The sequence below is a fragment of the Hylobates moloch genome, unplaced genomic scaffold (assembly GCF_009828535.3).
Source record: "Hylobates moloch isolate HMO894 unplaced genomic scaffold, HMol_V3 SCAFFOLD_5, whole genome shotgun sequence".
Classification (NCBI taxonomy): domain Eukaryota; kingdom Metazoa; phylum Chordata; class Mammalia; order Primates; family Hylobatidae; genus Hylobates; species Hylobates moloch.
This window is the reverse complement of record NW_026652280.1, coordinates 77,275,497-77,336,444: the sequence shown is the minus strand read 5'-3', so window position 1 is coordinate 77,336,444 and position 60,948 is coordinate 77,275,497. Positions and strand designations below refer to the sequence as shown.

The 60,948-nt window shown below is 38.9% G+C and overlaps 1 protein-coding gene across 1 annotated transcript; it reads left to right on the top strand.

Annotated features, from left to right (window-relative positions):
• The first annotated feature begins 16,801 nt into the window (after positions 1-16,801).
• Positions 16,802-18,103, top strand: LOC116468205 (olfactory receptor 5B21). The gene has a single exon (XM_032151804.2). The coding sequence runs from the start codon at positions 16,802-16,804 to the stop codon at positions 17,732-17,734; it is 933 nt and encodes a 310-aa protein (XP_032007695.1). The 3' UTR covers positions 17,735-18,103.
• Positions 18,104-60,948: the final 42,845 nt, after the last annotated feature.

Sequence of the window (60,948 nt, the reverse complement as noted above, 5' to 3'; positions counted from 1 at the left end):
CACTAAGATGCAATTAAGAAGTGAAAACACTTTCTTCCCACATTGAACGGAAGTGGTTTTATTTGCTCGAAAAGAGATACTGACTTCAGGACCACTGTTTTAGCAATAAGGAAACTACTCACAAGTAAAAAGTTCTGCTTTTTAAAAACCCTGGAAATGCCATTACTAAAATTGATCACGTACCTATTTACTTTTGGTTTTTAGTAACTTCTAGGGTGTTTAAAAAATAAAACCCACCCTCACAGGACAGGGGTTTTCCACCAGTGAATATAAACGTATAGAAAGGAATATGCTCTAGAGTTGGCACTGTATTCTCAAAGGGGAGTCCCTCAATTAGTTTGGTCAGTTTTTCTTTGAAGTAAATTTAGTCTCTTCCAAGGTAATACTTTGATAAAGACAACAATTATTTTTCCATCCAAGTTCTATCACACACTCTTCTTGGAGCTGTAAGGATGGCTGCCAGCGCATGCTTCTTTTTTCATAACCACTAGGGGGAGAAAGAGTGCTTTTATCGAGCATTTGCAAGCAAAAGTTCTGGGATTCATCCTCACTGGTCTAGCCTAGGTCACATCCCAGTAATTTTTGCTGGGGGAATGGATTCTGCAGCTTGGCTTAAACCAAACTGAATTATTTCCAAAGTTACAAGCAGGACTAAGTTTCCCGAAAGCGCAAGGGCTTTGTGGAGGAGATGTGAATACTTTAAAAGCTGGATATTGGTAAGAAGCGGGAAGGGGACAATGAATCTTGAATTCGTATGTGCAAAAGTGAAAATATTGGAGTTTCCGAGTTTCAAGGTAATGTAGAAGGTAAGCAAGCAGGCATTGTCAGTATCCTGAGGGACCATGTCCAAGAACTTTACAGAACCCAAAGGCAGAGGAGAGAGCCAGGAACGCTGGTGTCCTGAGGAACATGCGGCAGAGGCACTGCTCTTCCTGAGCCCCTAGGGGCGCACCACTGAGAAGCATCAAAAGCAGCTTCAGTTTGGCAGTCTGGAAAAGGAGATCTTCCAGCTGAAATCAAGGTGAGAAAGAGTAGCAGCTTCCTTTAGAGGCGAGTGTCTTAGGCATAAGCAGGTCCTCAATAAGGCAGTGGTGGCAGCCACTGAAATATGACACTGAAAAAGAGACTGCCTGTCCCCAAAATATTGTGGAGGTTGTATTACTAGGTACAATCAGTGCAGCACGTTAAGTGCTGGGAACACAGAGCTCAGTGGGGAAATGGAAATCTCCTGGGATCCACAGGATAAAAAAGAAAGAAATCTCAGGTAAAAGCTGGTGCTTGGGTTGTACTTGTTGCAAATTTATAACTTTGCCAGAAGGCAGTGGTGTCTCAAATTTATAAGAAAGGAGACAGTTTATGTAGGACATTCCCCTACCCTAGATATAGTCAGCGTATACTGCCTAAATTGATTTTCCGTGGGGAGAAGTCTCCTAACTGTGTTTAGGTTCATAGACCATGGATTCTGGACAATTGCATAGACTTCCCGGCATCCTGTTGAGAGCCATCCATCTTCCCTTCCTGTTTTGGATACCATTAAATCACAACAAATACTGTATTATGGGAATAACATTTTTCCTGGGATAAGTACCTCACTTCTAGTGAGAGATATCTCAGATCACAGGTGTTACTGGAAAAACTCCTAAAGCTGAAAATGGACAGACCAAGAAATCAAAGAAGGCTTTACTTTCTCTAAACTTTAACTTAAAGAATTTGATTTTGGATTTTAATGTTTTTGGACTTTGATATGCTATGTTGAATAATATTATTGGATATAATTGAGGATGGGACGTGAAATGAAAGGGGAGTGAATTTCTGAGCTGTTTTTCCCCACAGTCTAGTTTCTCCACAAAGAACTGCATCTGCCATTCTTGGTCCACGTGTTTAGGCAAGGCTGACTTTAACCTCAGCCTCAGAAATAGGTACAGTCCCAGGTCTGACCAATAAAAGTACTTTGTTCTTCTGAAGGAAGGTGATTGGATCAGGGATAGGCATGTGACCCCAGCAAAGACAATGACCTTTACTAGATTTATTCAGAAAGAACATTCCCATTCGTTGGAATTCTAGTTGTGCAGATAATAAAAACCCATTGCTGCTGATAAATATTTTTATCATCATTTAGGGGGAGGCTGTCTGAGAAAGAGGCTAGCACAGTGGAACATAGAACCGAATAATGGAAAGGCTGTGTTTTCTTTTTTTGAGCCACTCAGTTCTACCATAGCAGCATCTTAACCATAGACTAGGAAATTATGTGAGCAAATAAATTCTCTTTTTTGTTTACACTGAACAAATAAACTCAGTGTTGGTACAGAACATATATTGTATATCCTCGTGAAAAGCTAATACACAAAAATAGTGTTTGATCACTTCTTGATGCTTTTTACACCAGAGCACAGTGAAACTCTGTAGTTTAAGGTTAAGTCATCCTGTGGATAGCTCTCATATTTAGAGTACAAGCTTCTTACTCCTGTCCAATTTTGCAGTATCTGTCACTATTACAAAGGGGAAGAAAAAGGTTGGGAGGGTGTTGTCATCCTCTAAGATTTAAAATTGTTTTGGAAATCATGGTATTCATGCTACTTTGTTTAATTATCATCCAGAGAGAACTATTACGTATTTGATATTACTGCAATATTCTTTATAGTGAAAACTAGTTTTAAAACATCCTGATACCCCACTAGCAAACAAAAAAGAAAGAAAAATTAGACGATTATAAGAGAAATAAATTTACATTTATCCTGTGTCTTAGTCTGCGCAGTTGCCATAACAAAATACCATAAATAAGGTGTCTTAAGCCACAGAAATTTATTTTCTCATAGGTCTGGAGATGAGAAGTCTCAGATTAAGGTCTGCAGGTTTGGATTCTGTTGAGGGCTCTTTTCTTGGCTTGCATATAGCTGCCTTCTTGCTTTGTCCTCACAGGGTGAAAAGAGGGAGAGAGAGAGAGACCACAAGAGATCTGGTGTCTCTTCTTGTAAGGAAACCGATCTTATCGGATCAGAGCCCAACCCTTATGATTTCATTTAATCTTAATTACTTCCTTACTTAAAATACAGCCACATTGGGGGTTAGGCCTTCAACATATTTTGGAATGACACATTCAGTCCATTACATCCTGAAAGGTGCTACTTAAAGAAAATTGGGTTTATATGAAGTTAAGGAGGAAAAAGAAGACATTTATAGTGATTCTGAGAGGGGACCTTAGGAACACTTTTCAGTGCTTTGGAGGTTGGAAGTGGTTATTTTCATTATGTTCAATAACACTTAGAAAATATGACTTTCTGTCTCTAGGTGCTCTTGCATTTTCAGACATGAGTTAGAAAATATTGGAGGCTCAAAAATAAAATGAAGAACTTGGAGATTTTCCTAAGATAATCTGAAAATTTTGAAAGGGAGGAAAAGTAGGACGGAAGAAAGTTACAGGATATATAAGAGAATTTGTGAGTTGGGCAAGGTGAAATATTCAGAGCTTTCAGTAAAGGAGGCAAGATGGGCCATATAACACACTCTCTGAGGAAAAGAAAGACAGATTGGGGGGAATTGTCACTCAGTTCCCTTACACAAACTACCTGGTGAAGTTACTACTTACCCTAGGTTGTCTCACAGTTTGGGGTTTTTCTAGAAGTGGACGCTGAGACTAGGACTTGTGTACAGTAGTCTATTTAGGAGGCAATCTCTAGATGTACAGGTAGGAGAGCCAAAAGTGAGACAGAAAAAGCAAGGAGGGGGTGGGTGCGGTGGCTCACGCCTGTAATCCCAGCACTTAGGGAGGCCGAGGCAGGCAGATCACGAGGTCAGGAGATCGAGACCATCTTGACCAACACGGTGAAACTCCATCTCTACTAAAATACAAAAAATTAGCCAGGTGTGGTGGTGCGCGGCCTGTAGTCCCAGATACTCAGGAGGCTGAGGCAGAGGAATTGCTTGAACCCGGGAGGAGGAGGTTGCAGTGAGCCAAGAGGGCGCCACTGCACTCCAGCCTGGGCATCAGACTGAGACTCCATCTTTTAAAAAACCCCAAAAAACAAACAAACAAAAAAGAAAAGGCAAGGAGGCCAAATCAGTGTGCATTAATGAGCAGGTTACTGTCTTGGGAAGTTGGAACTCAATACTCAGAGAACCTCTGGGATTCATTGTAGAGTACAAGGGGTGGTCCACCAACCCTTACACCCCACTCTGTCTTCCTTGTACTCAAGCTGCATGTACTCTGAGGCCAAAGAAAGCTCTTTTTCTAAATCACAGGCACTTTGAGTAGGAAGCTGCAGTGTGTACCTAGCAGTAAGTGCCAACAGATAGGGGTGGGGAACTGATGCCATTTGTTGGGTGAAGTTATCGAGGGGTGAGGTTAAAAGGAAGAAAATCATCGCAAAGGTCTTCACATTACCGGTAATCACAAGACTGAATTTGTGGTAAGCCATGCATTTGCAAAGTTTTATAATATTCCCAGCTCTATGAAGCTTAATGTATTTCATCTAACGTAGTATTAGTAGAGGGGATAATAGAAGGGAGAAAGTGGGCAAGGATTATTATTTCCATTTACCTGTGGAAGAAGCAGTTGATTACATGAATAGGTCAAGGTGACTTGATTTAGAAACAGAACTAAAGTTTGTTAATTCCTTGTCTGGGATGCTTTCTTTTAGGCTGTATGTCAACAATGTAAAGTGCCCATGAGGTGAATTTTCAAGGGACAAGCAAGGGCACTAGGGCATCAAAGTGATCTGCTCTAGGCTACACTGTTTTGGTTATAGTGGCAAGAATAGCAGCCATGGCTTCAGGCAAACCAAAATTTAAAAGTTGAATTTACCACTTGCAAACTGTAAGTGAATTTACCACTTGTAAACCTTCGTTAAACCACTTATCTTCTCCAAATTTAGGTTTCATGGTATGTTAAACATGGGTAATAATACTTCCCACGTGGGTTTGTTTTGGGGATTAACTGAGATAATACGTGAGAAAGGGCTTTGTAAACTGCCAAGTACCATACATAAAAGGCATTAACAAAATAGTCCAAGAGATATGTGAGGAAGTCAACACAGCATCCATTCCTAGCATTTCCATGGAGACCATGAAACCATAGCAGGCTTTTAGTTGTTTTTGTATGATTTTAGAAATCTTTTTTAAGGCTCAGGATGAAAGCTGATGGAATTGAAAATGCTGGGAGATTAGGAGAAGAGCTTGAGTTTGAGCTCATAATCTTCCTTTGCCGCAACATATTGACAAAGTAATACTCAGGAGTGAACGATTTCCATGGCACAGAAATCTATCCAGTTAGCTACTTCCCATAGGCAGAAAACAGCTCATCCAGGTCAAGGAAGCATAGCCATGAGAAAAGAGCTTAGGAGCCTTCCAGGGCCAAGATTTTCCACTGCCTGCCATAGATCTAACTATAATCCAAGGGAAATTTCTAGGAAAATCTTTTTTAACACTATTACTTAAAATAATTCAGCTTGGCAAAGATACAATTCCATATGCCTTCTGATCAACAGCTAGGTAATGGATGGTATTCTGTTAGCCAATACCAGACTCACTGACAGGAATATTGTGGTCTCTGATGAGAGTTATGCTTAGGAACAAGAGTGTTCCATCTTCTATGTGTTTACATATGCAAGTGTTTTGTAACATAGCAGACAGATGCGGTTTCCTTTTCAAAAGTGGGAGCAAGATATATTTCAAGACACCAGTTTAAACTGTTTTCATTAGCAAATAGCCCCAGGGCTTATCAATTTACAAATTTTCCATGTTTGTTCATAATGACAAGCATACAGTGCTACTTTAAACTATCACATCTAGTGATCTGGAAGCTAGTTTGTTGAGTTAAGGACAAATACATTTCCCTGAAGTGGGCTCCTAAATTGATATACCTGTGCCTTCTCCAATTTATTAAATAGAGAATCAGATGGGGTTTGCATAATTCAGTAGGTACTTACTGTCAAAAGGCACTGTTCTAGGTTCCAGAAGAAACCTAAGATGAGTAAGGCATAGTTTGCCTTCAGAAAGTTTACAGCCCAGGAAGGACCCCCACATTCAGTCTCTAATACGAGTTTGTCCATACAGGATGGTTTCTGGACAGGTTTGTGTAATAGGCAGGAATATAGGAGTGAGAGAAGCTAAAGTATTGTGTTCTAGGAAAAGAAACAAAAGGAGACATAATATATAGGAGAAAATAACACAAGGCAATTTGAAAAAAAAATGTTACAAATAGGACACACGTAATTGTTTAAAACCTCAGAGAAAAACTTCACTTTGGAGATAGCATTAATTTGAACCTACAAGTAAAAGTGATTAAAAAAAATAAAACTAGGGCATTCCAAACTGAGGGAACAGCATGAAATATGTCAAAGGGGGACAATGTACATGGTGTGGTGAGTGAAGGAAGGACCCAGTTCATTGAGCGTCCACAGTGTGCCAAACACTGCAGCACGGGCCTGTGGGGTCTAGGTGGAAAGAAAGTAGGATGCCTGGTGGCTATCAAGAGAAATAAAAATTGGAAAAACTATTCAGGGTTAGAGTGCTTTGAATGTCAGGCTTGGGAAGCGGGACATCATCTTGTAGGCAACAGTCATCAACACTGTTGAATGCAGTGGATTGTGGAGAGAATGGGAGGTAGCAGAAGGTGTGACCAGGCACAAGCTGGGGTTCCAAGTTTTCTGTGTTTGCTCCATTGTCCCATTGGACTTTACCTACAAAATGCAAATTCAAAGATAACATTTTAAATAATTTGAAGATGACAATCACAAGATGTTAGTCTCCAAGGGTGGGACTTTTCTGAGCACAAGATCTGTTTTGCACATCTGTGAAGCTGGTCTTGGAGCAACCTTTAAGAATATTGTTTCAGCTAGACAAGAGAAATAAGTGTTGAGATTTATGGCACTTCAGGGTGACTATAGTCAATAATAATATGTCAAAATAACTTACAGAGTAAATTTCAAATGTATCACCACAAAATAATGTCAAGCCTGGGTGCAGTGGCTCATGCCTGTAATCCCAGCACTTTGGGAGGCCGAGGTGGGTAGATCACGAGTCAGGAGATTGAAACCATCCTGGCTAACGTGGTGAAACCCCGTCTCTACTAAAAATACAAAAAATTAGCTGGGCGTGGTGGCGGGCGCCGGTAGTCCTAGCTACTCAGGAGGCTAAGGCAGGAGAATGTCGTGAACCCGGGAGGTGGAGCTTGCAGTGAGCCAAGATCACGCCACTGCACTCCAGTCTGGGCGACAGAGTGAGACTCCGTCTCAAAAAAAAAGAAAAAAGGTCAAGAGGTAATGTCTATATTAGCTTGATTTAATTGCTCCACATTGTATGTCCATATCAAAGCATCACATCATACTCCGTAAATGTCATACAACGGTGATTTGTCAATTAAAAATAATATAAATAAACAAAAGAAAAAAGAATATTACTTCAACCTAGTGGAGTAGAAACAGTTGAAGCTACAATGCAGTGGATTAGGAAAGAATGGAAGATGCTGTGGACCACTTTTGATCATTTTGATGGTAGAAGGAAGGATGCTGGTATAGCACAAGAGTATATTAGGATGGGAGAAAGATTCTTGAGCATTTTTGGGGAAGAGATGGTAACTTTAGAATGTCTGTGGACAAATGGGGAAGGAATGAGTAAGGGAGGGTGGAGGGGCAGGAGTAATTGCCATAGTACGGTCTCACCAAAGTAAGTAGAGATGGATCAATGGCATAGATGAAGGGGCCGGCCTGCTACAGAAGAGGGGGATATTCTGAGGTTGGAAGGAAGAGGAGGATAGGATGGATTTAGATGGAGAGATTGTAGTAAAGTTAATATTAGATGGCCTTGATTTGGTAAAGAAGATGAAGGAAAACACATCCACAGAGAATGCATTTACCTGAGTGGGGCTGCGGAGTCTGCAGACACTCAGAAAATTCTGAGAAATTGATGGATAAAAATAAGTCTGCAAGTCATGAAGCATTGAAATTAGGCCAATTAATAACCCTACCATGAAGTCTAAATGTTCAATAGAAAGGAAGAGTTGCATATCTCTCACTTTAAATCAAAAGCTAGAAATGATTAAACTTAGTGAGGAAGGCATGTCAAAAGCTGAGACAGGGCAAAAGCTAGGCTTCTTGTGTCAAACAGTTGTCTCAGTTGAGAAAGCAAAGAAAAAGTTGTTGAAGGAAATTAAAAGTGCTACTCCAGTGAAGACCTGAATGATAATAAAGTGAATTATCCTTATTGCTGATTCAGAGAAAATATTAGTGGTCTGGATAGAAGATCAAACCAGCCACAACATTTCCTTAAGCCAAAGCCTAATAGAGCAAGGCCCTAACTCTTTTCAATTATGTGAAGGCTGAGAAAGTTGAGGAAGCTGCAGAAGAAAAATTGGAAGCTAGCAGAGGTTGGTTCATGAAGTTTAAGTAAAGAAGCCGTCTTTAGAACATAAAAGTGCAAAGTGAAGCAGCAAGTGCTGATGTAGAAGCTACACCAAGTTATCCAGAAGATTTAGCTAAGATAACTGATGGAAGTCGCTACACTAAACTATATATATATATATATATATATATATATATATATTTTTTTTTTTTTTTTTTTGAGACAGGGTCTCCCTTTGCCACCCAGGCTGGAGTGCCATAGTGAGATCTCGGCTCACTGAAGCCTTCGCCTCCTGGATTCAAGTGATTCTCATGCCTCAGCCTCCTGAGTAGCCGGGATTACCACACCCTGCTAATTTTTCTTTTCCATTTTTTTTTTTTTTTTTTGAAAGGGATGGGGTTTCACCATGTTGCCCAGGCTGGTCTCAAACTCCTAACCTCAGGTGACCCGCCCACCTCAGCATCCCAAAACGCTGGAATTACAGGCATAAGCACCATGCCCAGCCTAACAATAAATTGTTAATGCAAACAAAACACCATTATATTGAAAGAAATGCCATTTAGGACTTTCATAGCTAGAAAGAAGAAATTGATGCCTGGCTTCAAAGCTTCCACAAACAGGCTGACTCTATTGTTAGGGGCGATGAAGCTGGAGAGTTTAAATTGAAGCCAATGTTCATTTATCATTTTGCAAATTCTAAGACCCTTAAGAATTATGCTAAATCTACTCTGCGTGTGCTCTATAAACGGAAAAGACTAGATTATAGCATGGTTTATTGAATATTTTAAGCACACTATTGAGACCCACTACTTAGAAAAAATATTTTTTTCAAAATATTACTGCTCATTGACAATGTACCTGGTCACTCAAAGCTTTTATGGAGGTGGACAAAGAGATTAATGTGGTTTTCATGCCTGGTAATACAACATCCATTCTGCAGTGCATGGTTCAAGGAGTAATTTTGACTTTCAAGTCTTATTGTTTAGAAAATACATTTTGTAAGGCTATAACTGCAATAGATTGTGATTCTTCTGATGGATCTGGGTGAAGTAAATTGAAAACCTCTGGAAGGATTCACCATTCTAGATACCACTAAAAACATTTGTGACTCATGAATTCATGTTATTAACATTAACAAGAGTTTGGAAGAAATTGATTTCAACTCTCATGGATGACTTTGAAGGATTCAAGACCTCAGTGGAGGGAGTAACTGCAGATGGGTGGAAATAGCAAGAGAACTAGAATTAGAAGTAAAGCCTAAAGATGTGACTGAATTGCTGCAATCTCATTACAAAACTTGAACAGATGAGGAATTGCTTCTTATGAATGCAGAAATAACGTGGTTTCTTGAGATAGAATCTACTCTGGGGGAAGAGGCTGTGAACATTGTTGAAATGACAACAAAGGATTTCAAATATTCCATAAAGTTAGTTAATAAAGCACTGGCAAGGTTTGAGAGGACTTAATACAATTCTGAAAGAAGTTCTACTGTAGGTCAAATGCTATCAATAACAGTTCATGCTACAGAGGAATTTTTCATGAAAGAAAGTCAATCAGCCAGGCACGATGGCTCATGCTTGTAATCCCAGCACTTTGGGAGGCCAAGGTGGGTGGATCACTTGAGGTCAGGAGTTCCAGATCAGCCTGGCAAACATGGTGAAACCCCATCTCTACTAAAAATACAAAAGCTAGCCAGGCCTGGTGACGTGTGCCAGTAATCCCAGCTAGTTCAGGGGGCTGAAGTATGAGAATGACTTGAACCTGGGAGGTGGAGGTTGCAGTGAGTCAAGATCGCGCCACTGCACTCCAGCCTGGGCGACAGAGAGAGACTCCATCTCAAAAAAAAAAAAAAAAAAAAAAAAAGAGGGAAAAGAAAGTCAGTCAATCGATGCAGCAACCTTCACTGTTGGTTTATTTTAGGAGATTGCCACAGCCACCTCAACCTTCAGCAAGCATCATCCTGATCAGTCAGCAGCCATCAAGGCCCCTCACCAGCAAAAGAAAAAATTACAACTCACTGAAGGCTCAGGTGATCATCATCACTTTTTAGCAATAAAGTTTTTTAAATTATGTACATTTTTTGGACATAATGCTAGTAGACCCAGTATAGTGTAAACATAACTTTTATATGCACTAGGAAGCAAAAAAAAATTGTGTGACTTGCTCTATTGTGATATTCATTTTATTGGAGTAGTCTGAAACCAAACCCCCATTATCTCCGAAGTTTATTTGTACTTTATGTTGATTAACTTTAATTCTCAACAGTCCCATAATGAGAAAGAGAGGAAAGGAGAGACTAAGTGACTTTCAAGAGCCCCTCCAGGAACTAGAAGGGAGAGCTGGGATTTGAACCCATGCATTTGGCTCTAGGACTCTAATTGTCACCTGTGGGCTGTGGTGCGTGGTGCGTTAGGTACCATAACACCTAGGTGATCTCCAAGGTCCTAAGAGGTGCTAACATTCTATGTGGCCATGAAATTAACCTTTTAGGCAGATGGGTAGTTTCTTGATTCTTCCTGTAATTCCAAAGCATTTTTTCTGTATGAACTTACTGGTCATTGCGGCAAGAAAGACAAGTCTTCATTTTCCCAGCCCCACCTCTGGGAACGGCTCCTCAGGTGAAAAGCTTGGGATGGCCTCAAGGTGGCAGCATTAACTCAAGTATGGATGGATAGAGCTTGGTATCTGGCCTTGAAGTAATCCAAAAGTCAGACTTGGCCCTTTTCTGCCTTTTAGTTTTTCTAAAACCCCAAGCTGTAACTGTTTGGAGGTGAAGAGTCAACCTGATCTTGTGAGGAAACCAAACAGTGAAGACACTGGAGGAATCAAAGTGGAAAAGCAGAAGTATTTCCCAGGAATTAAGAGTCTTTGGAGGGAAAAGAAAGAGGATATATTGGGTGCCATGAAGAAATGATGAGGTTCAAAAAGATTAATGATTCATCTGTTATCCATTCATAAGTGGCTAATTCTAGGCCTCTTACTTGCCAAAACCAAAAACCACCACACTTCACCATGTTAATAGTCTTCATTTTTATCTGTTTAATTTTTTAGAATATTAAACACTGATAAAGGGGAGTACTAAATTATTTCATAAAGCCAGATATATAGGCTAGATTGTCTCAGTGGTTAGAGTCTTGATCCTACAGGTGAAGTTTTCTCTTCTTTCCTCATCCTATTCCTCTCCCTTTCTTCCTCTTCTCTCCCCTTCCCTCCCCTCCTTCTTTTCTTTGCTTTCTCTCTTTATCTGTCTTATCCTGTTTTTCCCTCTTTCTTTCTCTAGTTTTTTCCTTGGTTGTTTTATTGGTCAAATAAATAACAAGGAAGAAACCTAAGTCTTCAGAGTTGGACATGTGGGTCAGGTGATTAGATGCTACAAAATTCCAAGAGTACGCAAAAATATCCCTGGACTCCTATCACCTAGCTTGCCCCTTGCTTGGCCACTTTATATGTCTTCTTTTGTTAAAAATAATTATTCTAACAGGGGGCTTTTTCTTGGATATGTTTTCATGAGAGCAAAGAAAAAGTGAGTAAATAAGCTGTACTTTTGTAACTGACTGTAGTGGAATATGCATTTGTGAGAATCTGAGAGAAATATTGTTTTCTAGATTCTGAGAGCATCTCTGCTTTTCCATATTTATTTCCAAGAGAAGCAGTAGAGCACAGTGTAAAAATATATAGAATTTGGGTCAGACAGACTTGAGCATTTCCTCACTTTCTGGAATTACAAGATGCTCCAGACTTCTCTGGTATATTCCCTGCTCCAGTGCTAGAACCAGCCATTTCTCGAAGGAGCCCTGGTTTCTTTTATTAGAGAATAATATTAGAAAAAGATCTAAGTGCTAGGTATGTACAGACGTTTTCACATCTGTAAAATTGAAAAAATAATATATTTCTCATAGAGTTATATGAACATTAAGTGAAATAACACACACAAATATGTACTGAACCAAGGGCTTGAAACATAGGAAGCTATATTATATATTATATAAGTATATATTATATACATATAAATATATCAGAAGCTGAAATAAAAAAATCCTTTGCTTCTTGTAGGCTCCATGTTAAAATTCATTTTAAACCAAGTTGATTGAGAAAAAAGTTCCTGGAAGTATTTTGATTCACAGAGCTCTTTGAAACTCTGAGTTCTGTAGACAGAGCTGGGTTTGGGAAAATGGAGATTCTGATGCAATTTATCATTTATAATCTGACATTTTGAAAATTTCTCCCCATTTAGTCTTAGATAAAGGGCCAACTCCCAATACTCACAGGAAATCAGTGGGCTGATTACACAGTGGCTGGATCCTCAAGCTCCTTTGAAAGCATTTTTTGACAGAATTTGCTCATCAATAACCTTAGCCTGTGACTAGGAGAACCAGGACTCCCCTGTGGCTCCTAAGGGATCTTTGAGGCGCCTCCATATCATAATAATGTTTCAGTTCCCTCAGGAAAGTGTTGTTTTGATTGCTTGTTTGTATGTTGCTGAGCCCTGGATTGGAATTGAGGCCTTAGGGAACCCCGCTTCAGAGGCTCCCAAATCTACATAGGCACTAGCTTCTAGCTGATCTCAGACTTTTCACACAGTTTGGTATGGCTCACTTACAGTCTCAAGCAAACTGCAGCGGCAGCTGAACTGTCTTTACACTTTTATCACATAGCCTCAGGAAATCTTTTACTATTTGAAATCCAAGGTCCTCAGAGACCAACAGCTCTTCTTTTCTTTTCTTTTTCAGACTTCAAAAAGTCCAGTGTTGAAGCAGTTCTGAATTGAGATCTCATATTTCCCAAGGACATAGGTATGTTTTCCCTGATCTTTTTAAAAAGCAGTATTCTTCACACTGTAGGTAGAAATAATGGGTTCGTTTAAAAGAAAGAGGCTCAGAAGTAGGTATATAAAAAGACTCTTAATTCAATTTCCCCCAACCTCCTCTGCTACATTTCACAAGAATAGAGACAGAAGTTTCCCATAAGTAAATCGGAGTCACCTTTACTTAGACAGCCATTGCCATAGTCATTGCTAGATGGGGTGTTGCTACCAACTGGTGTTAATAAAACCTGGGAAATAACTTCATACAATTGGCCTACAGTTTAATAAAGAGATTGATTAATTAGCTTCTATGGAGCACCTGCTAGAGGCCACACACTGGCTGAATTTTCTTGTATTTTATCTCACTGTATCCTCTCTCTATAAAGGAAAATTGACTTGCCTACAGTCCCAAAGCAAGTAAGCATTAAAGCTCTTATTCTAACTCAACTGCTGAGATTCGAATTCACTCATCCACTTAACAAATAGTTGAGTCTGCCATGTGGCTGCTCGAGTCTAAGTAGTGGATAATAAAGCACAAAACAGTGACAAACAATACAGGTCTTGTCTCTTCCCTTATGGAATTTATTCCATTGAGAATCTTCTTTAGAACTCCCCAAATGGGGCTGTGATGATTGGGGGTGATGCTTCAAACCCCTTTAGAAGCAATTTTGATGGAACTTTTTATTTCCAAACTATCTTAATGGCTTAGACTTCTCCTTCTCTCTTTACAACAATAATAATTCCTTAAATTTTAATGCTTTTTCAGCTTTTGACTTAATATTTTAACCTTAGATATTTCAGTATTCAACCTTAGATATTTTAAAAATATTTTTTCTCTTTCAAGACTCCTTCCGATATTTATTTTAGGTCCATGCAGAAAAGCCTGGGTTTTACAAGACTTGAGTGGGAGTTGATACAGCAGCAGCGGCAGGATTTGGATTCAGGCCTTGCGGCCTCCCAAGGTTGGTGCTGGGTAAATGAGGCCTTTTCTCTCTGCACTGACTCCAGATTTCTCCTTGCTGCTCTGGATCTCAACACATTTATTAACAGAGACTGCAATGCATAAAGGGAAGGGTTGCCTATCAACAAAACACAGAAAGTACCTTGAATATTAATTGCTGATAGATGAATACGGCAGTCAGGGGCAGTTCAATATGCGGGGGTGGTGTAATGGCTTTTAAAAACTGAACCTACAGCTTAAGTGAATAGACTCCTGTGGTCAATATTAACCAAGGAAATTGATCTAATAAGCATTTCAGAAGGTATTTTGGAAAATAATTCAGAATCCACCCTAAGTCAGCTGCATTTTATACTTGGAGTTTTTCCAGGTTTTCATCCTACCTTGTGTCTAGGAAAAGGTTGGTTTACGATATGGGAGGGCTAATATCTCTTTGGTCAAAGGACCACAGTACTTAGTAAGCAGTTATCCCTTCCTGGGATCCCTCTACCAATAAGCAGCAATATTTGGCCAGAGTTCTAGACTTTAAACCAGTCACTTCACCTCACTGAGCTTCAGTTTCTTCATGTCTGTATCTGCTATCTCTCTCTCTCTCTCTCTATCTAGTCATGCAATAATTAAATTAAGAAGTGAATGCAAAAAGAGTTTTATAAACTTTAGAACCACTGTTTTTAATAAACTCTAGAGCAGTGGTTGTCAATCAGGGGAATGTTACCCTTCAGTGGACATTTGGCCACGTCTGGAGACATTTTTGACTGTTACAAATGGGAGGTGGTGGTGTTACTGGAATCTAGTGAGTAGAGAGAGGCCAGGGAAATTGCTGAATATCTTACAACGCACAAGACAGCACTCCCTCTCCCCCACCACACCCTGCACCAAAGAACTGTCCAGCTCATAATGTCAGTAGTGCTGAGGCTGAAAAATCAGGCTCTGGAATTGTACAGATTTTACAGTTAAGCAGCTATGTGACCTTGAGGGGCACCACATCCTTCTGTTTCCAAATATGTAAGATCAGAACACTGCCTGTCATAGATTACAGGATATTGTGTTTGCTAAATTTGAGAATATACACACATGTCAAAAGTCAAAAGAAAAACAAGTTAAAAAGGCTGGATAAATATAATGGAAAGTGCTACTGGTCATAAAGTCAATTGGTACATTACTATCCAGTAATGACTGAGCCAGTTCTTATGAAACTAGCCACATCGTGTGTGTGTAATGGTCATCCAAAAAGGACAAGCTACACTATCCCCTTCTTTTTGTGTCACCAATCAAATTGCTGCTGTTACTCTTCAAGGTAAGCTAAAGTCCAGCAGAGCTGAAGCATTTTTCTCCTTTAATTCCTGTTTTCTCCCTTTTCCTCCTCTCTTCTCACATTTTCTCCCTCACTTCTTCTGAGTCTGCTCCCACTCACTCTGCTACTAGGAGTGGGGAAAGCCTGTGAACACCTCAGGTTGAGGAACAAAAATAGGAGAGAAAGAGTGCTCTAAAATGAGGACAGAAACCTGTCTCCAGGCCTGACCATCTGCAAACTCACTGTTACTCCTGAATATTTTTCATACGACAAGTCTAAGCTAATATTTTGGCCCAAAGCACAAACCTGGTGGACAAGAGGACAATAGGATGTTTGTTGTGGAATTAAAGAGCATGAAAAATATTTCCATACTTTCCTATTGATGTTCTGTTTGATTCACCAAATATTTATATGTGTGTGTGAGGGGCCATGGTAAGGAGGGTAGACCAGAGGGGATGAAGATAGTTACTGTCCCAAGGGGCTTAGAGCTAGGTGAAGAGTGAGTGGTTGCCCAACTAATTGTGCAATAATCAGCCAAGACTCAAGTGCTTTGAGGAGGCAGAGAAAGGAGGACTTAACTGTAATTAGGGTCTACAACAAAGACTTCTGATAAGGGGTGAAAAAAGACATATGCATATACACAGATACACAAAGGTGTTCGTATATATCAAATTTATAGTTTTATATTAAATATATAAAAATACATACTCATATTTACATATACCATACTCCCTTTCAGTTGAACTACTGTTGAGGGATTAATTTATAAAGGCTTCAAAAGTTGTGGTTAAGATCTTTGGATTTAGTATCAAACAGCCATTGAGGGCACCACCTTGTCCTGCCAACACCTTGATTTTGGCCCAGTGAAACTGATTTGAGACTTCTTGCCTCCAGAATTTTGAGAGAATAAACTTGTGTTGTTTTAAGGAAAAATAAATTTAGAAAATCTTTAGTGAGGCTATATTATTGGAAGTAGAATGTGGAAGACAATAAGTGATGGATGTTTTTATTTTTAATAATTAAATACGTACAATCTTATATCCACATCATAATTTGTATTTATATGATGTAAATATGTTAAAGAATTCAAGATGAATGTATGAACTTTAGATTCAGAAATATAAATGGGTGAACTTTGATTCTGACCCCTAGATAGGCTATCCTGCTCAATATTCAGCTCCCTGAGCCTTAACTTCCTTATCTGTAAGATGGGCATAATAGCACCTATCTCATATGAATTAAAAGCTATAATATAACAGAGGGTTCTAGCATGAGTCTTACACACAGTACATTCTCTCTATACATTAGTTTTCTCCTTTTTTATCATTCCATCTTCTCTTCTCATACTTTCATTGGAATTTTTTTGACGCCTCTTCTTTAATCACCAGGCTAATTCAAGCTGGCCACAATGGAGAATAGCACAGAAGTGAAAGAGTTTATCCTCTTGGGATTAACAGATAACCCCAATCTTCAGATACTCCTCCTCCTGGCATTTTTATTAATCTACCTCATCACCCTGCTTGGGAATGGGGGAATGATGGTGATCATCCACTCAGACTCCCATCTCCACACTCCAATGTACTTTTTCCTCAGTAACCTCTCCTTTGTAGACTTGGGTTACTCACCAGCTGTAGTCCCCAAAACGGTGGCTGCATTGCAGTCAGGGGACAAGGCCATCTCCTACAATGGATGTGCAGCTCAGTTCTTCTTCTTTGTGGGGTTTGCCACTGTTGAGTGCTACCTCCTGGCCTCCATGGCCTATGACCGCCATGCAGCGGTATGTAGGCCTCTTCATTACACCACCACCATGACAGCAAGTGTATGTGCCCTCCTTGCTACTGGTTCCTATGTCTCTGGCTTCCTCAATGCCTCTATCCACGCAGCAGGCACCTTCAGACTCTCCTTCTGTGGTTCTAATGAGATTAATCATTTCTTCTGTAACATTCCCCCACTCCTGGCTCTCTCATGCTCTGACACACGCATCAGCAAGTTGGTGGTCTTCTTTGTGGTGGGCTTCAACGTCTTTTTCACTCTCCTGGTCATCCTTATTTCTTACTTCTTCATATGCATCACCATTCAAAGGATGTGTTCTGCTGAAGGGCGGAAGAAAGTCTTCTCCACCTGTGCTTCCCATCTCACTGCTGTGTCCATCTTCTATGGCACAATCATCTTCATGTACTTACAGCCCAACTCCAGCCAGTCCGTGGACACAGACAAAATAGCCTCTGTGTTTTACACAGTGGTGATTCCCATGCTGAATCCCTTGATCTACAGCCTTAGGAACAAAGAAGTGAAAAGTGCTCTCTGGAAAATACTCAACAAACTTTACCCCCAATATTAAGTGTGAATGGGAAGTAGGCAAGCAATTAAGGGATAAACTTTCTCTCACACCTAAATGCCATCATGACTTTTAATCTTTGGCTGGTTTCAGTTCTTTCTTCCCCAAGAACAGTGGTTACTTCTGCTATTAGAAGATGTAAAAAGCAGCACATTTAAAAGTCTTACTTAGAAAGATAATCTTATATTTAGTGAACAACAACATGGGACAGTTAAGCTTTTCTTGCTTTAGTTTCTTGATGTTGTTTAAAGCAGAAGATTGAAGCATACAACTGAATGTACCAAATTTTCCTCATCCTATTTTTAATTGTAAGAATTTTTCATTCACTATTAAACTTGGTGTGAAATTTCACCTTCATTTTTATCAACTGAACACGCAGTATTTTTTTTATTCCTTTGTTCTGTGAGTTTGAAAGTTGGACTTTCTGAGGTAGACAAAGGATGTTTCAATATCTTAAATGATATTTCAGAGAAAGTTGTAATTTAAAGGACAGGGCACTAGATCGAGTCAGGTAGCTGAAGATTAAATCTTTCCAACCCCCTACTCTTCCTTCTCTACCCGCATTCTTATCCCACTCACTAGCCATGTGCCTTTGTAATTTCCATTCCCTTTTGCTAAAGCATTGGGGAAACATTACACCTTGTTATATATAGAAGTATGGAAATGCTTTAATAGATGAATTACTTAAACTTTAACCTGACTAAATACAACTTCCTTCAGAGAGCCTACACTATCTTCTACGTTTCTTGTCTCTGTCTAACATAATTACCAAAACTTACAGAAGGTTTAGAGAAAAAAAGCAGTTTTCCCTAGAGCTATGAAAAAATATATTTGTTTTCTGAATTAAATGCTTGCATTTCTTAGCACCCTTAAGTTTGGTGAATCTATTATAAAGATGTGTAATAGCTTTCTGGACTGTCTTTGCTTTTATTTTTTCAATAATTCAGCTCACCTCTGGGTCTCCATTGCATTCTGGTGTTCTGTAATTAGATGCTACAAGAATAAAAAAGCCTGCCTGGAAATTTACTTCTTAGGAACAGCACGATGACGCACAGTGCTAGTCCACCTTCAGGTCTTGTTTCATGTGCTAGATGGTGTGAGCAAATGTGTGTGCGTGGGAAGGGAGTGGTGATTAATTTCACTTCTCACATATCAACTGCTTGATGGTGTTTATAACTACAGTTAATCTAAGTCACCACAATAGATCATGATATCAAAATCTCCCCAAAAACCCAACAAATTAATTTTGACTTTATAGATGAAAACCAGAAATCTTGGTTGGCTAACTCAATTGGCTTAAAATGTCAATTTAGTTTTCAGATTATTGAGCTCCATTATGTACAGGGCAGCCTCTGTCTGAGGAGGATAAATCATAAGTCTTCTGGGAAAAATTGCAAAGAAGGAGTTATGGAACATGAGAAACATGAGAATAGCTTTCTCTGGCACATGGTTGCCATCACCTCAAAAGATCAGGAGCTTCTGAGCCCAAGGCCTAGACAACCTATACCTCCCCCATTCGGTCCCCTCCCTCCCCTCTTCTTTAGCAATGAGGCCCATTCAGCAACACATAAGGAAGAACAGCCTTTACAGGTCAGGATCCACTGCATATAGGAATCTTTCTCATTGAAATCTACAGAGCTCAAGAGTATCTGCATTTGGAGAAGAGCCTGGGAAGCAGCTATCCAAGCACTGGGTGCATTCCAATCTCAGCTACACATTTTCCCTACTTGATATAATTGACTTTTTTCCCTCCTCATCCTGCTCCTCCTTCTTTACTTCATTTTATCCTTCTTCTCTTTTTCCTTCCCAACTTCTTTCTATGCCCAGCCCAAGCAGGAACTTTCCTCACCATTAGGCAACTTAGATTTCTATAAAAAAATTAAAGTCTAGAGTCTGTATATCATAACCATTACAGTATATATTAAGATGTGTATCTGGGTATGTTTCTTTCTTTTGTGATTTTAATTTTTATTTCATTAGTTTGGGGGGGTACAGGTTGTTTTTGGTTACATGGATAAGTCCTTTAGTGGTGATTTCTGAGATTTTAGTGTGCCCATCACCCGAGCAGTGTGCCCAATATATAGTCTTTTATTTCTCACCTCCCTCCCAACCTTCCCCCATCGAGACTCCAAAGTCCATTTTATCATTCTTATGGACACATTTCTTTATGCATGTATACCTCAGTTTAGGCAGGAAAATGTGGGCCTCCTAAGATTTAAGGGCCCAATGTCTACATATTTATATTTTATGTTGAAATCACCTCAAACAAGTGTTCCATCTGACTGTAAATAGGTATAAAAGAGTACTATCAAAAGCTGGATGAAAATTCTAACTGTTCTTATCAGTTGTGTGACCTCAAGAAAGTCATTTAGTCTTACTGAACCCAATATACAGGATAAAGTGTGAGGGTAATATGAAATTAAGTATGTGAATGTGCCCATCATAATGAATGTTTATTTCATACCATTGAGATTTCTATACTAGCTCTTTCTTCACTTAGCTGTCCCTGGACTTCTCATTTTGGCTCTTGAGCTGCCTGAGCAAAAATAGGAAGTCCAAGGACAGCTAGGTGAAGCTCATCCCATCCAAGTCCTAGCTTTTATTTTCATTCCTTGTTTAACTTCCTGCCCTCCAAGTTCCCAGCTCTACAGCAGACACATTTCAAGCTGACATTACACGGGTACTCATTTATAGAAGCTACTCAGAAGGAGATGTCCTGTCACCAGCAAGACATCAATTCACAGAGTATACGTTACTGCGAGGAGCTCTTCCCTTCCACATAGGAAATCTGTCAGATGGAGACTAAATGCCCATTTGGTTAATAACAACACCCACTTTCTCCCTGCAGGAATTGTCTGATGAATGAGAGATCTTGTGTGCAGGGCCTGCAGCTCAATGCAGTGCAATAAAGGCACAGGGACTTCCTACCTGAAATGTTCAAAAGAGAATGTGAAAATTCATAAATCAGGGCAGTTATTTATATCAGGATAGATTATTCTTTTAAAAATGGATTATGATTGAATTAGTCAAATAGGATGTTCCCTTTGTGCATTAGAGCATTTGTTGAGGTTTATGTATTGGGAATGGAAAATTAAAATATTAAATTCCTTGGCAATAGAAGCTGGAATTGCAGAGTCATAGACTCTTTAGCCAAAAGCTGAAAGAATTTAAAAATAATCTAAACCAATCCTCTCATTTCACAATTAAAAACCCCGATTTTTACAGTTTAACTTGCTTAAACTCACAAAGAACCAAATCTTGTTTGACCCTTTTTCATATTTTATAAAGTACTTGTGGTATAAAAAGACATTTTATACTTTTACCTTGATTTATTCACCATGATATAGTTATCTGTGCTTCAGTTTTGCAGTGGAGGAAACCAAAGCCTTGAGAAGTTAACTTACCTGTCTACTGTTAAAAAGAGGAACTGAGCTATGAAACTGAGTTTTTGCCTTCCCTGACCAAGACTCTGAAAAAATAAGTCACCACGTATGTTAGTAAATTTCAATGGAGGTCTTACTTAATGTATAACTCACTTACACTCTTCCATGATGAGTCCTTGCCATGTGGAAGGTGCTCTGAAGAATATAAATAAGTAAGACTGTAAGATGTAATTCCTACTTCCACAAAGTAAAGCCCCCTGCATATATGTTTACTGATGTAATGCACCTTAAGGTTAATGACTCAATGTTCAATAACTTTACCAGCAGGAATTTTCCCAGTATTCCACAGAGCATGAATGGATCAGGGCATACTTGTTTTCAGTCTTGATAGAGTTGGCTCTTTGAGTGCTGCAGCCGACAGTGATAGCCAAGCCTCAGCCAATGTTAACTAGACACAAGCTGCAGAAAAGGCATGGTGTGAAGTTGATGAAGAAACCAGTTGATAGTCAATATTGTTCCTGCTTCAGGAGCAACTTACAAATAACGTGGTGGAACAGAGGACATACCTCTAGGTAGATGATAGTTCAAAGGCATTTGTGGCCATTATCAAATGAGTAGTCTAGAAAATAATAATTAGAACTCATCAGGGACAAGAAAGAATCCTATGGGCAGGGGAAGATCCTCAGAGGATGTGCGATGTGAGCCAAGCTCTGAAGGAATAATGTAGATGGAACCCAGAATTCCAAGACTCCAACCTTACTTTCTAGTCAAAACTCTACCAATTGCCAGTGGTGAAGCTGGTATAAGCCACGTATCTCTGAGCCAATTTTCTTATCATCAAAGTGAAGACAATAGCACCAGCCATACCTTCCTTAGGGTGTTTTGCAGGCTAAATGAGATAATGGGTGAGAAAGCATGTTCAGAATTGCTACCCTCTTTTGAACTATAGTGTTGCTGTTGGTAATAATATTATAAGCAGAGCTGAATGGGGAGTTCCTAAGCAACCATCTGAACTCAGGTATGGAGGTGGGATTGCACATGGCATGTTGGCATGAGCTTGTAGGAAAGTTGGCCATTCAGATTAGAAGAGGGTGAACCACTAATGCCTCAGTCCGTTACTTCTACAGGCAATTGAAACTTGTTGTCATCAAACAAGGTGAAGAGACTGGGCCTTTGAGAATAATTGCATCTCTATAGAGAAATCATGCTTTTACAGAAAAATTTCTGTAGGATCTCACCAATTAGGTATCTAGATCCAAGCCCGAGAATTCTCCCTTCTGTTCATAACATGAAATTTCTCAGTTGTTAGCCTGTGATTATTTCACAAAACGTGTGGGGGGAGGGATAAGATATTTGTAGCATATTTAATTAGGAAAAAAAGTTATTGTATATACATATGCATATTTATGTGTCTATATATATACACATATGTGTGTGTGTGTATTTTAAACTTTCTAGAAAATAGTAAGAAAAAGACAGATAACCCAATAGAAAATACAAAGCTTAATTGTACAGTCTCCTTTTTCACGTCCATTTATGTGGCCTATCTACAGTTTGGGGTAGTGATGAATTATGCTGATGTGAACATTTTGGTCATGTATCTTGGTGCACAAATGCGTTGATTTTTCTAGGCTAAATATACCTGGAAGTAGAATTGCTGAATTGTAGGGTTTATTATTTTCAACTTTTGTAAATAATGTGACGCTATTTTCCAAAGTAGTTATACCAATTTTTACTTCTATGAACAGTGTGTGAGAGTTCTTACTGCCAGTACTTAGTATTACTGGAGTTATAAATTTTGCCAGTTTGGTTAGAGAATAGTGTCTTTTATTGTTGTCTTAATCTGTACTATCTTGATTACTGCTGAAGTTCAGCACAATTTTGTTTTTTTTTCCCAAATTTTTCACCTGTTTTTATTTGTGTAAAAATGAACCACAAATAAATACAAACAAAATAAACAGAAATGAATATATGGGGAGTTAATTTGTTCTATTCCTGAGTGGTAGAAATTGATATTTGCTTGGTAATTGTTGTTAAACTGAATCTAGAATTTTTTTGATATTTGAAAGAGCTTTTATTTTTAAAATATACTCATAATAATAAGAATTTAGTGATAATTTTACAGTGGGCAAGCTATGAGGTCTAGTAAAAGAACACTGTGGTCTTTGAAATTGAAAAAAACCTAAGTTTATGTGCTGCTATCATCTACTCTCTGGACCCTCTACAAGCTTCACTTTCCTAATCCATAAAAGGCAACAATAAATTCCCAGAAAGCTACTGGGAGTAATAAATTAGTTAAGGTATATAAAGCATCTAGCAAATCACATTGACGAAATAAATATCAGTTCCCTTCCCTCTTCTTCCAAGCCTCACTTATTTAAACAATATTCACTGAGTGCCCACAGTGGACCATTTCTTTAACATAGGTCACCTATGAATCAAGCGAATATAATAAACACATCCTTCAGATCCTAGGTCAAAAATATGTGTGGGCTTTGGAGTGGGGGTATACAGTGGAGTGAAATAAAGAGCTCAGAAGCAACTCTCTCTCTCTCTATATATATATATATGCTGAGGCTGGGCGCGGCTGCTCATGCCTGTAATCCCAGCACTTTGGGAGGCGAGGCCAGCAGATCACCTGAGGTCAGGAATTTGAGACCAGCCTGGCAACATGGTGAGACCCCATCTCTACTAAAAATACAAAAATTAGTGGGGCATGGTGGCAGGTGCCTGTAATCCCAGCTACTCGGGAGGCTGATATAGGAGAATTGCTTGAACCCGGGAGGTGGAGGCTGCAGTAGCTGAGATCGCACCACTGCACTCTAGCCTGGGCGATAGAGCTAGACTCCATCTCAAAAAAATGTGTATATATATATATGTATGTATATATATATAGTATGTATATATATAGAGAGAGTATGTATATATATGCTGCATCCTTGGGCCAACATTAGTGAAGTCCATATCAGTTAAAGGAATTTGTTGGATTTTGCCTGATTGGTTAAAAACAATTGTGATGACATGGTCAGAAATATCAAAGAAGTGCTAGTTTGGTGAAAAAGGTGAGAGGTTTGCCCCATAATATGTTGTATTTTAGATGCTAACATGTCTCCTCTCTGGGGATGTGCCTCAATACTTAGAAACCTGAACTGGGAGCTCAGAAGAAAGGTGAAAGTTGAGACTGGGTAAATAAGGAAAGCCAAATGAACCTATGTATTTTATGCACCTTTTCTGGAATACCAAATTTTATATATATATACACACACACATATATATGTATATATAAAATTTGTATTATATATACACATACACACATATATACATGCATGTATATATAAAAAATAAATATATTTATATATGTACACACACACACCAAAATATATATCACAGTAAAAATGTTAAAAAAGGTAAATCAAACAAAGCTCTTATATTTTAGAAAGTGATATAACTAAATTTCTGTTATACATTTTCCTGTATATGTTACATTTCACACTTCAAATGTTTAGAAACAGACCCAACAGAGCTCCTATATTCAATAAGTTTATTTAAAAAAAGCTAAAGGGGAGATAAGACCTATACATGAGTAACTTTAATTCTATGTAGAAAATAATAAAAACCAACAAGAGATACATATACAATGCTATAGTAATAGTTGAAGGGTAGATTCTAGGATGGGGAATTGAGGAAGATAACGTTGCTCTGGACAAGAAAGAGAGAGACAGTAAAATAGAAGAGAAATTATTCAGATATATTTCACAAATAGTGTCTGTTTGGCTGAAGTGTAATATCTGTGGAGAGAAGTAATGGAAAATAAGTTTAGAATGATACATTGGTGCCCAACAGTAGGGATATCATCTTTCAAATTGAGATTTTCAAATTTAAACTATAGATTCAAACTTCACTAAAGAAATTCTGGATATCATGCGGATAGATGTCGGAGATAAGGCAGAATCTCAACTACTGTAGAAGAATATTTAAAACAGCTTTCCTTATGCACCTATGTTAAAGTAACGCACTTGTTTGCTTCAGAGGAAATTTTCAGCATTTTATGTATGAGCACATATCCACCTAAAACATTATTTGAGCACCTGCTCTAGCAAATATTGGTATTCTGTGTATCTAGAATCCATTTTCCTGCGTAAAATATTGTGACTTTCTTGGAGAATGATCTCTTTCTTGGAGAATAGATTGGTGGGAGAAGAGTGTCTAGTTCCTGAACCTTCTCCACCCACAAGTCTATGGAAGCTGAGGCAAGGATAACCTTTCCTTTCCTGCCCCCTAAGGAAGAGAAATCTGTACAGAGAGTTTCATGGAGGTACATAGAGAGGCAGATATGAGTCCTAATCTCAGCCAACAAAAAGTTCTCACTCCCCCAAATTTGAATCTGCAAGGGATGGAAAGAAGCATCAAGGCTTGGAGCTCATTTGCTATAGCAGGGAAATGCTGGTAGGGCCATTCCAGACATGACATGGTTCTTTGCTTCTGACTTCTGTTCCTTAGCCCTCTGAAATGCTCCTGCTTCCTGCATTTTGCCCAGTTTCCTTTTGATTCTGCAAATCTCTTGATATCCTTTCAATTACCTCCTTTGTTTCCCTTTAAGTTAGCCTGAACTGATGTCTATAATGAAACATAACTGATACCTCTAGCTTGTGAGAGATACTCTTCCATGGATGGTAGAGTGAACAAGAGAGAAGTCACTGACCTCACAAAATTATAAATGTTAAAGAGCATGGGGAATAAAGCACCCTCAGTAATAAAAGAGAGGTCCACAACATTTCAGTAAAAAACAAAAAGTGTTATAAAAAATTATCAGGAAGTGAATAATGCAGAGGAAACACTGCCACAAAATTTAACTTAGCAGAAAATGAAGCAATTACCAAGGCATCCATTTTGTAATTATTTTTGTTCTTGCTAACAATAGTAATAAAGATCTGGAATTATTGGTACATAGGATGAAAGAGATCTTAGGGCTGTTTTTGTTCCCCTGTTGCATGTTACCGACTAGGAAGTTGAGGCCTGGGGAGGAGAAGTGGTCTCTGAATTCTCACATCCAGGAAGTGACAGAGTGAGACTTTGTGCAGTATTCTAACTCTGCATACCACCTCACACACCACAGCTGCTCTGGCTGGCGGCCACAACCCCTTTTGTGTGTATGAGCACACATTTAGTTTGCTTAATGTTTTTGATAGTCAGAAACATTTTTCTTACAAACATGTTTGTCCTTATAAACACATTACTGATTTTCTGTTCAGATAATGGTCACTTTTTATCTGAGTAATGTATGAGCCTGGCTAAAGCTGGACAATGTTGTGTCCAGGAGCCAGTATCCTGACTTTCAAGTTAATTGCAACAACCACTTCTTTTTAGGTCCCTCATTGGCTGCTCTTCAGATTTCTCTCTTCAATTCCAAGCACATCTTATGTAAACAATAGTGTCTGTGATAGTGGATGTGATTGTGTGCTACCTGGATCTCCTAGCTGAAATCCTTCCAAGAATTTCCTTCAGTCAATGGGAGCCACCTTCCCTCAGGTTATGGCTCCAGGTAAAGATTAAACAGCTGTAGAAGTGTCATCCAAGATTGGCCAGTGAGTAGTATGAAGGCCTGCCCCCGCTTGTCCTGTTTCCTTGACACAGCTCCCAAGAGCCATCTCAGCTCCCAAACACCCTGAAGGATTGGCTGAGGCCTTTGTTGAGACTGCATTGCAGCCCAATTTCTCCTTCTCTCTGATTCTGCTGCCATCTCTCCCTTACAGATGCTGTTCCTGAGAGTCCGTCCTGGAGAGCCATCTGCACACAGATCTCAGTCTCAGAGTCTATTTCCCAATAAATCTAATCTGAGAGATCTCCTCACTTGTTGTTTTTTCCCCATATGAAATAGTTACTTTGTTTTACTTAATTTTATTAAGTTCAGTGGTACATGTGCAGATGTGTTATATAGGTAAATTGTGTGTCATTGGGGTTTGGTGTACAAATTATTTCATCACCCAGGTAATAAGCATAGTACTTGATAAGTAGTTTTTCAGCCCTCTTCCTCCTTCTCACTCTTCACCCTCAAGTAGGCCCTGGTGTCTTTTGTTCCATTCTCTGTGTTCAAATGTTTAGCTCTCACAAGTGAGAACATGTAATATTTGGTTTTCTGTCCCTGCGTTTGTTCACTCAGGATAATGGCCACCAGCTCCATCCATGTTGCTGCAAAGAACATGATCTTGTTTCTTTTTATGATTGCATAGTATCCCATGGTGTATATGTATCACATTTTCTTTATCCAGTCTACTGTTGATAGGCATTTAGGTTGATTCCATGTCTTTGCTCTTGTGAACAGTGCAGCAATGAACATGCGTATATGTGTCTTTATGACATAACTATTTATATTCCTCTTGGCATATCCCCAGTAATAGGATTGCTGGATCAAATAAGAATTCTGTTTTAAGTTATTTGAGAAATTGCCACACTGTTTTCCACAATTGCTGAACTAATTTACATTCCCCCCAACAGTGTATAAGCATTCTCTTTTCTCTGCAACCTCACAAGCATCTGTTATTTTTTGACTTTTCAGTAATAGCCATTCTGAGTGGTGTGAGATGGTATCTCATTGTGGTTTTGATTTTCATTTCTCTAATGATCAGTGATTTTGAGCATCTTTCATGTGCTTGTTCACTGTATGTTTTCTTTTGAAAACTGTTCGTGTCTTTTGCCCACTTTTTAATGGGGGCTGTTTGTTTTTTTCTTGTTAATTTAAGTCCCTTATAGATTCTGGATATTAGACCTTTGTTGGATACATAGTTTGCAAATATTTTCTCCCATTATGTAAGTTGCCCCTTTTACTCTGTTTCTTTTGCTGTCCTCATCCACTTTTAATTCTGTGATAATTTCTGATGGCCAAATAATGTTTTACCTTCTTTAAGATTGCAATTTGTGTTGCTAAGAACATCAGAGATAAGATCCTAAATCTTTAGACTTGTTTCTTGAAGTAAGCCGAAAACAGTGGCTAGTGTGCACAAAATTCACATTTCCAGAGCCTTAGAAGCTGTCCCCTCCTCAAATACTTCCTGATGGTTTTGTGTGTGCTGTGAGCTCTGGTGGGCATTTTCACCTTTGTTGTTTCTCATAATTACCCTGTTAACGTTTAGGTTATTATCCTAGTTTTATAGTTGATAAAACCAAGGCCCAAAAATGTGAAGCAACTTATCAAGGATTAAACAGATGAAGAAGTGTCATCATTTTCTTTTCTTTTTTTTTTTTCGAGACGGAGTCTCGCTCTGTGACCCAGGCTGGAGTGCAGTGGCACGATCTCAGCTCACTGCAAGCTCCACCTCCCGGGTTCACGCCATTCTCCTGCCTCAGCCTCTCCGAGTAGCTGGGACTACAGGCGGCCGCCACCACGCCCGGCTAATTTTTTGTATTTTTTTTTTTAGTAGAGACGGGGTTTCACCGTCGTCTCGATATCCTGACCTCGTGATCCTCCTGCCTCGGCCTCCCAAAGTGCTGGGATTACAAGCGTGAGCCACCACGCCCGGCCTAGTGTCATCATTTTCTACTAAATGATAACCTGTGATTTATGAATCAGATTTCCCATTTTACAGATGGTAAAACTGAGGCTCAGACATAGATATTAAGTGATAGAACCAGGATACCAATTCACTCTTTTGCTGGCCTACAAACCCTTTATACTCTATTCTTACCTCCCCATCATGTTCTACTTTTTTTCAGATGAGAAAACTAAGGCAAAAAAAAAAAAGAAATCTCAAATGGTTTTTCCCATGTCATATAGCTAGACTGGTGGTGTTGAGTCTAGGCTCCAGATTTTCTATCTCCCACTCCACACCACCAGCTAGCTGTCCTGCTCAGCATGCTCAGAATCTGTAGGACTCCGGCTGCCTGCACGGTCGGTGCAATGGCATTCTCACTTTTACTGCAAAACTCCTCACCAAATATAAAACTGAAAATGTAGGCCACCTGTCCATGTGATTGTATTTCATAACTTAGAGCTAAAAATAGCTCTCAGCTTGCTTGACCTGTATATAACATATTAAAAGCTCAAATTCAAATTCACTCGCATCTTGGATTAATGTTGAGATTATGGCTTTCCAGACTTCTTTCTCTCACATTCTATCTCACCCAGCAGGGAATGGATTGTGCTTGTCCACATTATTTTCTGTGTGAATTATTGAGCTCTTACTTTCAAAGATTAATTTCATGACCTTATGCTCTTTGCTGTACCTGGAGAATTCTTTTGGAGGGCACAGACTCTAGAACCAGACAGCAGGGTAAGGCTGGGTATCTGTGGCCAAGGCATGAAAACTTTGTCTTGATTTCCTCATCTGTGAAACGGAGATGAAATCATACATATTTCCTGAGGCTGTTTTGAGAAGTAAACAAACTAATTCATGGCCAGTGTTTAGCTAAAATCTGGACACACACACAGAGTGGACAAATAGGATAATTAAAAACAAAAATCAACAAAATAAAAAATCACCGCCACATAGCATGACCAATTTGTCCTAGTTTGCCTGGAACAATCTGTTTTCTCACTGAAAGCCCCAAATCTCAGGAAATTTCTTAATTCTGGGCAAATTGGAACAGTTGTCTACTCTATTCACCACCAATGAAACAAACAAAAGGTTCTGAGTAATTCACTTATTCAAGAAGTGTTTATTTATAACTAATAAATTCTAGACAGTGTGGTGGTATTTTAAAGGTAAACATGACAAAAAATGTATCCTCATGGAACACTCAAGCTAATGAGAATTATGAAAATGGGCAAATTGTATATATGCTGTCCTGAAAACTGGCATGAAATGGACAAAGAGTATAACTCTGAGATGCATTGTATTCAGAGGGACACAATCCAGGAATTTCATGGATTACACACTTCTGTCTAATGCTGCTTTTTTTTTCCCCAAGCAAAATGCTATGGGGAGTTAACAGGGTTACATATGAAAAAGTTTTCCATAAGCAGGTAAGTTAAACAGCTTGCTGTTACATTACTACAGTACTTATCAGCATCTTTAATAGTCTACTGAACACTTAAATCTCAGATGGGGATGTTTTAAGTATTATTTCTGAACTTTTAGACTTTTCAACAACATAGAAGTTTTTTAAAACTCATGTGATGGTACCAATATTCCACAGAGCTTTGACAGAAGGAAAATCTAAGTGGTATTTGGCATTGAACACAGAAAGCTCAAAGTAGGAAGAAAAGTGCCAAACCCCAACTCCTCATAAATAGAGACAGAAGTCATGCTTCAGTCATCAGAGCCAGAGCTGTGGTTCTTAACCATTTTTCTTTTGGTTCATGAACCTCGTTTCAGAATTTAATGAGCACATGCATGCATAGAGGATAAGAAGCTTCAATCAAGAGCCTTGAACTTCGCAGAGCATGCTGAAGAGATGCTAAGTCTTCTTAGGAATTGAAAAATCTTCTCTAAGTGAATTTTGATCCTTCCTATCAGCAGAGATGGAAAAAACCTGCAGACTGAAATAAATACTAACACAAGAATGAAATTCCAACTGTGGACTAGCATGGGATAATAGTGTAGAATGCATAGAAGCAGGACTTAGATGAAATATAGTAGTCACTTTCATATATGGAGTGCTTACTATTACATTCTTTATCTTATTTAATCAAGAGATATTTATCCTGGTATTTAGGCTGTGGCTTCTGAAATCAGACTTCTTGGTTTTGAATATTGTTTTTGCTATTTACTGGTGATGCAACCTGGAAGAAATTACTAAAATACCTCTAAGTCTTGTAATTCCCATCTCTAAAGTAGCAATCATAAGACAGTAGTATCTTTTTCATCAGGTTTGTAGAGGTTACATGATATAATTGTTGCAGGCTGATTTCTAACTCATAGTAAAGCTCAGTAAATATTACCTAGTGTTTTTCATATTATTCTTAGGTGGATATTATTCTTTTTTTTTTTTTTTTTTTTTTTGAGACGGAGTCTCGCTCTGTCGCCCAGGCTGGAGTGCAGTGGCACAATCTCGGCTCACTGCAAGCTCCGCCTCCCAGGTTCACGCCATTCTCCTGCCTCAGCCTCTCTGAGCAGCTGGGACTACAGGCGCCCGCCACCACGCCTGGCTAATTTTTTTGTATTTTTAGTAGAGACGGGGTTTCACCGTGGTCTCGATCTCCTGACCTCGTGATCCGCCCGCCTCGGCCTCCCAAAGTGCTGGGATTACAAGCGTGAGCCACCGCGCCCGGCCTGGTGGATATTATTCTTAGCATTTTCATTTCATGGAAGAGGTAACTGAGAACAGGAATGATCTATAGCAGACTCTTCCTATTGACCCCATTTAGGGGTTCATTATTGGGGAGAAACAGGAAAGCAGTGTCATATATTTCAGCCTCATTTTTTCTCTCAGAAGAAATTATATTAATATAATAATATTCTTGGTCTTTTTCTAAATTATTTTTCTCTGAGTCATGCTTTATGCAAGTGATATTTATAACTTTGTGAATCACACCCACATTTGTGTGGGTTGTCTCCTTGGGTCATATGTACTTTTAGTGTGTCTTTATATTTTGGGGACACTGGGAGATGTCCTTTATACCAGATACAAAACCTTAAGATGCTCTCTTCTGATTTAGGAGGGACCCTCATATCCCAGGACCTGCTGAAGTCATTCCTAACAGGTTTAAGTTAGGTCTGTCCTCTGTCCCGCCTACACAGCACAAGTAAAAAGGAGAGAGAGAAGCCACTGAAGCAAAAACATTCTGTACTTTAAAGTCAGAAGCAAATGTCTTTATTTCCTTTTTCTTTTTTTCTTTTTTTTTTTTTTTTGAGACGGAGTCTTGCCTTGTCACCCAGGCTGGAGTGCAGTGGCGCGATCTCGGCTCACTGCAAGCTCTGCCTCCCAGGTTCACGCCATTCTCTTGCCTCAGCCTCCCAAGTAGCTGGGACTACAGGCACCCGCCACCACGCCCGGCTAATTTTTATATTTTTGTAAAGACAGGGTTTCACCCTGTTAGCCAGGATGTTCTCAATCTCCTGACCTCGTGATCCACCAGCTTCGGCCTCCCAAAGTGCTGGGATTACAGGTGTGAGCCACCGCGCCTGGCCTCCTTTTTCTTTTTTAAAGATTTTGATAAGAACACAACATGAAATCTATCCTCTTCATAAATTTGTAACTGCACAATACCGTATTGTTAACTATAGGTAAAATGTTGTATAGCAGATCTTGCATAACTGAATTTTTTTTTTTTTTTTTTTTGGAGGCAGGATCTCACTCTGTCCCCCAGGCGGAAGTGCAGTGGTGCTATCATAGCTCACTGTAACCTCGAACTCCTGGGCTAAAGCAATCCTTCCACCTCAGCTTCCCAAAGAGCTAGGATTGCAAGTGTGAGCCACTGCAACTGGCCTCATAATGGAAACTTTGTACCCTTCAAGCAACTCAGCATTTCCCCCTCCCCCTGCCCCTAAAAACCACCATTCACTGTCTGTTTCTATGAGTTTGGCTATTTTAGATACTTTATAAAAGTGGAATAAAGTAGTATTTGTCCTTCTGTGATTGGCTTGTTTCATTGAGCGTAATGTCCTCCAGGTTCATCCATGTTGTTGCATATGGCAGAGTTTTCTTCTTCTTAAAGGCAGATCGTATTCTACACAGGTTTGAGCTTCTTCTGATTTCTTCTCTGTTCAGCCTATGTGACAGAGCAAGAGAAAGAGAGAGAAAGGGAGAGGGAGAGGAAAAGAGACAGGAGCCAAAGAAACATAAATGTTTTGTGATTATTTTTAAGTCAGGAATGAATGTTTTTATTTATTTTTAAATAAAACAGCAAAACACCTCTAAAACTCTTGGAAGGTTCATGATTATCTGCCAACCTGTGTTTGTTTCATTCATGAAGTATTTAACTCAGTCCACATCCAACAAAAATATTTAAAGGGCACTCCAGAATGTGTGTAACTGCCACGAGAGGGCTAGTTTGACTTGGCCAGACAGTCACTTGAATTCCATCATTCATTGATTGATAGGCTTATTATTTCAATAGACATTTGTGAGGCACCTGCTATAAGCTAGACCCTAGCAAGCATATTGACTGCCTTATAGTATACATACTGGTGGTTGGATATGGAAGTTGAATTTTATTCTCTAGGCAGTCACAGATGTCATTTTGTCATTTCTGTCTTTCCCTCTACATCCTGCTCTGCCATTTCTCTGGTGCTCCATGCCACAGGAGGCTCACTTTATAAACTAGATCATCTGGACTCCCTTTCCTTGTGGCTTCATGGATTTGGCCAGTTGGTGATCAAAAGGCAGGAGGAAAGAGATGCTGAGGTCTTTATTCCCTCAACTCCCTGCTTGCTAAGCTGGAGATTGGTAGTAGCTGTGTTTTTCTATTGAAATTCACACCCCTGCCAGGCTTCCCCTTTCTTATGGCTACCTTTTGCTGCATGAGAAATAATGTTATTTCTATATAGATAGTTATAATTATTTGAACTTCTTTATATCACATATAAATCTACCCAGATTGGAAATAAGAGTTTCTATCAGCATGTGATTTAAATTATAGGATAAGTATTTTTTAACTGTTGCTTTTTTGTTACAAGAAATATTAACCCTAAAATGGAAACTTAATTGTGAATTCCTTATTTTTGAACTGTTTGTTTACTTCATGATTTTAGTCATTTTAGATATAGTTGAAAGCACTTAATATTAGTAATAAGATCAAATGTATAACTGTAAATAATAATAATATGTTTTAAAATCTTATTTTTAATTGAATAGTAATTGCATATATTTATGGGGCAAAATGTGATGTTTTGATATATGTTTACAATATGGAATGATTAAATCAGGCTAATTAACACATCTAGCACCTCACATACTTACCATTTTTGTGGTAAAAATATTTAAAATGGACTTACTTAATTTTAAAATATGAAATGCATTATTGTTTATTATAGTCACCATTCTGCACAATAATTCAGTAAATCTTATTCCTCTTGTTTGACTGAAACTTTGTACCCTTTGATCAATGTCTCCCCTTTCACCATTCACCTCCCTCCCTCCCTCCTCAAACTCTGATAACCTTCATTCTACTGTCTACTTGTATGAATTTAACTTTTTTTTTAGATTCCACATATAAGTGATCATACGATATTTGTCTTTCTGTGCCTGGCTTATTTCATTTAGCATGATGCCCTTCAGGTTTATCCAGGTTGTCACAAATAATAGGATTTCCCCTCCTCTTAAGGTTGAATAGTATTCCATTGTGTATATAATTATCAAAAAGATGAGTGATAATGTGTTGGCGAGGGTATAAAAAGGGAACCATGGTGCGCTGTTGGTGAGAATGTAAGATAATTTGTATAACCTTGTGGAAACAGTATGGGAGTTCCTCAGAACACTAAAAATAGAATTACCACATAACAATAGGTTTTTAATTATATATTTACTATGCTGAGTCCTGCCATTTGTGAGTCAGTCATTTTCTTTCCAATGGGTTTCAGTGACTGTCTCCCCATTTTAAGTATCATGATCACATATCTGTTTACATTCATTGATCTCCTCATCCCCCTGCCCCATGCGTAATTGCAGAAGGACTATTCTATATGTGCTTCCAATCTCACTGTGGTGTCCACCTTCAGTTAGGATCATCATTCTCCTGTCTTCACAGCTCAGATGCAGCCCTTCCGTGGACACAGACAAAATTACATTCCTATTTTGCCATAGTCATTCCTACCCTGTACCCTCTGTCCATAGCCTAAAGAATAGGGAAGGTCAAAGTGCCCTTAGGAAAGTTCTTGTGAAAGCAAAATCTCAATTAAGTTTGCAGCTTTCTGAGCACATAACAATCAGAATACACTTTATTTCACTTTTGCATATCTGCAATGGCACATCCTTCAATATTCACACACCATTTCTTCAACAGCAGGGGAGAGCAGGCGAAGGTCACATTTGCCAAGCATTGACTCTGGTCAGGCATTTTTAGTTTTATTTAATTTTTATAAAATCTGTTTTAAATTCCTGCTATAATTCTTATTATTTAAATGTAGAAGCTAAAATTTAAAGGGACCAAAGACTTTGCTAAACAGCTGATAGATGCAGATTCGACATCCAAACTTGCTGTCTGTCTGACTTCAAAGTGTGTTTTTTTGAAAACTGTATTCTTCTAGTTTTTCTTTTTTGAGGGTGGGCTTTTATTTTTAAAATTTTTATTTTTAATTATTATGTACCCATTATTATGGGTACAAAACAATATATATTTTTGATATTTTGATACAGGCATACAATGTGTAATGCTCAAAACAGTGTAATTGGGGTATCCATGATTTCAAGCACTTATCATTTCTTTGGTCATTGCCATCTGACAGTATTAGTTCTTGAGATTAGGAACAGTCTGGTTCATCTCTCCATCTCTAGCATCTAGCTGGATGAAGAAGATGGTGAGTAAGTGTTGGAATGGGTGTATGCAGTCAAATACCAGTTTGGGCAGTATCGGTTCTCAGTTGAAAGGTTTTAGAGCATTCACTTTGCATGATCTACTGATGTCTGCCAAGGCACATATCTGTGGCTGCTTTTGTTGATGTAATTCTGTAGTGTAAGCAAACCCTGAATTTAGAAAAATGCCTGAGAGATGAAGGAAACTCCAACAGAATTTGCTGTTGGATTTTTCTCTTTCTGGATGGCATGGATAAACTTCATTCAACAGACTATCGTGGCTGAGTGGAACCTATGTTGAAGTATTCCTTTCATGTCTGCTGTCTTATTTATCTTGGAATGACTTACTCAGTTTTGTTGGAGGAAAAAACAGTTGTTTCTTGTCTGTCATTTGAAGTGCACTCTATAAGGTATTCCGTCTATTTTTTTTGTTTAGAGAAATGCTTTTTACTCAAATAATTATGTGGCATGAGTGCTCATGTATTTATTGAGTGTCAAACACTGTTGTAAAATGGTAAGCTCTTGATAATTTCTGGTGGTAAGTGTCATGATTGATTGCTTGCATTTTGTATGCTAGGCAGAGTAATGATAATTCAGAGATGAAGCTAACCTGGTAGACTGAGGTTGAATCAATCTTCAGCAAAGGCCTCCACTTTGCAGGGATGAAAAACACAGGTTTATAAAGTTGAGTTTTTTATACTCCATGGTTTATTTCACTCTACGTTTATTGGTCTCTGCCCCTCTTATCCTATTATTTAACTGTTTTTCTCCCTTAATATTAATCTCCAACTCTTCCCCCATTTCCTTTGTTGCAAAGGCATTAAGTCTAATATATTTAGATGTATGTATTTCCTTGGAAGTGATATTTTACAAATATTCTTAAATATCTTACAATATTTTAAAAATATTGAATATTCTTAAAATTTACATAAATGATGTGCTATAGATCTCATTCTTTTTTCATAGATTTTTTACTCAAGAGTTCGCTTTAGAGATCTATCCATGTGCTATACGTAATTATAGTTAATTGTGTCAGACTACAGCTTAACATTTTATGGTTTAAAAATGATAGTGCTATTGATATAAAACTTATATGCCATAAAATTCATGCTTTAAAATGTAAAATTGGTGGTTATTATTATATTTACAGAGTTATGCAACCATCACCACTATCTAATTTTAGAATATTTCTATCACCTAAAAATAAATCCTATTGGCAATCACTTTCCATTCCATTCTCCCCTCTTCCAATTCCCTGGAAAGCACAAATCTACCTTCTTCTGTTTTCATGTTGTAGCATGTGCCAATATTTCATTCCTTTGTATAGCTGAATAATATTCAATTCTATGTATATACCACATTTTGGCTATTCATTCATCAGCTGATAGATATTTTTTCCTACTTTTGGCTATTATGCTTCTATGAACATTTATTTACAAGAGTTTGTTATGAACATACATTTCAATTCTTTTGAGTATATATTTAGGATTGGAGTTAGTGGGTTTTATAGTAACTTTATGCTTACCTTTTGAGGAGATTTTTATAGCACTATTTAAAAATTCTACCAGATATGAATGGGGGCTCCAACATCTTCAAATCCTTACCAACCCTTGCTTTTGTCTGTCTTTTTGATTTTAGCCATTCTAGTAGATCTGAAATGGTATCTTATGGTAGTAAGTTTTGAAATCAGGAAGTCTGAGTCCTTCAACTTTTTCTTTTTCAAAATTATTTTGGCTATTCTGGATTCCTTGCATTTCTAAATAAATTTTAGGATTAGCTCGACAACTTCTTTAAAAGGAAAAGCAGCTAGGATTTTGCTGGACATTGTGTTGAATCTGTAGATCAATTGGGGGAATATTTACATGTCTGCCCTTAGCCTTTACTTCCCGGTTGTACAGAACCTGGTTGTACTTCCTGGTTGTATGGTAAGTCAAGGTCAGCCAGAGATAAGAGATTAGGGAGTTCTCAGGTTATCCTGATTATGGACACAATCCTGCATATGTGCATGGACTTCTGAACAACACTCATCTTCTCCAATTTTTCCTCAACCCCACTACTGCCATCTTGATAGAATCAGTTCTGGATATATTAGTTGGGGTTCTCCAGAGAACCAATAAGATGCATCTATGTCTGTCTGTCTATCTATCTATCTATCTATCTATCTATCTATCTATCTATCTATCTATCTATCTATCATCTACCTATCTATCTATATATCTATCCATTTATTTGCATCTTAGTGAAAGGTATTGGCTTATGTGACTGTGGAGACTGAGAAGTTCAATGACGTGCTGTCCACAAGCTGAAGATAGAGGAAAGCTTGTGGTGTGATTCAGAGGCCTGAGAGCCAGAGAGCCAATGGTATATGTTCCTACTGTACAGGTCTGAAGGCCTGAGAGCCAGAAGTGCCCAGGGAAGGAGAAGATCTGTTTCCCAGCTCAAGCAATCAGGCAGAATGTGAATTCAAGCTTCTTCACCTTTTTGCCCTATTTAGGTCCTTAACAGATTGGATCATGCTCACTCATATTAGGAAGAGCCATCTGCTTTACTCTATTCAATTCAAATGCTTATCTCTTCTGGAAACACCCTCACAAACACACCCAGAAATAATGTTTAACCAGTGATCTGGGCATGCTGTGACCCAAGTTACATAAAATTTACCATCACAAGTTTGCCACTTGTGAACCTGACACCCATACACATCTCCTTAAACCAGGCTTGATCTCATTAAAGACAATAACAAGGACATAATCCACCTAACATTATACAACTATCCCACAAGCAACTGAAGATGCGCTAATCCCTTCCCCAGAAGATGAGGTAAAGTCCTCGAATGAGGTTTAGTCTTTTCCTTGATATCCCATAACTTAAAAACAATGATATAAAATTAATAATAGTTAAATTCTGATAAAGTCAGAATTATGTCTCATGATAAGGTAATAAGAAAGGAAAGAAAACAAACACACACACAATATATATTTATAACAAACTAAGAAATACTCATGACAAATACAGTTTTTTTTCCTTTTTTATTATTAATTTTTTTTTTTTTGCACACAAAAACAATAAACATTTTCTAAAAATACATACAGACAAAAAGATGGGTATCAATCATATTAGGAAGGTTGCACATGGGAAGTCGGGGAATAGAAATGGGGGGTGGGAATTAAAATAAATGAGAGAGGGACTTTATATGGATCAGTGATAATAACTCAATCCTCTATTTGACAAAGAAGAAGGAGAAGGAAGAGGAAGAAAAAGAAAGTGGGATAAAGGATCAGAAAGGGAGGAAAATAGAAAAAATTAGAGTATGACTCCAGGGTAGACCTGTTTTGTTGTCGCTGGGTTGGTTGGTTGGTTTGTCAGTTGTATTTTTCATATGTTTTGCCATGTTGGCCAGACTGGTCTCGAACTCCTAGCCCAAAGTGATCAACCCGCCTCAGCCCCCCAGAGTGCCGGGACCACAGGCGTGAGCCACCACGTCCAGCCCCCACATTGCTTCTGGCCTCCGTGGTAGACCTCCCAGACGGGGCAGTCGGGCAGAGGTGCTCCCCACATCCCAGATGGGGCGGTCGGGCAGAGGCGCTCCCCACATCCCAGATGAGGGGTGGCCGGGCAGAGGCGCTCCTCACTTCCCAGAGGATGGGTGGTCGGGCAGAGGGGCGGCCGAGCAGGGCCACCTCCCAGACAGGGCGGCGGCCGGGCAGGGGCTGCAATCCCAGCACCCTGGTAGGCCAAGGCAGGCGGCTGGGAGGCGGAGGCTGCCGCAAGCCAAGACCACGCCACCGCACTCCAGCCCGGGCAACACCGAGCACCGAGTGAGCGAGACTCCGTCTGCAGTCCCGGCACCTCAGGAGGCCGAGGCGGGCAGAGCAGTCAGGGTCAGGAGCTGGAGACCAGCGTGGCCAACATGGCAAAACCGCGCCTGCAGCTAAAGGAGAAAAAGCAGGCAGCGGTGGTGGCGCGCGCCGGCAGTCCCAGGCAGTCCGCGGTGCGGGGCAGCAGCGAGCCGCGTAGATTGCAGCCTGGGCCACAGAGGGAAAAGAAAGAAAGAAAAGGAAGGAAGGAAGGAAGGCCAGCTTGCCAGTTTTTTTTTTATAACTGATAACATGTCATAGCTGGCATTCATAACTACCTTCTTTTACAGGCTATTTTATATTCCCTGTGTCTCCAGCAAGTACTTCAGATGTTCACGATTCTTTGCCTGATGAGGTGACCCAAACTTTCATTCCTAAAGGGTCTGGACCATTCATAGTCCTGGCTGAATTGGGTCATTGTAGTTTTCCATTGACCTTAATCAGAGGGCATGATAATAATAAGAGATGCCCAAAGGGATCTCTGTATTCCAGATATACTCTTCTTTACCTCCATTATAGAGTAGTAGTACAATTTCCTTTTAGTAGTCCAGATTAATCACCCAGCCAGCACTGTAACTCATTTATTTGCCCATTGATTAAGAGGTATGAGAAATCCAAAGTGGCTGGGTGGAATTCTTAGCTTCCAGTTCAATGGGTTCATTGTTGTGTGACATGCTTTCCTCCCTCTGGACTAAGACCTCTAAGCTAGCACAGGGTAAGATTACAAGCAAAAGAAGCAAAATGTTTGTCAACAGGTCACTAGGGATTATTGTGAGAGGTGTCACTCCCACTTCCACCACTTGATTACTGGAACTGTGTATCCTGGCCATGAGAGAAACAACATATATTGGATGTTGAACCTTGTCCCAGTCATGTAAGTTATTGACACCTAGCTCATGCTGTAAATGAGTCTTCAAAAGACCATTTCACCATTCTATCAAGCCAGCTGCTTCAAGATGGTGGTTAACAAGACCAGTGAATTCCATGAGCATGAGCCCATTGCCACATTTCTTTTGCTGTGAGGTGAATTCCTTGGTCAGACAGCATGCTATGTAGAAGGCCGTGATGGCAGATAAGGCATTTTGTAAGTCCATGAATAGTAGTTTTGGCAGAAGCATTGCCTGCAGTGAAAGCCAATTTGTATCTAGAGTAAGTGTCTATTCCAGTAAGAACAAATTACTGCCCCCTCCATGATTGAATAGGTCTAATGTTATCAACTTGCTACAAGATAACTGATCACCCTGGAGAGTATCATGTTGGGGACTTAGTGTTGGTCTTTACTGTTGGCAGGTCAGGCACTCAGTGATGGATATATCAGGTTGGTAAGTGAAGGTCCATGTTGTTGAGTCCATGCATATCCTCCATCTTTGCCACCATGGCCACTTTGTTCATGAGCTTATTGAGTAGTGACAGGGGTGGCTGGAGGAAAGGGTTGACCAGTATCCAGAAATTATATCATCCCATCTGTTTGATTATTAAAAGGCCCTGCTGCAGTCATTCTTTTCTGAGTATTCACATGGGAGACAAATATCTTCAGATTTTTTTTTGCCCGTTTAGAGAGGTGTGCCCACCTACCTCTTCCCCAAATTTCCTTAGAATCAATTTTCCAATCATGTTCTTTTCAAGCTCCTAACCATCGAGCCAAACCACTGGTTACATCCCATTGTACAGAAAGGTCTGTAATCCATGCCTGAGTCTATGTTTCCTTTGTCAACTTTTTATAGGGAACTCTCTATAATATCATAGGTACAGGCTGGTAGAGATAAGTCAGTGTGGTAGGAATAAAAACCATGTGCATTTGGGCCACTTCTTCATGTAACTTACTGGTACCTTCAGGGCCTGCCTGGGCCCAATCATGTATATACCACTTCCATTTGATGATGGAGTACTACTGTATATACCCAACGTTATGGCTTGGTGGGTCAAATGACACTCAATTCATGATAAGCAGCTCAGCTCACATTGCATGGTAATTTGGCCTCCCATGGTTAAGTGCTCAGTCTCTACTAAGGCCCAATGTCAAGCCAAACAGTTTCTTAAAAAGAGAGTAGTTATTGGCAATGAATGACAGGGATTTTCTCCCAAATCCTAAGGGCCTGATTTGCAATTTACCTATAGGGGCCAGCCAAAGGCTCTAAACAGCATCCCTATCTGCTGCTGACACTTCAAGCACTGTTGAATTTGCTAGGTCATATGGCCCAAGTGACAGCACAACTTGCATTCAGCCTGGATTTGTTGCAGAACCTTCTCTTATTCTGAAACCCTACTCAAAATTAGCAGCTTTTCCAGCCACTCAGTAAATGTGCTGGAATAAAACACCCAAATGAGGAATATGTTGTTCCCCATGCCAAAGAGGCCCACTAGGTGTTGTGCCATACTTTTGGTTGTAGGAGGGGACAGATACAACAGCTTTTCCTTCATCTTAGAAGAGATGTCTCAACATGCCCCATACCACTGGCTCCCTGGAATTTTCACTAGGTAAAGGGCCTTTGAAGTTCTATCAGATTTGTTTCCCACCCACTGGCATGCAAATGTCCTACCAATAAGTTTAGTCATTGCTACTTGCTCTCTAGGTCTAATCAGCGTAATGTCATCAGTGTAATGGGCAAGTGTGATATTATGTGTAAAGGAAAGGTAATCAAGTTCTCTGATAACTAAATTATGACATAGGACTGGAGAGCTGATACAGCCCTGAGGTATGATAGTGAAAGTGTCTCGCTGGCCTTGCCAGCTGAAAGCAACTGCTCCTGATGAGCCTTATTAACAGAGACGAAAAAAAAAAAAGACATCTGCCAGATCAATAGCTACATGCCAACTACAAGGGGAAATGTTTTTTCAAGTAATAAAACCACATCTGGTACAGTAGCTGCAATTAGAGTCACCACCTAGTTAGGTTTGCCATAATCCACTGTCATTCTCCAAGATCCATCCGTATTCTGCACAAGCCCAAAAGAAGTGAATGAGGGGGTGGTGGAAATCACCACCCCTGCATCCTTCAAGTCCTTGATCATGGCACTAATCTCTAAAATCCATCCTGGATGCTTTTGGTTTACTATTTTCCTAGATAGAGGCAGTTCTAGTGGCTTCTACTTGATCTTTTCCACCATCGTAGCTCTAAATTATGGTCAGGGAACTAATGTTGAGATTCTGCTAACTGCTATCTCTCCCAACTACACATTCCAGAACTGGGGAAATGACAATTGGATGTGTTTGGGGACCCACTGGGCCCACTGTGAGACAAAACTGAGCTAAAGCTCCATTGATCACCTGATCTCCATAACCCTTTACTCTGACTGATGTGACACACTGATGTTTTTGTTCTTCCAGAATTAGTACAATTTCACAGTTACCCTGGTAAAAGGAAATAGGTCCCTGTGGGGAAGGCTGGAAGACAGATTAACAGTACAAATTTTTGGTAGTATATCAGGATTCTTTCTCAAGGGAACCTGTCTTCCTCTTCTTTCAAGAATTTCTAGGCAAGTAATTCTAGGCAAGTAAGCTGGATTTAATCTGGGAATTGATTGAGGGACCATGACTACATTTTTATGATTGAGGTTAGACTTTTGTTCACTTGACCTAGAACTTTTCTGCTTGTAAATATCAAGTAAAACTTAGCAGGATTCCTGTCTATTTCACCGCTAGAAACATTATGAACAACTTTTGTTAACACAATAGATCTATGAATAAGACTATTCTGACTTCTGCTTTGACTCTGCTGTCCATTCTGGTAACCTCACTCACTTTGGCTTTGGTGGCTGAATACCACCACTCGGTACCTGCCATCCAGAATGTAACTATTCCCATTACATTTATGTTTCTGAATGGCTGAAGTTTCCACTCACAGGTCTAACCTACAGAGAAGAGCAACCATGAAGCTATTCAAAGATGCTGGGGCTCCCCTCCCAAGTTAATTTTCTTTCAATATTGATGAAAGGTGCTAGACCCTTCTAGTGTAGGAGATTAGTTCTTAAATGACAAGTTTATTCTAATACTCCGGTATCCCTATGCCTTTGAATCAATTCTGTCTTCTACATTAAACCAAGGCAGGTCGGGCATTTCTAATTCACTCACTGTGGTCCCCCTTTGGTCCATGTTTTATCCAACCAACCAAAGTGTTATAGCCCTTCTAATTCTTTGAGCTGCAACCTTCTGTAATGCAGAATCTTTGATTAGTGACCCCATATCAATAAATTTGGTCTGATCCAACGGTATGTTCCTTCCATCATTATGCTAGACCCTTAGAATCTATTGCCATATATGTTTACTGGATTCTTGTTTGTGTAAATTAGAAAACTCAATTAGATCTTTGGAGCATAGAACAACTTCTCATGGGTCACACTTTGTACCTCATCTTTAAGAGTCTCTTGGGTCTTGAGTCTACTTATAGGTCTAGATGTAAAGAGATAGTGGGGCTCTGAAAAGAATCAGCATTGTCTTTCATAGCAGTTGCCTCAGGGGAAGTCATTATAGTTTTCTCAGGCAATGCAGAGTTAATCTCCTCAAAGATGGGTGAAATGGCTGATATCACTCGGAGGAGAGAGATGGTATCACTGGGGTGGGGGATGCCATTGCCACTGGGGGCAGAGAGACCCCTTCTACTGGGGATGAGTTGACCTCTTCTAGGGGTAAGGAGACCGCTTCCTTTTTCACTGGCAAAGAAAACACATCAGAATTTAGGGACTCAATGTCCCCAGCAGGGACTTCCCATAATGGCCAATCACTATTCACAGGATCCCATTCTTTTCCAATCAATGTCCTTACATTAACAATAGATACCTTGAGAGGCTGGGGGTTTAACTTGCATTATAAGTCATCCAGTCATAGGCTGAGATTCTACATTTAATCTTCAGCAACCTCAGCCCTGCAACTACAGAAGAAAAAAATCTCTTTCAGGGTCCACATAGAAGACTCCAAGTCATGTATATAGTGCTTGAGCTGGAAATTTGAATCCCTGAGCTCATTCTTTTCTTTCACCACTTCATCCAGTAGCATTAGGAGCAACCAAGGAATGTCATAATATTTGTTAGCTTTCCAAAGCTACTTGAAAGTATTATATATACATCACTCAGTCTCCTACTTTTTATAAAGTGGTTGGTTAAGAGTATCCACTATAGGCCAGGCATGGTTGCTCAAGCCTGTAATCCCAGCATTTTGGGACGCTGAGGTGGGCAGATCACTTGAGCCCAAGAATTTAAGACCAGTCTGGGCAACATGGTAAAACCCCATCTCTTCAAAAAATACAAAAAAATTTAGCTGGGCATGGTGGTGCATGCCTGTAGTTCCAGCTACTTAGAAGGCTGAGGTGGAAGGATGGCTTGAGCCCAGGAGGTGGAGGTTGCAGCGAGTCGAGATTGTGCCACCACACTGCAGCCTGGGTGAAAGAGTGAGACACTGTATCAGGAAAAACAAACAAACAAACAACAACAACAACAACAACAAAAACCCGGATTACTCACTGAAAATATTTTGCATATCTCTATTACCCATATATGCCGTGAACTATCAATGCTTTCTTTACTGATAAAAAGAGTCATTACCATCTTTAATAAAATTAAAAATCCAATTACAGAAACCCCAAACCAATTTAGAAGCTCATTCTTAAAATTCAGTTCCTCTAGAACCAGTTTTGGCACCAAAATCTGTATTCATAAGCGTTCTCCATAGAAACAGAACCAATAGAATATTGATAGATATAGATATAGATAGATAGATGATAGATAGATAGATAGATAGATAGATAGATAGATAGATAGATAATAAGGCATTGGTTTACACTGTTGTGGGGGTTGAGACGTCCCACAATCTGACGTTTGCAAGCTGGAGACATAGGAAAACCTGTAGCATATAGTTTGAAGCCTCAGAAACAGAAGTGCCAAGGACAGTAGAAGATTGATGTTTAGCTCAAGCAGTGAGGTAGAGTGCAAATCCAACCTTCCTCCACCTTTCTTCTATTTAGGCCCTTAACAGACTGAGTGATTCCTACCTGCATTGGGGAGAGCTCTCTTCTTTACTGAGTCTACTGATTCAAATGCTAATCTCTTTTGGGAACGCCCTCATAGACACACTCAGAAATAATGTTTAACCCGATATTTGGGCACCCCATGGCCCAGTCAAGTTGACACATAAAATTAATCAACACACTGGATCTGGACATTTCTGCTTCCATTGTTCGGATTTCTTTTCCGTTATCTCATTCTTTTAATTTCTTTATCTTTTCTTAATGAATCCTGGAAGACTTCCTTAAAAAGATCTTTGATTTCACTCATTTGTTCTCTGGTCCTACCTATTCTGCCAGTCAACCTATCTTTTCAGTTCTTTATTTCAACTATTTTTATTTTTCATATGTATCTCTAAGGGATTGGTTTCTATGTTATTACCATTTCAATATCTTGCCTCATTTCTCTTAAGGTATTTATTATGCTTTAAATTCTTATTTTGTCTGTTCCATTAAATATTCTTCCATTTTAAAAATAAGTTTTTATTTTTCATTTTTAGTAGTACTCATATTTTTCAGGTATATCTTTACTTTTTCTATGAGTTCATTTTTTCCCTTTCACTTATAAGCAGCCACAGTTTATGGTATATATCTCAAGACAAGAGACACAACCTAACACGGCTTGAGCACAGATTCTCCAGATAAATTTAGAAAGTATCTTTATATGTGTATTTATGTGGCAGGTATGTGTGTATCAACATAGGCAGTCTCTATGCTACAATTTAGAGCACTCCTATTATCTTTCCTCCTCTCCAACAGGTAACTTTACCTTCCCAGGAAGCCCTTACGTACCTCTTTTCTAGGATTTCTTTCTCTTTTTTTTTTTTAAATTGCCTAGCCTACAGTGGTTTAGGAGGAAAAAAAGTGCTCAGAGGGCAACCAGCTTGAGTTCACTATTTTTATTTGTTGGAGTAAGAATGCTACACTGGGCCACCAGCTTGAGTTCACCTGTTTTTATTTGCTTCTTACTCCAACAGAGGTTTAGAACCACCTAAATGGAAATCTTTAACTCAGCTTGGAACCCTTATTTCTCAAGGGTACTGATCTGGTGCTATGTTTCTTACCTGGCAATAGTGACGGGGCAAAGACATGTCTAGATGGGGCATTGTGATGGTTAATCCTGAGTGTCAACTCGATTGGATTGAAGGATACAAAGTATTGTTCCTGAATGTGTCTGTGAGGGTGTTGCCAAAGGAGATTAACATTTGAGTCAGTGGATGGGGAGAGGCAGACCCACCCTCAATCTGGGTGGGCACCATTTAATCAGCAGCAAGCATGGCTAGAATCCAGCAGGCAGAAGAAATTGAAAAGACTGGACCTGCTAAGTCTTTGAGCCTCCATCGTTCTCCTGTGCTGGATGCTTCCTGCCCTCGAACATCAGACTCCAAGTTCTTCAGCTTTTGGACTCTTGGACTTACAGCAGTGACCTGCCAGGGGCTCTAGGGCCTTCAGCCGCAGACTGAAGGCTGCATTGGCTGTTGGCTTCCCTACTTTTGAGGTTTTGGGACTCGAACTGGCTTCCTTGCTCCTCAGCTTGCAGATCGCCTGTTTTGGGACTTCACCTTGTGATTGTGTGAGTCAATACTTCTTAATAAACTCCTGTTCATACATACATCTGTCCCCTTAGTTATGTCCTCCTAGAGAATCCTAACACAGACATTTAAGAGGCATAAGTAGAAAACTCAATATCTTATTAAGGAATCATGGTTCTTGGCTCTCAGCTATTCTGGACAACCATTCTCCACCCTTTCCCTTTTGGTCTCAACTACCTTTTATCTCTTCAGAGTTTTCGCAGAGTTTTTATATTATGTTCTAGTATCTATCAGTTTCCTTCTCACTCTTCTAGTATCTCCAGGACTGTTTTGGGGGACAGAAGTGGCAGGTACTTGCTGTTTGACTTTTGGCCTTAAGGTATACTTTAATATTTCCGTAATAATTTTATTTTGGGTTAATGAATGGCACAGTGATATTTAAGCACACAAGTTTTGTGACATGGAGACTATAAAATAAGAAGCTATTTTTACTAGGTTAAAAATATTTGTGTGTAATATATTTATGTTACAGATGTTTCTTATATTTCAAATTGTAAGGTAGGAAAAATTAATTTTCCAATTAGAGAAAAGTGGAGCCCTGTGGGAAGTTCTCTTTGAGCTTGAAAGCGGTCTTGGATAAATCACTAGGAATTTATGACCATTGGTCAAGGCATGTTTGGGAATGCCTGGTTGTTGACAAAAATGTTTTGCTGCTTTCAACGTAAGGCCATTTGAGTCATGCTCAGGACCTAGAAAAAACCTCATTTTTCAGGACATGATTTTCTCCATCCAGTTGGAGTAGCAGTTAAGGGAACTTGTTCTCTATTAAACTGCCATTAAAAGGGACGGCTCCAGACAAATTAAGAAAAGATATCTAGCCAAAGAAGATCAATGGACAATCAATAAGTGGCTGGAAGGTTTGAAAACAGAGTATAGAAGACCAAGTGCCAACTCTATCTGACAGGGCACCAGCCAGTGTTTTAGGGTGGTTATGTTTGATGCAGCCTCCCAATAACTCTATTTAAGACATTGTGCATAGAACTCTTTTCAGGCCTATTAGGATTCTCCCAATAAGATACTCAATTTTCACCACAGAAATAGTGTCAAAATAATTTAATTAACTCAATAATTTTGTTGAGTACTGTTGTTAGTCCATTCTCGCACTGCTATAAAGACATACCTGAGACTGGGTAATTTATGGAGAAAATAGGTTTAATTAACTCACAGTTCCGCAAGCTGTAAAGGAGGCATGACAGGGGAGGTCTCAGGAAAATTACAATCATGGCAGAAAATGAAGGGGAAGCAGGCAAAACCTTTACATGGCAGAGCAGGAGGAAGAGAGAACAAAGGGGGAAGTGCTACATACTTTTAAGCAGCCGGATCTTGTAAGAACTCATTCACTATCACAAGAACAGCATGGAGGAAATCCACTCCCATGATCCAGTCACCTCCCACCAGGCCCCTCCTCCAACATGTGGGGATTACAACTCGACATGAGTTTCGGGTGGGGACACAGAGCCAAACCATATCGAATACTTATTGTATGCACTATTTAAGGGTGCTGAGAAGACCATAGTAGACAAAATCATAAATATACCTGCTCCCATAGAGTTTATGCTCTAGTAGTAAGAGAAAGACAAAACAAATAAAAAATATTTGTGAGAATGTTATACATACTATTGAAGTCAATAAAGAAGGAAGGGCAGGGGTTCTCAGTGGTGGTGGATTTTCAATTTCAACTTGATCATAGTAAAACTATAGAGCTACGTCAACTGATGCTAAAGGGAATGCTTTTAACATTTTAACTTTATGTATAATATTTGCTATAGGATTTTGTAGATACATTTTATCAGATTTAGGATATTTTTCTTTTTTCTCTGTTTAATGCTTTAAAAAAACACACAAATGGATGTTGAATTTTATCCAGTAATTTTTGTTTTCATCTATTGAGGAGAGCATAATTTTTTATACTGTTAATGTGATAAATTATATTGATTGATTTTCTAATGTTAAATCAAGCAAGAGCATTTATGGAAATAGTCGAATGTGTGTGTGGTATATTATCAATTTTTTATGTCGATGGGATTTGTTTGCTAACATTTTATTTAGAATTTTAACCTCTAGTTTCATAAGAGAGATTGACCTGTATTTTTCTTTTCTTATAACATCCTTGCTGGGTCTTCTTTTCAAGGCATGTTGGCCTTATAACATTAGTTGAGAAATATTTACTCATTTTTATTCACTAAAATACTTTTTATAAAATTGGCATTATTTCTTATTTTCATATCAGCTTTACTGAGATATGCTTCACATGTCACACAATTTATCTTTTTAAAGTGGGCAATTCAATTTTTTAGTATATTCATAAAGCTGTATAATAATCACCACAATTTTAAAACATTTTCATCATATTCTAATGAAAAGAAACCCTATACCTTTAAGCTATCATCCTACCCCCACTCCTCACAACTTCCCCCTACTCCTACCCCTAGGCAACCACTAATCTACCTTCTCTATATATTTGCCTATTCTGGAGATTTCTTGTGAATGGTATCACGTAACATATGGTCTTTTGTTACCGGCTTCTTTGCTTAACATAACTTTTTAAAGGTTCACCCACACTGTAGCATGTGTCAGTACTTCCTTTTATGGCTGAATAATATTCCATTACATAGATAGATGAACTACATTTTGTTTACACCATTCATAAACTGATGGAAATTTGGGCTATTTGTACTTTTGGGTTTTTATGAATAATGCTATAAACATTTGTGTGTAGGTTTTTTATGTGTATATAGATTTTTATTTCTCCTGAGTATTTACCTAGAAATAGAATCTATCGTCACCTGGCAACTCCATGGGTAACTTTCTGAAAGACTGCTAGAATGCTTTTGAAAGTGGTTGCACAACTTCACATTTCCACCAGCAATTTATGAGGTTTCCAGTTTTTCACATTCTCACCAACAATTGTAATTATGTCTTTTTAACTTTAGCCATTCTAGTAGGTTTGGAGTGGTATCTACTTGTGGTTTTTATTTGAATGTTATGAAAGACCAATGATAGTGAGTATCTTTCTTGTACTTATTGGACATTAGTGTATCTTTGCATAAATGTCTATTCAGATAATTTGTACATTTTTAATTAGAACGCCTGTCTTTTTATTACTGAGTTAAAGAGTACTTCATATATTCTGTCTTTTTGTGTTTTGGGTATCAGAGTAATACTGGCCTCATAGACTAAGTTGGGAAGTAAAGAAGGAAATTCTTCTATATGCAACAACATGGATGGAACTGGATGAGGTTATGCTAAGTGAAATAATTGTCACAGAAAGACAATACTGCATGATTTCACTTATATATGGTATCCAAAATAGTCAAACTCATGAAAACAAAAAGTAGAATGGTGATGTCTAAGGGTTGGGGCTGGTGAAATTGGAAGTTGCTATTCAATGGGTATGAAGTTTCAGTTATACAAGATAAGTAAGTTCTAATGAGATAGCATCTCACATCATTAAAAATGGCTATTAAAAAGTCAAAAAGTAGCAGGTGTTGGTGAGGTTACAGAGAAAAAAGGACCACATATACTATTGATGGGAATGTAAATTAATTCAGTCACTATGGAAAGCAGTTTGGAGATTTATCAGATAACTTAAAACAGAATTACCATCTGACCTAGCAATCCCATTACTGGGTATATACCCAAGGGAAAATAAATCATTTTACTAAACAGACTCATGTATTCATATGTTAATTACAGCACTATTCATAATAGTAGAAATGGAGTCAACCTAAATATCCACCAATGGTGGCCTTGATAAAGAAAATGTGGTACATATACATCATGAAATACTACACAGCCATAAAAAAGAGTGAAATCATGTCCTTTGGAGCATAAGGAGTGCAGCTGGAGGCCATTGTTCTAGGTAAATTAACACAGGCACAGAACAGCAAAATCACATGTTAAGTGGGAGCTAAATATTGAGTACACACAGACACAAAGATGGGAATGAAAGACACTGGGGACTACTAGAGGAGGGAGGATGGGAGACAGGCAAGGGCTGAAAAAGTAACTATTGGGTACTGTTATCACTACCTGGGTGATGGGATCATTCGTACCCCAAACCTCAGTGACATGCAGTTTACCCATAGTAACAAACTTGCATATGTACACCCTGAACCTAAAATAAAAGTTGGAAAAATAAAATAATTCCCTCTGAAAAAAGAAAGAACATGAAGAGTGCAAAGAGAATACTTGTCTTTTTAGAGATTAAGAATTATAAAAGTCCATTAGTAAAAGACCTGTTGCACAACATTGTCCCTGTAGTTAACAATGCCGCATTCTATACTTAAAAATTTGTTAAGCAGGTAAGTCTCATGTTAAGTGTTCTATTCACAATAAAAAAGTTGGAAAGTGCTCCCTGTTATATTTTTTTGGAAGAGTTTATTAGCAATTTATATGTTTTTTCACTGTTTTCTAGAATCTACCAGCGAAGCCATTTGGGCTTGGTTTTTCTGTGTGTGTAGTTGTTGGATTACTAATTCAATCTCTACTGGTTATAGCTCTATTTGTATTTTCTATTTCTTCTTGAGCCATTTTTAAATAATTTATACCTTTCTAGGAATTTGTCCATTTTATCTAGATATTTATTATATTGGCATACAATTGTTCATACTATTTGTTTATAATCCTTTTTATTTCTGTGAGGTCAGTAGTAATGTCCCTTGTTTCATTTCTGATTTTACTAATTTGAGTCTCCCTTTTTTTCTTAGTCTAACTAAAGGTTTGCCGATTTTTTTTTTTTTTTTTTTGAGACAGAGTCTCGCTCTGTCGCCCAGGCTGGAGTGCAGTGGCGCGATCTCAGCTCACTGCAAGCTCCGCCTCCCGGGTTCATGCCATTCGCCTGCCTCAGCCTCTCCGAGTAGCTGGGACTATAGGCACCTGCCACCACGCCCGGCTAATTTTTTGTATTTTTAGTAGAGACAGGGTTTCACCGTGGTCTCGATCTCCTGACCTCGTGATCCGCCCACCTCAGCCTCCCAAAGTGCTGGGATTACAAGCGTGAGCCACCGCACCTGGCCAGGTTTGTCAATTTTATTGGTGATTTCAAAGAACCATTTTCAGTTTTATTGCTTTGTGTCTTCTTTCTATTCTCTATTTCATTAATCCCCCCACCCCATTTTTATTGTTTTCTCTCTCTGGTTGTTTTAGGTAGTTTAATCTTTTTTTCTCAATGTCTTAACATGCAAGGCTAGATTATGGATTTGACATCTTTCTTATTTTTAGTATAGGCACTTACAACTATATTATCTCATTGTGACCAGAGAGCATACTTTGTCTTATTTCAATTCCTTTAAATTTATTGAAGTTGGTTTTATGGTCTAGCATCTGTTCTATTCTGGCCCATGTGAATTTTAGAATTCATATTCTGCAGTTGTTGGGTTATATAGATGTCCATTAGATCTAGTGGTTTGTAGTATATCGGGGAATCTGCCCCGATATTCACGTAGGTTCTTTTCTATTTTCCTTAAGCGTCAGCCAGCTTGAGAAATAATGGGACAGAGTACAAAAGAGAGAAATTTTAAAGCTGGGGGTCCGGGGGAGACATCACATGTTGGTAGGTTCCATGATGCCCCACAAGCCACAAAAACCAGCAAGTTTTTATTAGGGATTTTCAAAAGGGGAGGGAGTGTGCGAATAGGTGTGGGTCACAGACATCAAGTACTTTACAGGGTAATAGAATATCACAAGGCAAGTGGAGGCAGGGCGAGATCACAGGACCACAGGACCGGGGCGAAATTAAAATTGCTAATGAAGTTTCGGGCACCACTGTCATTGATAACATCTTATCAGGAGACAGGGTTTTGAGATCAACCAGTCTGACCAAAATTTATTAGGTGGGAATTTTCTCTTCCTAATAAGCCTGGGAATGCTATGGGAGACTGGGGTCTATTTCACCCCTGCAGTCTCGACCGTAAGAGACAGGCATACCTCGGGAGGCTGTTTATCAGCCTATACCTCCAGGCGCGTATTGTCTTTCCCAGGGATGTTCCGTGCTGAGAAAAAGAATTCAGCAATATTTCTCTCATTTGCTTTTGAAAGAAGAGAAATATGGCTCTGTTCCACCCGGCTCACTGGCGGTCAGAGTTTAAGGTTATCTCTCTTATTCCCTGAACAATTGCTGTTATCCTGTTCTTTTTTCAAGGTGCCCACATTTCATATTGCTCAAACACACATGCTGTACAATTTGTGCAGTTAATGCAATTATTACAGGATGCTGAGGTGACATACATCCTCCTCAGCTGACAGGATTAAGAGGTTAAAGTAAAGACAGGCATAGGAAATCACAAGGGTATTGACTGGGGAAGTGATAAGTGTCCATGAAATCTTTACAATTTATGTTTAGAGATTGCAGTAAAGACAGGCATAAGAAATTATAAAAGTATTAATTTGGGGAACTAATAAATGTCCATGAAATCTTCACAATCTATGTTCTTCTGCCATGGCTTCAGCCAGTCCCTCCATTTGGGGTCCCTGACTTCCCACAACAGTAGTGTTATTCAAGTCTTCTGTTTCTTAATTGATCTTTTGCCTAAATGTTCTATCCATTATTGAAATTGTGGTATTGAGGCTGGGTGCAGTGGCTCATGCCTGTAATCCCAGCACTTTGGGAAGCTGAGGAGGGTGGATCACTTCAGGTCAGGAGTTTGAGACCAGCCTGGCCAACATGGTGAAACCCTGTTTCTACTAAAAATACAAAAATTAGTTGAAGAGCATCTGTATTTCCTTAATGGTTTCTTTAGGGCTCACCTCATACATCTTAATCTCCCAGGATCTACTTTAGATTTGTATTAACTTAATTCCAGTGAAATAAAGAAACATTACTCATGTACACCACTATTTCCTTTCCTAATTTTGTGCCATTGTTGTTATATAGATTATATATCAATGTGTTATAAACTCAACAATATGTTGTTATAATTTTAGGTTTTTTTAAACAGCTGAGAGGAGAAAAAAACAAGAATATATTAATAACTTTTATTTATTATTTTACCTTCTTAATTTATTGCCTGGTGTCATATCTTAATCCAGTATAACTTCACTTCCTCTCACCTTTTTAAAGATATTATTAATAAAAATACTAAATTTATATATGTAGTCTCAACAATTATGTATGTGTGTGTATATATATATATATATATATACCCCCACACACACATACATACACACGTACACACACACACATATATACAAACTTCATACAATTGCTTTATGAATTCGGCCAGAGAAGAAAGGAGGAGCAATATGCATTTATATTGTCTTGTTATATTTGCCTAATTATCTGTATAGATGCTGTTTGTTTTTTTGTTCAATAGTATTGCTGTCTGGGGTCATTTGGTTTTAGTTCAATGAACTTCCTTTTCAATATCATAATAAGTGTTATAATGTGGGTCTCCTAACATTGAATTCAGTTTTTGTTTATCTGGGAATGCCTTTATTTCCATTTCATTTCTGAAAGATAGTTTTGCTGGTTATAAGATTCTTGGTTGAGTGTACTTTTCTGTGGGCACTTTGCATATGCTATCCACTGCTTTCTGGCCTTCATTGTTTCTCATAAGAAGTCAGCTGTTAATCTTCTTGGAGTTTTTTTTTTTTTTTAAGTGGTAAGTCATTTGTCTCTTGCTGATTTCAAGATTTTTCTTTTTTCTTTGGATTTTTGCATATTTGTGGTGCTATTTCTATATGTGTACCTTATTAGGAGTTCATTGAGCTTCTTGGATGTACAGATTAACGCTTTTCTTCTAATTGGGAAGTTTTCAGCTGTTTTTGTGGGGAGTATCTTTCTCCTCCTTTCTTTTTCTTCTCTCTCTCTCTAGGACTCCCATGATGTGTAGGTTGCTATGCTTTATAGCATTGCATTTTGATGATACTCTGTTCATTTTTCTTTAGTTTTTGTTCTCTATGTTTTTCAGATTGCATAGTTTCTATTGATTTAACTTAAGTTTACTAATTCTTTCCCCTGACAGTTCAAATCTATTGTTGAAACCTTATGGTGTTTTTTTTTCATTTATTATGATTTTCAACACCAGAATTTCCATTAGCTTCTTTTTCAAGTAATTTATATGCATTGATAGTCTCTATTTGGATGAGGCATTGCCATCATGCCTTCCTTTACTTATTTAAGCATAGTTTAGTTTAGCTCTTTGAGCATATTTATAATTGCTACTTTAAAGTATTTGGCTTATCTCACAAGCAGTTTCCATAATCTGCTTATTTTTTCTATCTGTGAGTCAGCCTTTTCTTTTCTTTTCTTTTTCTTTTTTTTTTTGAGATGGAGTCTCACTCTGTTGGCCGGCTGGAGTGCAGTGGCATGATCCTGGCTCACTGCAACCTCTGCCTCCCAGGTTCAAGAGATTCTCCTGCCTCAGCCTCCCAAGTAGCTGGGACTACAGGCGTGCACCACCACGCCCAGCTAAGTTTTGTAATTTTAGTAGAGACGGGGTTTCACGATGTTCGTCAGGATGGTCTTGATCTCTTGGCCTCATGATCTGCCTGCCTTAGCCTCCCAAAGAGTCAGTGTTTTGTATTTCACTGTATGTTTCAATTTTTTTTGTTGCTGAAGTATGGACATTTTAGATTATATATTGTAGCAACTGTGGCTACTCGTTCCCCCATTACAGGGCTAGTTATTGTTACTAGTCTATTTGTTTAGTCACTATTCACCCCTGGTTGGACTATTTTAGTGAGGTCTATTTCCTCTGCTGTGTAAAGTCTCTGATGTTTCTCCTTAGGAGGCACATTTTGGGGCACGTGTACAGTCAGTCTGGGATGACCATGGTTTTAACAGGCTAGATTTGACTCTCTTTCTACAATAATATCCATGTGTTAAGCTCAAATATTGCTGTATGATTACTGTTTTCTACGATGTTCTGTGCCGTATATTTCTCCACAGACTGATCTGATTAAATTTGGTCTCTTTTGAAGGGATAGTTTTTGATATCAGTATTTGAGAATTCTTCTTAACTAAGGAGAGCTCTTTTTAGTTGCCACTTTCCCAATTCTTCATGGTTCTATAGCTGGCCTATGGTTTCACTTACATGTCTTACAAAGCCATGAGTCTCCTCTTAATTGCCTTCCATTAAAACTTCCTTATGTTTAAGAGTTCTCTTGGGATTGAACTTCCCAATACTCTGTCTCAAATAAAGCCATTTGTTTTGGGGAGAGCTTTGTATCTCTATTATATTTACCTGCCTCTTCCCCTAGTCTAAAGATTTAAGCTATGGCTCTGGAGCAGCTGGTGAAGACAGTGGCACATTCCTTTATAACTGATATTCTGTTTGAGAGCAGGAAACTGAGCAAAGAGCATTGTTATCTAGTCTTCACAGTTTGATTCTCCTAGAAAGAAACCTCTGCATTATAATAAATTCAGGACAAAAGTGAATGAGGTCTCAGTATTCCCAGAGTACCATGCCTTAGGTAGAAAGTCCATGAAACAAGTAAAGTCTGGGAAAAAAAGGAACTCCTTACCTCTTCAGCACATTTGTTTGGAATGTAGCTTCTACCACAGATAGCTTGGGGGCCATATGAGAATTGCTGGTATTCTTTTCCTCACAGAAAGATACTATTGCCCTTAACTAGAAGCAGGGGAGAGGAACCACTGTGTTCTTGGCTACATGTTTCTAGAGTGGAGTTTTCATTACACTGACCTGATAGTGAAAGGAAAGAAATAAGATGTGATTAAAATGTTACAGATTCTGTGATGGTTAATATTGAGTGCCAACCTGATTGTATTGAAGTATGCAAAATATTGTTCCTGTGTGTGTCCGAGGGTATTGCCAAAGGAGATTAACATTTGAATCTGTGGACAGGGAGAGTCAGACCCACTGTCAATCTGGGTAGGCACCATCTAATCAGTTGCCAGTGTGGCCAGGATAAAAACAGGCAGAGGAGCATGGAAGGACTAGAATGGCTGAGTCTTCTGTCCTCCATCTTTCTCCTGTGCTGGATTCTTCCTGCCCTTGAACATCAGACTGCAAGTTCTTCAGGTTTTGGACTTTTGGACTTTCGATTTGCCAGGGACTTTCAGGCTTTCAGCCACAGACTGAAGGCTGCATTGTCAGCTTCCCTATTTTTGAGGTTTTGGGACTCAGACTGGCTTCCTTGCTCCTCAGTTTTCAGACGACCTATTGTGGGACTTCACCTTGTAACTGTGTGAATCAATACTCCTTAATAAAATCCCTTCATATTTACATCTATCCTATTAGTCCTGTCCCTCTAGAGAACACTGACTAATACGGATTCTTTCTGTTTTTAAGAAATTTTAATAAATTGTCTGAAATGAGTGTTTCTTCATTTTCTATATATCCTTAGGACCATTTACAGAGGCTTCAGATTATGGGTTTTTGTTTGTTTGTAGAGGTGGAGTCTCACCATGTTGCCCAGGCTAGCCTCAAACTCCTGGCTTCAAGCAGTTCTTCTGCCTCAGCCTCCCAAAATGCTAGGAATATAGGCATGAGCCACCACACCTGGCTGATTGTTTTTAAAAATTTTTTTACTAGCATCATAGAGGAAATGCCTGCAGAGCTCCTTACATTGTCATTCAAGGGGCAGAACTGCTATCTCTTTCTTAAATGTTTGATACTATTTAGAGGTGAAACCATTTAGACCTTGGATATATATTTGTCAAAAAGGGTTTAATTATATATTTAACATTTAAACAGATACTGGAATTACTCAGCTTCTGGTAAGTTGTGCTTTATCTAGGATTGCATATGTTTTATCTGAATTTTCCATTTTATTACTTTATAATTCACTCTGGATCTTTTAATACCTATGATCTGTAGTGATGTGTTCATTTTTCATATCTGTTTGCTGGTTATCTGTTTAATCTGTTTTGCTCTAATTTTCTGATTTTTCTTCAATATTAGTGTTGTTCTTATGTAGTAGTTCAGAAGCAAGCAGTCCAAGAGTGCTATCCTCAACATGGCTTCAGTATTTGTTCTGGTACTCATCATCTGCTATCCAATAGGAAAGAAAAAAACAGTGTTCAAGAGAGTGCTTGCCCAGCCATTTGCACTTAGGGCTCAGAAGTGGCACCCTTCATTTCTTCTCATTTAGTCACTTCAACATATGTATCTGCAAAGAGGTCTTGGAAATGTAGTTTTACCTTCATAATCATATGTCTTGCTAAAACTATTACTATGGAATAAAGAAAAATGTGACATTGTGAGATAACTAGCGCTTTGATTTATTTTTGTCTCTATGGTCCCCAAATATGTTTAAATTTTCTTTATCCATTACCTAGAACATAGTCACATCCCTACCAAGGAGGATCAAAGATTAAAAAAAATACTACCTGTACAGACAGACTTCTTTATCAGGACTGACTTCTCATGGTCTCACATATATTTCCCTCCTACACACCAAACATAGAGTGGTGGGATAGAAATAGGGTAACAAAAAAAATTATTCAGAACAAGGAATAAGTAAAGACAAGATTGTAATTATAACCATTATTATGTCATGGGACAAGAATTTCCAAGGCTCAAAACTTTTTTAGTTAAATCATGTGCTGAGGTCTGATTGTTTGTGACCCCCAAATTCATGTTAAAATCTAATTACCAATGTAGTAATGTTAAGTGGTGAGGTCATTAATAGATGCTTAGGTCATGAGGGCTCTTCCCTCATCAATGGGATTAGTGCTGTCATAAAAGTGACCTGAGGGAGCTTGTTTGCCCCTCCTGCTGTATGAGGGCACATAGAAAGCATCTTCTGTGAAGCAGAGAGCCCTGAACAGACACTAACTCTTCTGGTGCCTTGATCTTGGACAGCTCAGCCACCAGAACTGTAATAAATAAATTTCTGTTGTTTATAGATTACCCAGCCTCAGGCATTTTGTTACAGCAGCCTGAATGGACTAAGACACTGTGGTTCTATTCTCTGGTAGAAATATTCTTTCCTCTTGTTCTGCCAAGTCTCTGGTTTTTCCTCGTCTGAAGTCCTCCCCTGTCTTTTATCTTCAAGAAACACCTGATATGGACTTGTAGAGTATGCCTGTCATAAATTTTATTTTCCCCAAGTAGCCTCAACAATATTTTTAGTTCCACATGCTCTTTCAGAAACTTAACATACACCATTAAGGAGTGGAGTCTATTTCCCCTCCTTTTGAAACTGGGCAGGCCTTTGAGACTACCTCAACAAACAGAATGTAATAAAAGTAACATTGTGTAGTTTCTGAGACTAGGTCTTTTGGGGTTTTGTTTTGTTTTGTTTGAGACAGGGTCTCACTCTGTCACCCAGGCTGCAGTTCAATGGTGCAGTCTTGGCTCACTGCAGCCTTGATCTCCTGGGCTCAAGTGATTCTCCCACCTCAGTCTCCTGAGTAGCTGGTATTACAGGTGTGAGACACCATGCCTGGCTAATTTTTTTTTATTTTTGCATAGAGAAAGGAGTTTGCCATGCTGCCCTGGCTGATTTCAAACTCCTGAGCTCAAGTGATCCACCACTCTCAGCCTACCAAATACTGAGATTACAGGTGAGTGCCACCGTGTGCATCTGTGAAGCTAGGTCTTAGAAGGCAATATAGCTTTTGCTTGGGTCTTTGTCTTAGAACATGCATTATGGGAGTTTTGGGTGAGCATATAAGAACTCCAACTATTCTGAAACCACCATGCTAGAGAGAACAAAGTAGAGAGAATACAGAGATAGTTAAAGAGACACTTTAGGAATTTCATCAATACCAGTTTCCAGCTGCTTGATTTTTCACAACTCAGGTAGGTGAGCCTTCTGATGATTACAGTGTTCAGGCTTTGAGGTGCTCCAGCTGCTGCTGAATAGAGCAGAGATGGGTTGTCCCTACAAAGCTGTACTCAAACTGAACACTAATGATTAAAATACATGTTTTAAGGGATTAAATTTTGAAGTGGTTAGTTACACAACAAAAGATAACTGGAACCATATTGCTCTTGGGAGCTGTACATCTTTTGTCACCTACTCCCTGTGTGCTTTTAGGAGCAAGTAATCATAATAGAAGCAGATTTGATATTTTCTTAGATAAAACACTGTATTTCTAAAACACGGCTAAGCCTTCTCTTCCTCTTTCTAAACAAATGGACTCCAAATGGAACTTGGGAACTAACAAGAGTTAACAAAGATGTGGTAAAAGAAATAGAAAACATGATTGTGGCACAATGGTGGCACAGGAGTTGTGATTTGACTCTAAAGCCATTTAAAATTAAAATGAAAAATTTTTTAATTTTATTATTATTATACTTTAAGTTTTAGGGTACATGTGCACAATGTGCAGGTTTGTTACATATGTATACATGTGTCATGTTGGTGTGCTGCACCCATTAACTGGTCATTTAGCATTAGGTATATCTCCTAATGCTATCCCTCCCCCCGCCCCCCAACCCACAACAGTCCCTGGAGTGTAATGTTCCCCTTCCTGTGTCCATGTGTTCTCATTGTTCAATTCCCACCTATGAGTGAGAACATGCGGTGTTTGGTTTTCTGTCCTGGCGATAGTTTGCTGAGAATGATGGTATCCAGTTCCATCCATGTCCCTGCAAAGGACATGAACTCATCATTTTTTTATGGCTGCATAGTATTCCCTGGTGTATATGTGCCACATTTTCTTAATCCAGTCTATCGTTGTTGGACATTTGGATTGGTTCCAAGTCTTTGCTATTGTGAATAGTGCTGCAATAAACATATGGGTGCATGTGTCTTTATAGCAGCATGATTTATAGTCCTTTGGGTATATACCCAGTAATGGGATGGCTGGGTCAAATGGTATTTCTAGTTCTAAATCCCTGAGGAATCACCACACCGACTTCCACAATGGCTGAACTAGTTTACAGTCCCATCAACAGTGTAAAAGTGTTCCTATTTCTCCATATTCTCTCCAGCGCCTGTTGTTTCTTGATTTTTTAGTGATCACCATTCTAACTGGTGTGAGATGGTATCTCATTGTGGTTTTGATTTGCATTTCTCTGATGGCCAGTGATGATGAGCATTTTTTCGTGTGTTTTTTGGCTGCATGAATGTCTTCTTTTGAGAAGTG

Coding starts and splice junctions, on each gene's coding strand:
- LOC116468205 (XM_032151804.2), top strand. CDS start 16,802: ATGGAGAATAGCACAGAAGTGAAAGAGTTTATCCTCTTGGGATTAACA.